Below are 72,089 nucleotides of genomic sequence, written 5' to 3' on the forward strand. Positions count from 1 at the left end.
GCAGACAACTGTTCACACTCACACCAATGGGGGTATGTGGAATCATTAATTAACCGAAACCCACTAACCGCACATCCTTGGACTCTGGGAAGAAGCCGAGTACCTGTAGAGAACCCGTGGAGCATGGGAAGAACGTGCAAATGTCACACAGTAGAAATTTGTATTTGTCTTTATAATTGGTTTTATTCTGATTTCAGTGTTTATTTTTGTGTGTAGTTTTTATGTGCATGATTTTATTCAGATACTTGTATTGCATGTTTTTAGTGTTTTTATATGACAGTGTTTTAATCCACTGTGGACTAGCTGGGCTAATTGGCTAATAGGCTAATAGCAGACACCTGTTAAGGCATGGATGGCACCGAGGTGGCCTATCAGCTAGTGAAAGGACCTGTTTAAAGAAAGCTGGTTGAACACAGAGACAGAGGAGGCTCAGATACGAAGAGGAGGAACGCGTAGAAGCCAGGCGTTGGAAAGATCGTGCTGCCCGATCGTCAGGGACGGACCGATCGGCGTAACTTGGCAACTCAGTTCCGAACAGTGGGAAATAATGCGTTTGATCGACAGCAGGGCAGAGGTTATAAGTACCCCTGTCTCCATTGTTGTTCGCCGGGTGCAGCCGTATTGGGGGAAGGTTGCCGTGGCTGTTAGCCAGGTCAGCTCCCCGAACGATGGTTCTGTCTGCTCACAGGGTGATGCCACGAGGGAAGCAGCTGTGGCGTCGAGCAACAGACTTAAGTGCAGAGTGCGAGCAGAGTGCGTCTTCCTGGGACTAGGCTGCCGTGGTCCCTGCTCCGAAGAGAAATTTCTCTCCTGTGTCCTGTAGGACAATTGCATCGCGGGACTGTGGGAGATTTTACTGCACAAAGAGCACATTGTATTTTACCAGCTTTAGAATGGTGTTTATCGCACAAATTTCCCCGCCGTGGGATCAGTAAAGTCTTATCTAGTCTTGGTGGGACTCTTGACATACTGAGAACATTTTATTGTATACCCCTTTTTTTTTTTTTTTGTTAAGAAGTTTGTTTTTATTCCTGCTGTCCGCCTTGAGGAATAAACTTTTTCTGATTGGCCCTGTAGCGTCTCTGTGCCCTGGGTTTCTGATTCACTTGCTCCCCCCTTTTATTTGAAGAACCCCCTAGTATGACATTCTGGCGCACCACCTTTAGTGTCTACACAAACTCCACACATAAAGGCCCCAGTGTGGTGGATTTTCTTGCTGTGAGACAACAGCGCTAAGCACCATGCCGTTGTGCTGCACTACCACACAAAACCACAATCTGGAAACACTTTCTTGGTGAGTTAATGGGCTTTTTTGCTTATTTTTTGTCAAATCGAATCAAAAGTTAAGTCTACATTAAACATCGTGGTTATACTATATTTCAAAGTACAGGATTAAATCATAAATTGTTATGATTACAACATTGAAAACATGTCAAGGCCTGCCCCAAAAAAGTCCAAGTGACTTATTCAGTCCGAAGACTCAACTTACGTGCGTGAGTGACGAAACGTTTCTCCCACTGAAAATGCAACGTTTAGATGCACCAAATCAACTTTTTGAGGTTTCCTTATCTGGATGATTGAGCATGCATCAAGACACTTATCTCATGGTTTCAAATCAAGACTTCAGAAACCAGGGGGAGATGGCGACATTCATCTTCTATACTGTCTATGCATAAAACATTAAAATCTGGCACAAAAACTGAATGTGTTTTACATTAGGAATTTTTAGACAAACTCAGTTCTTCTAAAATAAGAAACCCATTTAATGATATATGAAACTACAGCACTTCTTTGTGAAGCATTTTGGCTGACAGTGCAGGGATAACATGTTCTGTCATAAGAGACCACAGATTCCTCAGTGTTACATCTAACCTACTGCTCAGCTGGGAAACATAAACAGCTTTAGATATATATTTAGTTTTAGCTGACACAATATCCTTGTGTGTGAGGAAGAGCCACCGTTATAACCAAAGTTCTATATTTTAATGCCACTGCACCACTGTAACAATAATACTTCTATGCCCTAAGTGAACATTTTCATATATTTTAAATAAACCAATAGAAAAGCCACCAAGCCATCACATTAAATCATTTTTCGACAGTTATCTAACTGCTTCTTTTAATAAATCAAAGGGTTTTCCTTGAGCATTCATTTAATATTCTGGTTTCCTGTACACATGAGGCAGTCATCACACTTAAATCCACTGGCTGGGCATATGAAGTAGGCTTTGCAACTGACAGAATCCTCAATAAACTAATGACAGCTACAGGAAAGTCAATGCTAAATTCTGGTCTTCTTCAGTATTTACTGCTTCTTATAAATCCTGGAAGATATAAAGTATGCAGCAAAACTATTGAATTCCTATCATCTGAGCTTGCCTCTGTCTCCAGAAGACATCCAAGCCTCAAATGTACAAATGATCTCCAGTTTTTCTGCTGAAGAAATGTTGAGGAGAGGATTATGCATTCAAGACTTAAGAGATTCTGCTTGGAATGTCAGTGAAACCACAACAATACCTCAGTGTCTCCCTCTCTGTCTTGGGGGAGCTGAGTCGAGCTAATTAGCCATAATATCAGCAAGCAAACTCGCCTCGCTTCGTTGACATACACAACGGCCCCTAATTGACTGCCAGGAGTTTTGAGGCTTTAATACAGCAAAGAAGCAAGCTGTACCTTGGTGATTATGAGGTTTGGGGATATATTGCATTACATACAGCAGATTCTTGCAGAACCAATCCAATGTCATGAAGTTCGAATGCAACACTGCTTGAATAAACAAAGATGTGTTCAAACATTCATAAAAGCCCAAAGGAAAGTGAAAACATTCTCCATAGCAGTTTAAAGCTAAAGACATTTGTATTTTGGCAGATGCTTTGAATCCCAACAACAGAAAACACACGCATAAACCTTCAGCTAACTTGAATGCTCTGTAGTTTGCTCAGCCATTAGACCATGAATCCTTCAATTATCACAGCGGCAGAGTATCAGGTTATATTTATTGTTCTATCTCCTTGTCTTCCAGCTAAGATGGAGTGCTTAGATGATATTATATGGGCAGCCCCAAGACATAGCCCCCCATCGACAATGGGCTCTCTCACTCTCTCTCTCTCTCTCTCCCTCAATAGAGATCGATCATAACTCATTATGCCAACCACATAACAAAACAATTTCAGAATTGAATGTGGCTGGGTTGCAGGATGAGTGGAGTTGGACTGGGGGAGAAAAGCAAGCATATTGAACATAAACATCTATTTTCTAACTGGGGATTTCGGGTGGGGCAGGCAACCGCTTGAGTAATTTAGAGGATTCATCCATTTTTAAAGGGGATTTGATAGAAACCAATCCCCCTTTGTGAATCTTTCAACCATTTCCCCCAGACTCTGGCTATAATGGGGACCTCCCTCACTGTCTCACTGTCAATCAATTTCCGCACACATGGGTCACTTTGAGCCTGCAGGTGCAGCACTTGCATGTACAGTATATCTGCATGAATATTGACCGTTGTATTTGTTAAAGTGCCTGTGCTGTCTTTAGTGGATTAAATCTTTCATTTTCTCAGAAAGCAAGACGGAGAGAGACAGCGAGAAAGAGAGTGGGAGGAATATGATGGGGGGCCTCACCTAACCTCCGGGGAAAGGCCAGTGCATTAGACAGAGAACAGATCAGTTCCAGCTAAGATGAATATGAGCATATAGATTGGTCTACTGTCTGGGGAGACTCAGAAATGCAGTTTTGTGTACGCTGAAGTTCCGAGGCTTGGAGGCAGCCAGTAAGAAGGGCAGGAAAGAAGGCAATCACTGCATAACCAAACAGACCCTGAGTGGAGCACATCAGAGCGAAGGGCCAAGCTGAGACAGATACAGATTGCTTATTGAGCTTTTTTAAGCATGATGGTATTAACAGCATACAGAGGAAGAACTTTTCTTTTTTTCTCTCAGAATAGCTGAGACAATGTGTTATGGCTTTAATAATCTAACACAATGTGTGTGTGTGTGTGTGTGTGTGTGTGTGTGTGTGTGTGTGTGTGTGTGTGTGTGTGTGTTACGGGTGGGGGATTGTATAGTAATTTTTCCACAGTTAATGGCAATGATAATATCACTGCATATTTATTGTTTATGGCATTGATGATCTTTACCACTTCCCTCCTCCATCATCCCTGTTGTCATCATCATTAGTGTAAAGCAAGTATGACATGCGTAAGGTGTTCACTTATCAGTGCCATCAGTTACTTGTTAATTGTCATCATTATCATTTCTATTACACCAACTGCTTTTGTTGTGAAAAATTAGGCTATTTAAAGCCACAAATGAGTAGCAAAGAATGCTAAAAATGTGTTTTGGTTCATTTAAATCTTCTGTGTGATTTTGAAGCAGAGCCACTATAAAAGATTTTGCTCATACCAACAAACGTACAGATAATCATCATCAGACGTTTGTGATGCATTTCAAATAACATGCTTTCTAACTTACATTTGTTGTTTGTTTGTTTTTTGAGAGAATAACTGGATTCACACTATCAAGTAAGGCTACATAAAGCGTTCAGCCCGTACTGATAATGATCAAAACGTGGTGTGCAACAAAGCATACTTATTCTTAACATTTTCTTTATTGGAGAAAGACGAGTTATCATGGCAGGTAGTGATGTGGATACTAACGAGCGAGCTAACTGCAGCAGAGCTTTCTTTTTTTTTTACACGTGTCGTGACATTCTTTGGTATTTGCCAGGTTAAAGTGTCCTCACTATAAGATAAATTTTAAAATAGGAATTAATAACACAACACCTGGTTTTGGACATTATGAAGCACTTAATAGCTGAGAAGAAAAAATGCATTTGTGCTAATTTATTGTTTGTGCATAAGCATCTGCTTGCTGCCACATTCATTACTGCAATGTCCTATGGTTGATGGTTGTTTACAGCTTATTGTGTTGTGTAAAAATGGCCAAAATACAAACCAGTTATTGCTGCTTTAAGACCTTTCAACTTGTTGTACAGTACCATTTGGCATTGTAAAAGGACAAGAATGTAGTCAGTGAGACTGAATACCACATGTAAATGCAAACACTGCTTTTGAGTAGAGCCACTCTAATATTGCCTACCAAGTCCAAAGTGCCACTAGCAAAGCATGCTTTTCATGGTTTGCATCAAAGAGTGCTAGCTGGAGTGCTGTGCAATTGTTGATGTTTCTGTGTGAAGTTACTTGTGAAATACAGAAAGAAAACCTGTTCGCCTACTCTTCTTTTTAATTATGTAAATTTTTCAAAAGATTTGGTAACAAATTTATTTTACTTTGAATTCTGCATTCTACACTTGCTCTGTTTTATGTTTATGTAGTATACAGTTTGTGTTTTTAAACGCTAACAGATGTTTTTATGTTCTCTCTCTCGCTCTCTTTTAATTTTTACATCATGTTGAGAAGCAAGGACTGAAAATTATAACTGGCAGTTACTGATGTATTTACAGAAATGGTGATGGATTCTCCCCATGAAAATAAACCAATTACCTAAAGTAGCATCCTCTTCTGCCTCCTCTTCCATTTCTTATCAGCACTATTCACTGCTGTCATGCCCAGATCCCATATCACCATCTCTCCACCTCTTTTTTTCTTCCTTCACCTCCTCTCATCTCACTTTAACATTTCAACCTCTTGTGGCCTCTGTTCCTCCAACCATTCCTCTGTTCCCTCTCACTATCTTGTTCATTTTGCCCTAATGTGCTGTCCACTGCTTCCTTTGAGTCCTCCTACTTTCCTATTACCCCTCTCTTTTTCTCTCCACCACTTTTTACACCATCCCTCCATCCATCAGACTGAGTAATGGCCATCAGGGCAGGGAGTCACCCTGCAGCTGTCTGGGACAGACACTGATCACACACACAGTCACTCTGGGCTGAGGGCACAGCCATCCATTTTGTACATGGTCTTATCCAGCTTACAACACACTGCAATTTCTAAGCTAAAGCAATTACAGGAGCCCAAATGGTACAAATGGTTTGCACTGATCATACTCATCTAGGGTTAAAGGGTGAATGTAGTGTGGTTTTTAATATGCAACTGTTTGTGGATTTCACATGAAAGCCTTGGGAGACAACTGAACAGAATTTCTTCAGTAAGAGTGGGGTAGTTATTAAGAGTGAATTGTATTTGCTATGTATTGATCAGTTTTCTTCTCAAGCTTGGTTCCTGTGACACTAAGAAGGAACAGCTCTGTTCTACACATTTATTTTGTTTGTTTATTGACCTGTTTTCATTTGTATTACAGTTTCTTCAGCGTTTATGACCCCAGAGCTTCAATAAGCCGATGAGATAACACAGTCAGAAATTAACAAGTTTCTTTTTCTCTATAAACTAACTATCAAGAGTTAGTTTAAACCAAGTCTGAACTAATTTTCTGGCCACGATTGTGCACTTAAATTCAAACACAGGCTTTTGCTGACATATTGAAAGAGACAATATCTCCCATTTAGCAGTTTGTCACTGGGCTACAACTCATCTCTGTTGCAGTCTCTGAAGTGCAGGCTGCAACAGCGGTTAGGTACAGGCCTATCAAAGGGCACTGTAATAAGCTTGAGGTATATCCTTTGGGTGCTAACCCCCTTAATGATATCTTAATTGCCTTTTTGTTCATATTATGAAATTTTAATGGCCTGCTGAGCTTTTACCTAAAGACCAGCCTTAGTCTGTTAGCCTTTCACATCATGGCTAGTTATGATATCATTTGTCAAAAATTATGTCCCATTTGTCATTTCGGAGCCACTAAATTATAAATGCACCGAGAGTGAAAGAGGAATTAATATGGCTGTTGTTCCTGCACGGACACAAGGAGTCAAGTGAGGAATTAAATGGAGCCAAATGAAGTTAACCGAAGTCTTTATATTGTGAATGCATATTTCTTACGCTAACATGCCTTTGTAGCATTGCAGTTATTCCTTTAAAGGAAACTCTTTGAGAAGATCAGTAGGAATATGAATAGTAAGCTATAGACAACACATGATTAGTATGAAGACAGGAAGAAGTGTGGCTTTCTCAAAGATTAAACAGTCCATCGATCAGTCCTTAACCTGTTCATCTTCTTCATCACAGCTGGCTTCTCAAAATAGGGAAAAGTGTAATTGAGAAAGATATATATATATATATATATATATATGTAACAATATAATATTTAGAGTGAGCAAGTTAGGGTCCAATATTTACACATGCTGATATGCTGTCCAGGCTTATTTCAACCTGAATTTATTTATTGATTAGTTTGTTTGTTTATATGTTCAGTCATTTCTTAATTACTAAACTTTTGAATTTTTCATGCTAGCTGTAAATATCTTTAAAAAAATGTGTTTGAAGGAAAAAAAACTAACCATCTAGGACTGCTTTCTGCTATTTTTTTTTTTAAGCTGGGCTAATCAGTTGCTTGCTATGGATTAGTGTTTAACAGGCAAATATGAAGTAATATTGATTCCCCACTCTCATTCTTGGTAAGAAAAGAAATGTTTTTTCACCCATAATGTTATTCTATGAACACTTTTAACAGTGATATTAACTGTTAAACACAACAACTACTGAAGGTCTTTAATTCATGGTGGCCCTATGTTGCTTAGATGTTTTCCCATATTCTGGCTGAACACATGACTTCTTATATTAAGCCTGTGCACAATAAATTCAGTAACAGTGAGTAATTTTCTATTTAAAATGGCTTTTTACTGGTTTTACATGGAACACACTATGAATGCCACATTAGGAAAAAACAAAGGTGAAACGGTAGTGAAGGTAATGGGGTGTAGTTGTGGTGGCTTACCTTGTTTATTGTGCAGGCTGAATGTGTCCTACAGTTCAACCTTTTTTAAAGAGTTACAATTAAATTTTGATTCAGGTTTTACAGGAATGTAGAAATACTTCTAACAAGATTTCTGATCCAGTGGTTGGTTTAAAAAGGTAATGTTCGGCTTATCGAGGGTCTTTTTACTGAGCTCTGGAATTCAAGTATGCTCATTTACTTAAGCAGCGCAATTAAAAACAACCAAGAGGCATTTTACTTAAGTGTTACCTTATTATTATAATTCATACTTCTAATCTGATGCATTTCTAAATAGGTTGCACCTTCTCTCTGGAAGTCATTATTATAAAATAAAGTAAAGTTGTATACAGAACTATTCATGATTCCACACATTCATAACTGCCATAAGTGCCCACTAGCATTCTTTCCACAACTCTGGGGTTGTAGGTGTCTCTGCTGCTACAATTAAAATGAAGTAAGCATAATAATGAATCTATAGTAAATTATGTCCAGTATTGACTTGTTTTATGTCTATATACAGAGGTTTTCCTTGCAATAATACTGCTGTTGTTACTTGAATTAAAAGAAAGAAAGAATATTTACGTCACCGTTGTATCAGTGAAAGCCAGCGAGACTTATTAAACGGACAATAAGATATAACGTTGAAGTGGAATGAGCAACAAAAGAGTAGTGTAGAGTTTAGCAGTGTAATATGTTGCTTTCCTTCCATGGAACTGGGTGAATGTTCTGTTAGTTAGAAAATAGCATTAACGGTTCTGTTGGCTCTTCTTTATCAACAGAATTTTTTAAAAGAAAGTGGGCTAACGCAAGGGGGCGACGTTGGTCTGTAACTCTCTGACAGGGACGGAGAGCGCGACAGAGAGAGAGAGCTGGAGAGAGAGGAGATGCAGAGCGCACCGCTCTGCTATTCGACTCCAGTGTCAGCTCGATTCAGTCACACAGCTCCAGCTCAGACATGGGTAGAAATTCATCTAACGTCTCCTCTTTGTTTCTCCTGACTTGTATGGCGAGATGCAGAATCGCGTATCACTCGCTGTTTAATCCACTGCACAATAGGCACGTCGTTTTGCATTACGGCCGATATTGTTTCGCTCCATCTATTACATTTGGAATTAGAGACTTATGCTAATTAGCCTCAATTACGCTCTTTTTCATCTTTTTGTCATCATCCGCCAAATGATGTGCAAGTAGTTAGACCCCCACTATTCGTATCTCTCTCAAAACTCCACCATTTGCATTTTTAATATGTGCTTTATGAATTAAATTAGCGCATGACGCAAAGTTAAAGTTAAAGCCATCATGTGAGGGGGTTAATGATAAAAATGGGAAGATGGGAGAACTAATAGGCTTCAGGCTATTAGCAACACGGTAGGACTAAAGTACAACGCTTCATTTCTCTGAATTAAAGTAAGTCATGTGTGATCCTGCTCTGATGGAACCGTGTATCATACTGATGCTCGTCAGGAAATTGGATTGGATATATGTATACTTTATTTAAAATGCTTTATTTGTTTCTCCAATATCCTGTTGAGATGTGTGCATTTCAGAGAGCGAGAGAGAGAGAGATGAGAGTGACCACGGCACTTTGGAGTATTGCGTCACTAGCTGTCTTTACTTGCGCAGGCATTTTACATGGTGGTCTTTGGCTGTGAGTATGCTTGGTACAGTCTGACTCATGCTTTGCTATCAGAGCAGCGCTTTAATAGCAAACTGTTGAAATAATTGCGTCAAGGACAGCCACACGAGGGTCATGGCTCGTCATCTAACAAGTTGTGAGATATTTGTCATATTGGAACAAAAAAGGAATCCTCATGATCGTAATAAGAATAAGGTTAAAAAAAAAACTTTTCAAAAAATCCACTATTTCGACGGAAGCTTCAGTTTTATCTACACAGCCCCGCCAACGCCAACTAGCACCCACTATTATTCAACTTTCTTAATTCACTGGATGTGTAAAACATTTAATTTCCATGCTACAATTGAGGCTGGGCCTGGAGGAGAGAGGGGAGGAGAGGAGAGGAGCGCAGCGGCACTTAACTGGTTTTGTTATGAGGGTCCGATGTGTTCTCTGGCTGGCGTTGCGAAGCCCCAATCAGGTGCCATTACACCCGCTGTTTGAGAATATCATTGGCTGGTGGGGAAAGGAGCTGTGCGCAAAACCAACCTCGCTGCTCACACTTGCTTTACAGAAGCCGAGCTGAGAACATCATCCGCTTTGAGCGCTTAGGCGCAGTGATTACATCCTCACAGAGAAAGATAGGGAGAAAGTCGTGTTATTCGCCAGGCTTTCTTTAGAAGTTATATTTGTTGCTGATTTCGGTTGTGCATAAATAGGACTTTTTGCGTTCTTTCTCTGCTGGTGTGGAATTTCCTGTTTTGTTTTGTGACTTTTTTTCTGTGAAGAAGGGGCAGTCTGTTCTGTGCAGAGGCTATGAGTTGGCTATGCGTCCTGGCTCCAGCCTGCAATGTTTGCGCTGACGCCAAAACTCACAGACCGGTGCTGAATTGATTAAAACAGAGAAGCTCGGATCAAATGGCTGTGCTTCTCACAGCTGAAACGACACAATGTTCCACTGACCTGAGGCAGAGGAGAGGAATTTCAAAGTCGTGCAGCATTGTTGCTGTTTATTTCACTGCCCTTTTACGGACAGAGAAAATGGGAAATGCTCGTTTCTTGTGAGAAGAGGGAATAACATTTATTTTTTTCCGTTTTGAAGTGCACTTGGACAGAGGCAGAGGAGATGATTTGGTTAATATTCCTGCTCTCCACTCTGGATGGAGCTGCCTCTCAGCTACGCTACACCGTGCCAGAGGAGCAGGAACCGGGCTCTGTGGTTGGGAATATTGCAGAGGATTTGGGGCTGGACATTACCAAACTTTCCGCTCGCCACTTTCAGACTGTGCCTAGTTCACGGACACCTTATCTGGAGGTGAACTTAGAGAACGGTGCGCTCGTGGTGAAGGAAAAAATTGACCGGGAACAAATTTGTAAGCAGACCACCCAGTGCCTATTGCACCTGGAGGTGTTTCTGGAAAATCCATTGGAGCTCTTTCGCGTGGAGATTGAGGTGATGGATACCAACGACAATCCACCCAGATTTCCTGAAACAGACATTTCTGTGGAAATCTCGGAAAGCGCTATTCCCGGGACCCGTTTCCCGGTGGAGAACGCCTTCGACCCTGACGTTGGCACAAACGCGCTCAGTACATATGCCATAACGAATAACAACTATTTTTACCTAGACGTGCAAACACAGAGCGACGGGAACAAGTTTGCGGAGCTGGTATTGGAGAAACCGCTGGACAGAGAGCAGCAGGCAGTGCACCGCTATGTGCTGACGGCTGTGGATGGGGGCATCCCGCAGCGGACCGGGACGGCTCTCTTGGTCGTTAAAGTTCTGGACTCTAACGACAACGCGCCAACGTTTGACCAGTCCGTGTACACGGTTAATCTGCGGGAAAACTCACCCGTGGGCACTCTCGTGATTCAGCTCAATGCTACTGATGTTGATGAGGGACAAAACGGAGAGATCGTTTATTCTTTCAGCAATCATAACACACCGCGGATAAAGGAATTATTCAACATTGATGCCAGAACGGGTAGGATAGAGGTAGCGGGTGAGGTGGACTATGAAGAGAGCGTCACGCACCAGATCTATGTTCAGGCTAAAGATCTGGGCGCTAATGCGGTCCCCGCGCACTGCAAAGTGCTTGTCAAACTCGTGGACGTGAACGACAACACACCAGAGATCGGTTTCAGCACTGTGACTGAATCTGTGAGCGAGCAGGACGCCCCGGGCACCGTGATCGCACTTTTTAGCGTCTCGGACAGGGATTCTGATGAGAATGGACAAATGAGCTGTGAAATTTTAGGGGATGTTCCTTTTAAGCTGAAATCTTCCTTTAAAAACTATTACACCATTGTGACAGACGGACCGTTGGACAGAGAGAACACAGATTCATATACCATAACCGTGGTGGCAAAAGACAAAGGTCAGCCTTCCCTGGCTACCAGCAAGTCAATTAAAGTGCACGTCTCCGACGAGAATGACAACGCGCCCCGATTTACGCAGGCTGTTTATGATGTATATGTGACTGAGAATAACGTGCCCGGTGCTTTCATCCACGCCGTGAGCGCTTTGGACCCCGATATAGGACAAAATGCTCTTATTACCTACTCCATATTGGAGTGTGACATACAGGGCATGTCCGTGGACACGTATGTGTCAATAAATCAGGACACTGGCTACCTTTACGCACTACGCTCTTTTGATTACGAGCAGCTGAAGGAGTTTAGTTTCATGGTCCAGGCTAAGGACTCAGGTGCTCCCGAGCTCTTCTCTAACGCTACTGTAAATGTGATCATAGTTGACCAAAATGACAACGCTCCTACTGTGATAGCCCCTATCGGCAAAAACGGCACAGCCAAAGAGCACCTGCCACGCTCCGCGGAACCAGGCTATCTAGTGACGCGCATTGTGGCCATGGATGCAGATGATGGAGAGAACGCACGCCTGTCATATAGCATCCTGCGGGGCAACGAGATGGGAATGTTCCGCATGGACTGGAGGACAGGGGAACTAAGAACAGCCCGCAGGATATCTCCCAAACGGGATCCACAGGGCTACTATGACCTGCTGATCGAAGTGAGGGACCACGGGCAGCCACCTCTCTCCTCCTCTGCCAGTGTGAGCGTAATTTTAGTGGACAGCGTGAATGAAGGCCGCAGTGGGGATCGCGGCTCAGCTTCCAAGACAAAGGAGACCTCCCTTGACCTCACCCTAATTCTCATCATTGCCCTGGGCTCTGTTTCTTTTATCTTCCTACTGGCCATGATCGTGCTGGCTGTGCGCTGCCAAAAGGACAAGAAGCTCAACATATACACGTGCCTGCTCGCTGGTGACTGCTGCCTGTGCTGTGGCTCGTGCTGCAGCAGGCAGGCTCGTGGCCGGAAACAGAAAAAGCTAAGTAAATCCGACATCATGTTAGTTCAGAGCACCAATGTAACGTCAGGAGTCGGGCCCGTGGGGCAGGTGCCCGTGGAGGAGTCTGGTGTAGGCGGCGTAGGAGGGGGGTTCGGCTCCCACCATCACCAAAACCAGAATTCCTACTGCTACCAGGTGTGTCTGACACCGGAATCTGCCAAAACGGATCTGATGTTTCTGAAACCATGCAGCCCCTCTCGCAGCACTGACACAGATCACACCAACCCCTGCGGCGCCATAGTCACTGGTTACAGTGACCAACAGCCGGACATCATATCTAATGGCAGTATCCTGTCTAATGAGGTAAGAGAGGCCTGAATCAGCATTAGTAGTCTCTCTGGGCTACATTTTGAGCTGCATCAAAAGAGCACAAAACCCCGATTTCAACAGTTAACCCAGTTTTAGACATGAAAACCTGTTCTAATGTCAAACTCTCTCAAAAGACTTATAAAGGAAAGTTCCATTGGATGTTGTGCTTAGTGGCCTTTAACCGCTGTCATGCTTAATGGTGACTAGACATGTCAATTTTTAAATCTGGTAGTCTTTTTTTTTTTTTTTTTTTTTTTTTGCAACAGATTGCTGTCAGATCACCCTTTATGTCGTGCGAAAAAGTTGAGTGCGCCAGATATTTTTCTTTACTTGCCAATTTCTTTAGACCACCAAGTTGAAAAACGTGTTTTATTTAATATGTTTATTCTTTATTCAGTAAAAACGATTTAATTTGACCCACATATTAACCATTTCCCATTTAAGGGCCTACAGTGTAATTTGTGAATTTTATAAATGTATTTTAATAATTAATGAATTTTAGGCTACACCTTGGAGAGTTGTGGAACTTATCTTGGTCATTCAAACGAATGTATTTTTTTTTAATCACACAGAAGGGAGTATGTAATCAATAAAGCACTATAATGTGCAAAAAAAATCGCCCGGAGAGCGTTTCGTTATGCCTGGTTTAGCAACGCCAGAATCTTTCCCTAACAGCGGATCTTAAAAAAAAAAAAAAATACTGCACATGTCCCCAGGAGGTTATAAAGTTTGCGTGGCAAATATAAGAATCTATAAGAAGGTATGAGACCAGCGGCTTCAATAGACTTGATGTGCTCAGTCTGTGCGTTCTGCCAGCGGAGCTGTGGAGTTGGGGCTTTTTGTTGATTGCGGTTTGGCTGGACTGGAGCCAGACAGCCAGTCACAGCCTTGCCTTTTCTGTGCGTTAAGTATTCCGTGCACGATCCAGCACGGCAGCACGGTGAACAAAGGTTGTTCAGTTTCAGCATCGCGCGGCTCAATCATTTACGCATTCAATCGCCTCCCTAACCTACTCTCCCCTACTCTTGTCTCCTCTCGCCCACTCACTCACCAAGTGGATGCGCGCACCGTCGGTACCCCGCCTCGCATAGCCACAACTTATTCTACACAGTTACACGTTGATAACAAGTGTATCCATACATGTTTTTTTAAATGCTTCTCGTATTTTGAAACATATGTCTCTCTCCTGTGTTTATTGGGCATCACATGTGACCAATGTTGTCTGTGGGTTTTCTAGACAAAACACCAACGAGCAGAACTCAGCTATCTTGTGGACAGACCCAGACGTGTCAACAGGTAGTGAAAAGCACACATTTAGCGACACATGTACAGACACTGAATCATATCGCAGAGCCTGAAGAGCCACACACAATCCACCATCAGAATACCTGAAACATTCAATATGCCTCGTGGAGCCACAACCTATTCATATGTCTATAAAAACGAATATTACAACCATTAGTGTGAATCCCATATATTCTGCATCCTTAATTGTGGCTTTGAGAGGCTACACTGTTCCCAGTGTATCCATAACACTCATCTTCAATTTGGCATCAGTCCCATAACTGACGGAGTAGCGTCTATTAAAGCTCTAATGCTGGATTTCATTACATGCCATGTGTAACATCCAATTTAGACTCTTGACGGCCACCGTGACTATATAAATGTGGTGTTGATTTCTGACTCTCCCTCTCCTTCTCCTTGCCCTTTTAATCCTGGCTTCTCTCTTCGTCTCCTGCTTCCCTGTCTCAACCTCTCTCCTTCTGCCCTATTACTATTTTCATACCTCAAACCTCTGCCCTCCCCACTGCCTCTTTTAGTTCGGCATTTCAAGAAGCAGATATTGTTAGCTCCAAAGACAGCGGTCATGGTGACAGCGAACAGGGTGACAGTGACCACGATGCCACAAACCGGGGTCATTCAGCCGGTGAGTTACCCCACATAATTACACCAACATATTAGCCCTCACACACCCTACCGTGATCTGTTTCAATAGTGTGTGTTTGTTATTGTGAATGGGATAATGCTGAATTGTTGGTGCGGACCGGTGACTTTTAATTTCCTTAATTTGAGAGAGTGCGAAGGCCTAGACTCCGAGGTTGCTTGCTGGCATGAACTGGGCCCCAGAGGTGTTGATTACATTTCACAGCCGGGTGAAAAGGAGGGAAATTTTGGGGGAAATCTCTTCTCTTTCTTCCTTCCTTGCATTCCGACTTCTCTCGTTTTAAGTCTGCTGCTGTTTCAGCATGAAGTGGTGCTGAAAGGACAGCAAATGGCACTAAGGCAGTGTGAGGCCTATAGTGCTTTGGTCACACAAATCAATATGCTCACTGAAGTGAAATGAAAGGCATTAAAGCTAAATTGATATAATGAGAAGCATTTCAATCAGCATTACACTTGGGGTGTTGTACTACCTTTAACGTATAGATTCTGCTTATCAAAAAATATTAGTACCTTTTGCATTTTTTTGTAGCTTTGACAGCTAAAATAAAGGTAAAATATCAGGATTAGGTAACATTTCCCCACCTACACTCACACTTCAGGTCTGTTTACTCACTCATTTTTCTTTTACACTTTACAACAACGCAGATTTCTTTAGACATGTCTTTGGGTCTTATCATAAGGCTAGCCTTGTTCTATCTAAAATTCTATTAGGTTTTTACCTGTTTATTGATCAAAGTGGAGTCAGGCAAAAAGTGGAGCAATACAAAATCTCATTTCATATTGAACTGCCCTTTCCTTCTGAGGGATTGTTCCACACGACGCGTGTAAGACCCCTGTCTAGACGGGAGCCAGCCAAATATCATATCAATGCTGAGAATACAAATAGAAAAGATCAGATAGGTGTTGTAGGATAGTGAATGGTCCCTCATTAGGCTCTCCTGTGTTTGACATTATTAATGAACGAAGCCAAAATAGGGAGCCAGTATGCAGCAGTGGTAGTGTCACTCTCTGCCCTCGCTCATGAAACAGGCTGGGAAGGTCAAACTGTGCGAGACTGAAATGCAGAATTGGAAAAAAATCCAAAACTCCCTTATTTTTTTATCAGAAAAAACCCCTTGTGAAAGGATTAACGGGTTTGCTTAAACATACACCTTTTGTTGGAATGCATGTAGCGTTTGGCTGTTCTTCAAGCATTTCGCCCAATGTTAACCAGCAGATCAGATTTCAAAAACAAGGAACATTGGATGTATAAATATGTGATATATATCTCAAGCTATAGCAGTACTTGAAAGTACTTCAGAAAGGAATAAGTCCTAACATGATCCTGGACAAGTCTGAGACTGTACTTTAACACTTATTTTATGTGGAAAATTGTCTTGAATTCCTTCTTGACGATTTGCTAGCATAGTTACAGACCTACATTTTTGAATCGGTAACATGTTTCTTCAGCTTTATTTGGCTCCTAGAAGCCTCATTTGGCACTGGTCTGGGAGTGTACGCAGTTGGTGCTGTACTCTGTATTTCATACCAGGAAACCAACATTTGGTCCTCATGTTGGATTTAGAAGGGAACAGCTTAACACTCCATGGGAGGTAATATCACACGACTGGTATTTTGGAAAGAGGGACACTTGAGTTTCTCAGACTTCTGTAAACAAAACCAGATGGAGTGTGTGTCTGTGTAGGTGTAAAGGTATACCATTGTCTGATTTAATATGTAGGTGTATACATGATACCTGTATTGAATCTGCTTGTGTGTGTGCTGTGTAGAACACAAGGCTCAGTGATGATGTTTGTATTGAAACGGCTTTCTCCTTTGAGATGGTGCTGTGTGAAGCTTAAATGAGATTCAGTTTAAGAGGAGAGCGGTTGGCACTTTGCCATCTATATATATTTTCTCTATATAGGTGTACATACTGCTCATTTGTGTCTCTGTTTCTCTGTGTTACTTAATAATATACAGGGACAGGAATGCTGTTGGTTGTCTTATGTGGATTGCATGCTTCTGTAAGTTTAGTTGTGTTATTATGTGCTGTTTCCTGTATGAGTTTTGTGTTTAGTGCGAGTAGAAAGCCAGACTGCCAAAGCCTGAGCCATGACTTTGTACTAACCTGATGTATTTTTATGTGTTTCTTGAGAACCTGTGTTCACAACCATATGTTTGGCTGTGAACACGCACACACACACACACACACACACACACACACACACACACACACACACACACACACATATGTATATATATATGTGTGTGTGTTTGACACGAGTATGCCTAGATAACACTTCATATGCTTGCGTTCTGTGTGTGCATGCATTTGCCTGAAACACACATATTCTTTTCTTGGGTTTGTGGCAGGGTCTCATCCTTCATTCTGTCTCCCCCACACGTTGGCTCTCCGCAACACTCGGCTGATCAGTAATTCATTTCTAGATCCTTTGCATAGCAATTATCAAAGGAGGGTTAGAGGCAAGGTTTCCTCATGGGACCGCACAGCACACTCTCCCTTTTTGTGCACCTCAGAATATTTCAAATCAAGGGAAAACCATTTCCAGTTGGCATATCATCAACTACACCTGCCTTAGCTTCCCGCTCGGCCGCTCGGCTGACACTTTAGAAAATAAGTCTCCTGACGTGGTTTTAAATCAAAGGGACACTGCCTGTGAGCCACCAGATACCTTTAAAAAGTGGGCAAATGGCTTTTCTCAAAGCAGCGTGTCTGCAGTGAGGCACTGGTTCATCAACAGCTGAAGCACTATTGACTGACTGCCACACCTTTTATATCCCAAGTCTTCTTTTTCCCAAATTATACACTGCTCTCCCATCATCTAAATTGGAGGTGACAACAGGAGTGAGTGAACGTAACAAAAAAAAGGTGACACTTAAGAGAGGATAAAATATTCATCAGGAAAAAAAAATTGGCTTCACAGAAACATTCGATCAGCTGTGGAAGACTGCGTGACGGGTGGGAGACTGGAAATGATCATTATCATGACGTTTGTTTTGGTGAGAACAACAGCCGTGACAAATGAGACAATTAAATCACTGTGGCAATGGTGTATTAGATGGCTGATTATGAATTAGTGGCGGCCACAGTGTTGCAGTTTCCCATGTCAGTGAGCTGTCAGAGGAATTTAGCACACAGTGTTTTGATACCACCTTCTCTCATTGTCCCAGCCACTAAAGGGCAACTGGCTTGTATAGAAATATAGATTTATGCCAAAAGAATGTCATAAACAAACAAATGCAATCTGTGAGATCATTAAGAGAACATCTCAAGTTTTAGTTTAAAAGCTTGCATAAAAGAAACTCGAAGGAAAAGGAGTTGAGGGGAAGAAAATACACAAATGCATTCAAAAGACATTTCCTTTACTTAGGTGAAAATGACAAACAAAAGGCAAACAGTCATAACCGAAAAGCTTTCACTCATGAAAACCTTTTCAAGTCAGTAGTTAAAATAGTAACACCAGAAAAAGGCTGCAACTAACAATTATTTTGTCATCAGTTGGCTGTGCATCATGTTTTTCATCATTTATTTAGTTTAATTTCTGACAGAAATCATTTCAAAGCTCTAAATGGTTTAATGCCTAAAAACATTGTTACAAAATTGCTTGTTTGTCTTGACCACCAGTCCAAAGGATATTTACTATCATATAAAACAAGCAACAACACTGGAATCAGCAAACGTTTAGCAATTTTGTGCTTAAAATCACTGTTCTTAAGGAACGGCTCTTTTAACAAGAAACAATGACAGCAGAGCACTTTCTTAAATGTGCAACCTCTGAACGATGATGGCATGATGGAAGTTTGCTGAAATTATTGTGTAGATCCACACTTATTGCCTTTGAAGCTGAAGAATTTGAAAAGAGCTCGCTGTAAAATCTTCTGCAGGAAACAGAATAAAAAAAATAAATATTTTCTCATTAAAAAAATTACTTTGCATTCTACCTGAAATAGGCGGACATGGCATCTCTTCTACTAACACGACTCATTTGTTGAATTCAAAAATAGTCAATACAAATCAGAGCAGAGAAAGATAAAAGAGAGTTCTGGCAATCAGTTTGATTAACTTGCTCAGATTCCTGCAAGACGTCTTTCTTATCTCTGAGGAAGCACTTAAACAGTTTCCATTTTGCATGACCTCTTTGTAACATGGTTAAGGTAGATGGAAGAGGATTCTCTGTGTGAAAAAGAATGGAAACCACAATAGGAACATGTCCTGCAGTGATTACTAATACACTCAAACAACTTTAGCACCTTGATGAATACCCTCTTCAGTATAAATAGGCTACGGCTTTTGAATAAACTGAATGTGTTTTTAACCCTGAAGTGATTGAAAAAAAGAGGACACAAGTATGGCTGTACTGCTCGTACATGTGAATATACCTTGAATCTGTTAAAAAACTCAAGATCAAAAAGTGAAAGAGCTGTATTCTTTTTTCCTCACATGGAGGCCTTGAAAAATTCAGCGTAAAAGGTGAGGCCGTAAGACTCTTTGCAAACTCTGGGGGAGTCATAAACATGCTTTGGCCATGAGTAACACACATTTTCTCTCCAGAAAATTAATGTCACTGAACATCTGGTCTAGCTTGCCTGAATAAACCTATTAAAAAAAGAGTAGGATGTCACAATACATAGGTTAGGCAAAATATTAGAAACAATAGTCTCTCAGTGCAATTTTATAATAACTTCTGAAGGCCAGAATTAAGAAAAGAAAAGCTAAGTAGTAATAAATCAGAATTTTGTAGAACGATGCTGTCAGAAGTTCTATTGTCAAAGAATAGTTACAGCTATACACTGTAATTCTTGGCATTCAACAAAGGTCCAAATCATACAAACTGTCCCTTTGCACTTATGATCTAAAGGGTGATATTAATCAAGCAGTGACTGTTACAGGAGGGGCCATCTTGGCTCTCCATCCCAGCCTAGTTGCTGCCTAACAAACATTGAAAATGGTAGCTAGGAACATTCTTTTCTGTCTGTCATTACGTCTAGAATTGTGAGAGCCATCTTGTTCTGTTTTGGCCCTGGGAGGTCTCTGGTTTACTCATCACAGCCTCTCTGGCCAACTCATGTAAGGAAGCTCTGCTACTCCCCTGCCGTACGCTGCTGCTGTCCAAATATTGATGTTTTGTGTCTGTATTCTCTCTGGAGCAGTGGAGGACAAGATGAAAAACAGAGGTATGGATAGAAGACACCCTCCACCTGGGGGATCAGGAGTGCTCTTTTTTTAAGGGTGGAGAAAACAAAATAAGGAGAGAAAAAGCAACAGGCAAGGAGAGGAAAGAAGGAGAATTACATGTGACAGAAAATAATGAGAGACAGAGGACGAAAGGAAACAAACTCATAGGGACTAATAGAGAATGAGAGACTGCAAACCTAAGTGTAAACCCACAAAATGAATTCAAACTAGAGGCTCGTGTTTTCCTGAGAAATTGTTTTCCTTCATTTCCCTGCTCCCTGTTGCTGGATGTATGTCAGACAGCGCAATTAGTCAAATCACACCAACAAGGGATTTCAGAAACATGCAGAGTTGTAATGGGGGAAAAAAGGAAAAGAAAAAAGAACAGAAGTGCTGATTGCTTATTAGCAAGTAGATCACGTTTTTATTGTGTAGCATCGTTTACATTGTCTCCTGCATGCGCATGTGAGAGTGCGTATGTGTGTTCTTCCTGCCTGATGAGGTCACGATGAGAGATAGGGCTGCTGGCAGGGCCTGTCATTGCCAGTCACTGTTTTGGTTGTTGTTTTGCTTCCTGCCTGAGGAGGAAAAGGTGCTTCACAGGGATCAACAGCTACTTGGTGTCATGTATGCATGCCCTGTCTGTTTACTCATGTATATTTACATATCTCTGTATTAATGGAGTATTTCAAGCATGTATGTGTGTTTGCAAACATATGTGTTCACGTTGTCATTTTTCAAGAGTGAGTTGGCAGGCAAAAAATCACTGAGCATTTCGGAAGCTGTGACACGACTTTCAGCCTGATATACGGTAAACAGTGCGGAGCAGACTATATTTTTACATCATCTCCAGAGTACAATGCGAACTGAGAAATGAGAAATACGGAACAAACAGACCTTTTCTCTTAATCCTTCAGTATTAACTTTTTATTGGTATGCAGGTGTGGGTACCATGTGGTTTCTGCTAAATATATGTTTGGTTTATGCACCTGTGCTCCAGTCTTCCTGCTCGTTTCTTTATACGTTTAAGAATGTATGAGTGCATTATGACACCCAATTTCTTTATCCACACAATACTCAGAAATGACAGAAAGTGGCCTGAGGTCAACACCCTTCATGTGTGAGAAGAGACATTTTTGAAAAGTCCATTAAAAGGCTAAAGGGCAAATACAAAAGTGGGAATTAACAGAAATACCATAATTTATATGCACCCAGCCTTTAAAGACACCATAAATATACATTAGTTCTCGGGGTGAATTGGAGGGTAAATTGAAGTAAACGCCACTCAAAAATGGAATCATCATTACAAATATCTCCTGGAGCAGCTTTTCCTGTACTAGTCCTGATGGAATTGAGAGATTTTTCATTTTCTTCTCCATCGGATCGGTTTGTGCTGCCACTGAGCCACATCCCTCCTATGATAAAAAACAAATGCACCCTTTGGCAGCAAAAACCTGTGACTTGTGCTTACTCATGGGGCAATCAAACCAGACAGTGTATACAAACTAAAAACATATCTCATGTCTTTAAATCTTTCTGAGTCAAACAAAATATGTTAGTTAAAATACTAAACAAAGAACTTGTCAGCTCTAACACATATCTATTTTTAAACTATTTAAACTCGGATAAAGCAGCTGCTCCACACAGCCTTGAATAATTAGAATTAGAAAAGTGGCATCTGAATGAATGTTTAAAAAATATTTGTGAAATAGGGTTGAAGCACATAAAAGCTAATGTTTAATTGGACATTTGTAACACTGTTTCTGGTAAATCAAAGCCAGCCTCCAACTCAGCCCACCTCTCTCTAGCCCTTTTCCCATCTCCATCTGTAAGGTTTGGGTCTCCCTTGTCTTTTCTGGCCATTGCTCTTTCCATCTGTGATTGCCCAGGTTTCCCCTCTCGTTCCTTATGGTTCCTGCAGTCTTGCCGTTTCGCCCGCCTGCTGTCTCTGTTTCTGAAATCTGTGACTCCCCCCAGTCTGTTTGGCCCTTGTTGTCTCTAGCTCTCTGGTCACTGCACAGTCTTGTGCCTCTCTCGCTCCCCATGAGGCATGAATTAGCAAGATTAGATTCACACGACACGCACAAATAGAAGGAAATGGGATCTGTTGTAGTGGTAGTTCTGACAATATAAAGACTGATATTGCTGTGTTATTTACACGTGCAGTGGTCAATATTTACTATTAAAATAACTGGCGATGTATAACACAACAGAGTCAAAACTACAATGATGTTTTTGTTGTATGTTTAATAATTTGCATCGAATTAGATTTAATTAATTTTAAGGTTACTTTGAAATACGTAACTGTTTAGTGGCTGTTCTCATCTCATCATTTTTCAGCCTTTTTCCCCGTCTTCAGTATTTTCAAGGATTACCTTAGTTGCAGTTCAATAAATAAATGCATCCATAAACAGTGAAACCAGTTATCCCACTTAACATAAAAATGACAGAAAAAAAAATCCTGCCTAAATCTCAGCTTTATTATTAATGCATTAAGCCTACATAATACTTTCCAGATGATGGATGATACTGTATTCTGTCTTCACAACAAGGGAATCAGCTTTATTGCATTATTTGTGCACTTAAGTTTTAGTCTAGCATTGTTCAGAAGAACATTAACTAGAACTAGAATTAATTTCTTTTAATTTGATAAACATGAGAAGGAGGTACAAGTACTTTTTTGCCTTGACTAACATCTGCAAGTATGCACATAGCCTGCGAGGTTACCAAAATAAGTTCAGAAAGTGTGGGTTGTACCTTTTGTTGCTGATGATTGCTCAGATCATTATATTGAACACATGGAAACAGGGCAACTTTTTTTTGTTTATTTATTTATATTTTTATATTTTAGATATTTTAGATACTGAAATATAACAAACAGCAGAGCAGTTGCAATCTACCAGACAGAACAAACAAAACGTAACTAACAATATGAACCTTATGGATACTTTCTTCTGTACTCAGTTCTTGTCTTTTAGAAAAGAATGTATAGGTTCAAATGATCTGTAATCCATGAAAGGTAGTGGAAATGGCAGAAAAAAACATGCTCTGTGGATAGCAGATAATAGTAACACATTTATTCGTTGACATGACTGTATTGATCACTACTGACTATACAGACTCTCCCACACACCCCTTCCTCTCAAAAAAATTTGAAAAGAGTCTAGCTTCTGTGTTTTCTCTCTAACATTATTTTGTTTGTGTGTGTACATGTGTACTGTTAGTAATGGAGCAATAGAGACACTATCAGTTGAATGGATCAGTAGAATAGATCTGAAACCCACTCAGCCACAGGGAATTATCGCCCACTTTCTTTCCTTTGCTCTTTTTTTCCCTTTCCTTATGAAACAGATCTCTTTCCTCTTCTCACCCGAAACTGATCATCTCCTGCTTTGATCGCACCATTTGAAGGCTTTCCTAAACCATCCAGATTTCACTGGAGAGCCAGGAAAACTACAATCCACTATGCACATGAGCACACACACACTCTGACACAGAGACAGTTTAATTAACACAACTGGTACTTCCTTCATGCTTGGTGTTTATGCGTGAGTGTGTTTGACATTCTATTATATCATTTCAGATGTTGATTTCATTTTTTTATGTGGTCTTTTGTTTTTGTTTTTTGTTTCAATTACACACTTTGTCGGTTGGTATAGGGATGATTGACATTAGAGTGTGGTTATGTAGCCAGTGACTATTTTGTTGGTTTTGTGGCACATTTCTTAAGATAATTATCGTTTTTTGTGTACAGACGATGGAATATAGATTCGCATTTTGTCTCCTGGTGTTTCAAAATCAATTGTGAGACTGAGGATGTTGATGTCGGGGGGTGGGGGGGTTGAAATGTTTTCTCAACACCACATCACTTTGATTGCACATTTCATTCGGAATGAATGGGGTGAGGAAGAAAACAAACAATTCGCTTCATCAATGTTGGCCTTGTCTCTTTGATGAATAGCTTTTGCAGCACTTTTTCTGCTTGCGACATTGGCAAATGATTGCTAACTTGTGTTCTCTCTTCTTCTTTCTCTCATCTCTCCCTCCATCTCCCCGTTCCACTCCAAATATTTGTACTGCTTCTTTTATCATGATCCCATTCCTTTTTTCTTACTTATTGTCCTCCATCAACATTTCTGGCTTTCCATTTGTCCTTTCTTTATTTGCACTTGGCATCCTCTCTCTGAATACTCTCTATAGGCACTGACCTGTTCTCCAACTGTACAGAGGAGTGCAAGGCCCTGGGTCACTCTGACCGCTGCTGGATGCCATCCTTTGTGCCGTCAGATGGGCGTCAGGGGCCGGACTACCGTAGCAATCTGCATGTCCCCGGCATGGATGCCACACTGCCCGACACTGAGGTACCCTCCTCTGTCAACCTCTCCGACCAACTCACCATGACCTCGTCCACTGCCTCGTCCAACGATAGGTCATTCTCCACCTTTGGCAAGGACGGCCAAAGGTCACAGTCACACCACAGCCTTCACCATCATCTCCATCAGCAGCAACAACAGTACAGCTCCAGCACGCTAGAGAGGAAAGAGTATGATAGGGGGACCCTACCATACAAACCCACCTTTCTCTGTGAGTATCAGTATGAAAGGTCCCTGGGACCCTATGACTTTGGTCTGGTCCAGTACAGATACTAAAGGAGGGGACAATGAATCTGCCTCTTGATTCTGATCTGGACTTTTTTAATGATGTTCATCAACTTTTATTTCTTCTTTTATTAAGGAGTTTAAAATTACGGCTTTATCTTTTGTTGTATCGTTCTGTTAAGTTTTTTGATTTTGTTTTTTTTGTAAATTACCATTAATTTTATCAATTGTAAAATGTAAACTATTTCTAACTGTCCTTCTCCAAAAGACACTTAAATTTTTAATCCAACCTCACCCTAACCCTAAATGCTGCTTGTAATTATGTGACTTATTCTAAAATAATAATAAAAAAATGAATTGGACTTGTGTTAATTTGCTGTTGCCCCTTTCTTTTTCCTTTTCTCCAAATTCTCCCCTCCAAATCCTTTTTATCTGATGCTCATATAAGTAAAGGTTGTCAAAACAAGCACACGTCATGTTTCCACATATCTACATTGTGTGATTGGAGCACGCAAAGAGCAAACAAAAGACAGATCATCTCATGATGTAGAGGACATCTTTTTCCATTTGCTCAACATTGGTTTTGCTCGAGCATGATGACTTCCCTACTGAATAGCTCAAAAGGTGAAACACAACCCACGCTGCTGCTTCTTCTTCACAAGGACTGAAGTCCATTTTGTTCTACAAAGGAACTGTTGAGTATCTATACTTGGTTGCTTGTGGATCAATACATGACATAAAGAAGAGTGGGTGAGATGGGCTGTCAACAATGAGGTCAAAATATTTCAGTTGGCAATGTCACATACACAAGTTTTCTGCAAGAAGGCAGGAAACTATTGCAGTATGAAGTAAGTTTAATTTGGCAAAAGAAACATATTGATAATCACTGAATCACTAAAATTGAGACTTCAGTTTCCAGTTTGCATTTCTAAGGAAAGCGAGGGATAAAAAAGGATAGCTGGACACTTCTTAGCGCCTTCAATTGCTTTCCAGGCTCCCACATTACATGAATATTCTATTAGCTCTAAGAGTAGAGAATGGATTCGATATACACATTCAGTAGAGAAGTCATTTCCAGTCAAGTCACCATCATGTTAACCACCACCCTCCATGATACTGCATGCTGACTGTGGGCTGTCTCTCAGGTAAACGATGAGCACCATAACCTGCTTTTTTCTTGTTTGTGACTTAACAGAGGCAAGCAATCTTCTTCTTGCACATCAGGTCTGTGTGAAAAATAATTGGTATTTAGCCTTTAGGTGCTAGAGCTTGTTTTGCTCCAAATATAGCTGCCTGTGCGTCTGCTCATCTCGTCTGCCTTGCAGGGTTAGGATAAATGTGCTCCATATTCGCTCAGTCCAAAACTCACAACTTTATTTTATTTCAATTTACTTTTTTGATGTTACCTCCATTTTTTCTTATCAGTTGAAATAAATGGACCCGCTGTGCCACAGCAAAGGTTTTGCTGTTCATCATTCTGTAAGAAAATAGGCTATCAGAATAGTCCCAGAAGCTGAGACTTTATTAAACAATAGGCAATAAGTTCTACTTTTAAAAATAGCATCTTATGCTGCTAAGGCAATACTCTGATCACCAGGGTTGTCTTGATAAAGGATTTATAAATGTTTAATGATCCATTTATAGATAATTAATGAATCAATTAGTGCTCTGTGTATTTTCTACGCATGCATTATATAGCCACCAAATTTTGGAGCATTTATCTTCACTGATAGACATGTTTTTACCCAATTCCCAAATTAGTTGTACAATTATGCTGTGAGAACCAGCCTCTAGGGTGTATAAATAACTTCACAGAGAGTCCTTTGTGGCACGTATCCTTCAAGAGATGGTATTTCGAGCCGACTGTGTCACTAAAAAGCCTCGAGGGAAAGGGTGTCATTTGTCTTAACGAGTGTGTTCTCTGTCTTTTCAGCCCGCAAAAGGATTTGCTAGCTCATTCCATGTGGATCTGTCGGAGACAGCGTGAATTCCTTTACTAGACCACCAACACTGATGCTAGAGACAGCGAAATAAAACTAAACAAACGGCAACCTGGACAACAGCAACCTTGGTTAAACTTCATTATCTTGGGTGGCGAACTGTAACGAAGCCTTGGCTGTGGCTGCTGAGGGAGGAAAGGAGAAATAAAAACTGAGTAGCTGTAAACCTCTAGATATCAAAGGAGCAATCCAAGGCCTTATTTCTCTCAGCAGGACTGAGACCGGGGCCGAAACTCTTGACCATGTGAAAATTACAATGTCATCAGCAGACAGAGGAAAGGAATTGAAACAAACAGAGGAATACAAATCAAGTGTGATGCTGAGGGAACGGTTAAGTCAAAGAGGTGTTTTTGTTGACTGAAGAGTTAGCCTCTAGAAATTTGTGTGTGCCTGTTTACATAAAGAAAAAAAACAAGAAAAAAAACAAATGTTTCTGTACAAACTTCAACCAACGTCACACGGAACCCTTTAGCTATTTCTATGGTCACCACTAAGCCAGCTGTACAGAGACTGTGTTGCGGGGAGGAGACAAACTGCCAGAGTGAAAGTGAGAGACAGTTAGAGGAGAGAGAGAGAGCAGATGTTGTACAGGTATGAAAAAAAATCATGGTAAAGAGGGGCAGGCAGAGAAAATGTGAAGTATTATAAATTCTGTATCTCTGGTTTTTGACTTGACTGTCTTTATATAACTTCTCTTTTTTGTTTCTGTTGTTCTTTCTGTGTGGTTAAAGTGTGCAAACTCTAAAATATTCCAACTTGCAATTACAGACAGGAACATGTGGTCTAGCGCTGAGTTCAATCATCTTTCCAGATAAGCCACTTCAGGAAGGAGCTCTGAACAAAAGCACTGCGTAGAAAAAGAAGCTCATTAGCCTCATGTTCAGTTTATCTATATAAAAAACACACACACACACACACAAATGAATGTTCTCATTTCTGAAGTAGTAACAGTTCTGATGTTCCTTCCTGAGCTGACTGACTGCAGAGAAAGTGAAATTTCCTTTGATGAGGGTGTGTTTCCCTTGATGCCATTGGCCTATACATAAACAATCAGACACATTCAGTGGTTTTTATCATGTGTGCAAAGTGTTTACTGTGCTATTTTAAAAGCTTATAAATGAATATAAATCTATATATATAACTATATATATATACATACAATATACTTTTTTCTGAAAACTGTGTAACCATTGGTTAGTTTCTACACCTCATATCGTCATTCAATCTAATAATACCAAGTGCTATAAAATCAAGATGATTAAAGTGAAGGGAGAGTGCTTCAGAAAACCCCTTCACATGAACCAAGAATTAAGTTGATCTTATTTGATTGTTACTTTTCACCACTTACAGGTGCTGGGCCTTGCTGTGTGTAGCAAAGAACCAGTTGAGTTGTTTTGGCCTGTTGTGTATTTTTACTAACAGAACATTTGATCATGTACAGGACAGAGGGCTATCACGGCAAGATATTGAAGGTTTTTGCAATCATACAGGGAAGGCATACACAAATACAGTACATATGAACATCAAAGATGGTGAGGCGCAAAGAATTGCACACACATATACATACACAGACCAAGTGGTGATAAATAAACAGTGTCATTGAAGTTATTTAAAGTGTGTTTTGTTGCATTCATAAATCAGTTAATGTTTACCCAGTTTACCATATCAGTTTAGTTATGGGCATGCTAACATTTGCTAATTACCCCCAAAAAGTCTGGCTGAGCTGATGGGAATGCCACAGGTTTTTTACAAGTTGATTTGAAGATGGTGCTGATGAAAAATTACAGAGCTGCCAAATTCATCGTGCATGTTTGCAGCAGATTTTGTGACAATCTACCCAACAGTCAGAGACATTTAAAAGATTACACAGGTGTCATTAGGATTTCTCCTCTGGGGGATAGTATTGTCTGAATCAAATCCAGGCATAATGAAAGTTGGAAGGATTCAAAGGAAGAGTGAATGCCTCTACCAAATCACACAACAGAGTAGTTGTTGAGATATTTCAGCTTATAAAACTGGCAAAGTCACTCTCATACTTAATAAATTGTAGTCTAGTATAACTGATATGGTTAAAACCACATTAGAAACATTAACAGTAGCGCTTTTATATTCTTATGAAGATTTTTTTTTACTTTTTTTGGTGAACCTGTGAACCATTTGTTCCCCTAAGGCAACAAAACAATTTATAACTACAAATCTTCACAGCCCACTTCAACTGCTTTTGCTGTTGTTTTTAGCACATGATTTTTCGTTTTAAAAAATGCATAGCTCTATCCCAAAAGATGTCTTGGATTTTCAAGAAGTAATCACCATGGTTTTGCTCTACTTTCCCCATTCCCTGACCTCAATAGTTTTTCAAGAAAAAAAAAAAATCCCTATCCCACCCTTTCACTCCAGTGTGATCTTCACATGGCCTGGCACAAGTTCACAGACACACGAAGAAAAAGAAGAAGAGAAGAAGAGGAGCACTGGAGTCTGAAATCATGAGGGAAACAGCAGTCCCTCACTTGACGTCCTAAAAACAGAGATGATCTGTTTGTGTCTATCACAAGATAGCCCTCATCAAAGAGCAGGAATACATGTGACCAGTGTATGTGACTAATCTGGTGGTTGCCTTCATGAATGAATTGCCTTTGGGGTTCTGATCTCACCCAGAAACAATCCAGGGTATGTTTATTTATGAGACTGGAAAATTAGAGGAAAAGGAACGAAAAGAAAAGAGGTCACAGCTTGGATTAGTCTTAATATGGTAAAATAGGGTAATACGTTGGTATCAACAAGTTTTGGTTTTTTTTCGTTTTTAATCACGGTTTCTCTCCTGTTAACATTGTCCCCAAAATATTCTCATGAGAAATTTGGGTTAACATTATCCCATTAATTTTGAAAGAACTGAACTGGCAAAACTTAAAATTTGTGAGCATTAAAATCTATTGTTTAATATGGTTACTATTGACATCTTCTGACCTTGAAACAATTTCAAGTACGGCATGAATATTTTTCCCTGTAATTACCTCATTACGAAAATTTGATATGAAAATTATCATCATGCAATCATGCAATTATCATTGCCCCACCATTACCCTGTTGTAACCAAAAAATTAGGGGCATTACCTTTATTAAATATACAACAAACGCCAGGTCAGATAAGACCAAAATCTAAATTTGATAGATATGGATCATATGTAAGAGAACCATTTTTAATGTTACATTCTAAACAGATCTGCGTGTCATTTGAGAATTTGAGGTATCATTTTGAATCACTTAAGAAAGTAATCCAATTTAATTTGTAAATAACCCAAAGGCATGAGTCTTTTGTGTTTCTTGACTAGGTTCAGGTTACTGTTTATAGCTGTTACAAATGGCTCTGTCAAGGACAGAAAGAAGCTGTTTTCACAGCTCTGATGACTTCAGTAATCATTGCATTAAGTGTTATTAGACTGTCTGTTGGTTAATTGTTTAAAAAAAGAAAAAACACTGCTGTTGTATTTTAAAATGAATTTAAATATTTTCTCGTTGCTATTACCAAGTTATTTCTGTGTTGTTACACAAAATTACTACAGTTCTCATCTCATATTTTACCACATTTTGTTACAAAGATTCTGTACCAAAGAAATAAATCCTAACTTGAGGAATACTGAATAAATATTTTGAATCAGTTTAGTTAGATAAAAGGACAGATGAGTAGCTAATAAACTACTTTGCCTATAAACAGTGAGAGCTTTTAAAAATAGAAGTGTTTCCTGATTTATAATGGCTTTAGTTCAGTAAATAAACAACTCTGTCTGCTTAAGTATTACTTATTTAAGTGTTTATTTTAAATGAAAATAAAAATGACAATATAGACAAACATCTGGACTTCACCAAGCAGGCTACATAAGCTGAAGGTGGATACTGACATTCTGTCAGTGGCTGTAAATTGCAGTGATGTGATTCCTCTTCTTCTTGATGGAAAAAAAGAGAGAATACAAGTCATGACAACTGATATGTCTTATCCATTTTGTCTCTCTATAAAAGGTTGAGTGAGGTGACCAAGCTGTCTGTCTTAGCCACACAGCCTATCCCACATATTTCTCCCTTGGCAGACCTACTTCATTATTCTCGCTAAATAGACTTTCAAGAGACCTCATCAGCCATCATTTACACAGCCTGGCCCAACCACCTTTCACCATGGCCATCTCATCAGACATATACACACCCTGCCGTTCACACATGTATGGCACACCCATGCAGACTTCCTCCTTTGCCTTCTTATCCCTGGCTACCTCATCAGTCTACATGAGCCCGCACACACTCTCACAAAAACACTCCCATATCCTTGGGCTCTATTCCCCAGCCACCTCATCAGGCCAGAGCAGACAGCTATTACAGTGTGCGCTTCAATGCCTATTTCTACTCCTATCTCTTTCCTTATCTGTTGGCAGGAGAGGTCTGCAACAACCTACTGACCGGAGACATAGCCTCGCTGCCCTGTTGACCGGAATGCATTTTGTGAACATTTAGCAGAATGCATTCTACCTTTTCACACAACAAACTCCATTCAACAGCTGTTCATTTGATTTCTTTCACCTCATGTCAGGCAGGGTTGGCATTGTGCTTGCCATCTAGGTCAAATATGTGTCTGGATCATACTGAAATGTCAATAAGAGTTCAGCTCACTATAAAGAAATTATTTCATTTCTAATTTGAGCAGAAAAAAACCCATTTAGAATCAAACATTTAACCATCAAACTTAGTGGTTGCATAATAAATCATAATAAATTCAAAGATTAATTTTAATTAAATTACTTATGGAATTTACTGAAAATGTTTTCAAAGTCAGAACAAAGCATTTTTAATTAGATTTCTGATTAGACAAACTATGATTAATTAATCAGTCCGACTCAGCTCATCAGAAAATGAGGAGTGTGAAAAACAGGCATTCTATTTTCAATCATGCTGTTGTTAGTTTTTCTCAGGTTGTATTAGATACGGAGTCGAGACCCTCTTTTACAAGACTGTAGAAAGACTGTGATAGAAATGTAATTATTTGCTTTTTTCATTACTTTACTTTCTCCTAGGTTGCAGTAGGAGTTACATATGGTTTGCCTAAAGCTGCAGTACAGTTACAAGGTATTGCTTTTTGATATGGTCACCATGTCAGATTAGGCACAGATTATGCAGTTGTGAATTTTTTGCTACAGTTGGCAGAGACAAATGACTACATGTTGTATCTCAACCAATCATACCTTCCTGTTTTTCACACCCTACACAATGTATTTGGATAGGAGAAGCCAGGCTCCAAATACAAGAAACAAAGATGAAAACAGACAATAGCATCAGTGATACAAGCACAGACACATGATGGTGGCTGTCGGGGAAAGCACCGAAAGCAAAAAAAAAAAAAGGCAACTCCAGTCCAGATCGTTTGCCAGCTGTCATAAACAATGACATTTTTTTTGGTATTACAAAGGTCTATATCTATTTATTTCTGTGTTCATATATTTGCTTCAAACCTTTTTCGCAAAATTGTTTAAATAATCATTAAGTTTTAGGTTTTAACATTGACTCTGGGTCAACATACTGTATTGAAGTAGGCATTTTTATATGTTTATTTTTAAAGCTACACTGATTAATATTTGTTAGAAGATCGATGAATCAGTATATATACCCAAGAAATCCATTTTATCTTACTTAAAAAAAACAAACACAAGAATTTTAAATGAGACTTGGTTCAGCTTACAATGATCAGTTAGGAGCAAAAGCAACTACTGATTTTTATTCATTTATTTATTTATTTTTTTTGCGATCCCACTTTGTCATCAGGATACATCAATACACAGCTACTGTCTACGGCAACCTATGAATTGTTAATACATGTTTTTGTAATTCTTTCTCAGAATAATAAAAAAAGATAGTTTAATTTTCTTTAATACAAATTTGACTTAGATAATACTTCCTCTGTACCAGAAAGTAAATTGTGTTTTGACTTGAAATCAAATTCCAGTAGACAGTATATTCACAAACTGCATCTAGCACAATCACAATCAGTTCTCTGGGCTTTGTCCTTTCAGGACAGAAAAAAAAGGTAAAACAAACAAAAAGAGTTATGGCCTAGATAACAATTGCTCTGCTTTTCTGTAACACAACAGACACATGGTCACAGGGCCTGGAACGTTTTGCCCTCAGCCACCTTCTCATTCTAAATTCTGGACAGGAAGTAGTGAGTTGGTAACCTGGGGTGACGGAATCAGGCCTCTGACTCACACACCCTGACCTCAAGGGGGGGGAACAACCCAGTGAGGACAGAGCTCAGCCTCCAGTGCTAGGCTAATGCAACGTGCCTGACAGAAACAAACAGGCTAACCACAGAAAAAAAAACCCCAACACATCACAGAGAGCATTTAAAAAGCCAAAAAAATACAAAATGAAAAGAAGGTGGCTTGATGTCATACTGTACATTAGTGGAACAAGAAATGGCATTCATGTAGAAATATAAGGGGAAGTAAAATATATTTAATAGTTGTTGAAATTGAATTTGAAATAAATAGTGTAACTAATGTAAGACATATGAGTAGCAAATGCATCACTGTATAAGAGAAAACTAACAGGAAGTGCATAAGTGCCAAAAATGCTAAGAAAAAAAGGATAATGCCTACCTTGTCCCCAGCTGTCACAAAGCAGCTTAAAACAGTAACAGTAAAAGCAAAACAGAATATGCCTGACCAGCTAGGGAAAAAAGCAAGAAAGAGGTTGGTCTATAGGAAAGAGAAACTTGAACTGCTGACTCAAAGCCTGGCATTCATTTCAAGGAGATGTGTCAAGCGGAGGGAGAGGGTGTTGCTGAGGGCATAGAGGTCTGCTGTAGGGTGGTGTAACAACAAAGCTAGTAACCTCTAGAGACCAACCTTATCTGACGCCTTGTCTCTCCCCCTCCCCACCTCCCAACCCTGCAGTTGCAGGTGCAGATGCCAAGTGAACATGAGGGCAGGCTTTTATTTTTTTTTTCTTTGCAGTCATGCCCCCTTAGAAGAACACCTGGTCCCCACAGAGGAAAGGATGGAATAGGGGGAAGGGTTGATCTAGTGATAACTATCCCCTATGTATGTCTACTTATTTGCCCATTTTTCCCATTTCTTTTCACCTTCCACAAATTCAGGCCCTGTCTCCTATGCCTCTCTCCCTTCTTCTTTCCTCTCCTGTTCTGCTATCTGGCTCTCAGCTGTCAGACTTAGAAATTGCAGGCGAGACAGGGGTCCTCTGCTGTTGGAGACGTGCAAGAAAAGACAGAAATCTTCAGTCGCACAGTCTGAGTTACATTTGACACACATATAAATGTAACATTTAGACCAGTCCTCACTTGTCAACCTGTGCATCTCTTGTTTTGTGTATGATAAAACAATCAAAAGAAAATGGATATAATCACTACTTTTTTAGCCAAAATGACATTTGCTACTTATGAGACTTGCAAGGACTCTTGATTTTGTCTGCACTCTCTCACTGTGGCCCACACTATGTGTATGAGAAAACATTAGAAAAACAAATTTGCTAGAGAGATATTTTATGTTGATTGCAATCAAATTTGAATGAGGTTGAAGCATTATAATTGTGATTCAGTGATGAGCTCATTCTCAGAATAGCTAAAAAATAAATAAATAAAATAATGCCAGTTAAAATATTCAGTAAACACAGTTTACAGCAATTTAATAGTATGGTAAATAAAAATGCATATTTATTAGGTGTCTGAATGTCTTCCTGCCATAGGTTATAACAGGTGTCGGGTGTAACATGTCCCAAAGTAGCATGTTAATATCCTGTCCTGTTCTCCTAGAGTGTCGTCTGTCTCCTAGAACCTCTTCCATGCTCTTCTGACAATGGATCATATTGATGTAGCATCCTGGAGGAGTTGGACTACCTGTGCAACATATGTAGATTCCAGGTATTTTCTCATGCAACTAACAGTGAAACTGGCCTTAGCCAAATGTAAAACTGGTTTCAAACAGCCAGAAAAGAGAAGGGGGTGGGGGGAAATGTCAGTGGCCTCCAACTGCAAAACCATTCCCAGTGGACTAGTTGTTAATTTCATTAACACCACTGAAACTGATTAATAACATTATCTGCTATTTTTGTGTTGATATGCTACTGTAACTGACCACATCAATATCCAAGTGTGTTCATTTATTTACTTATTTTTAGCAGTGTACTCATTTGTAACAAGTTGGTATAAAGGAGGAATTTAGTGAAGGAATCTCAGCATCAACATCTTAAACTGAAATTAATCTCTGCTACACAAACCTAACACGGACCATGAACATCATACCCACTGTGCACCAGTCCAAAATAGAGCTTTACACACAGTATAGCAAACAAATCTGTTTATTTTGCTCTAAAATGCTCACTATTTTCATGCAAACTTGTAATAAGTTAGTATATCTCAGTTTGTTCTCAAGAATGTTTCACAATGTTAAAAAAAACTTCATGTCATATACAGATCCAATAACTGATTTAAAAATACTGACGACTGCCAGTGCTACACCTATGGTATCATTTTTTAAAATCCTATGTTGTCGTTGTTCTCAAGTTCTTCTCAAGTTATCACATTCACAAGATTTTTTTAGAAAACTTCACCTCTGACCACTGAGGTCAAGGTCACCAGGATTCAAACTCATCTTAGATTTTTAGCAGATGCATCTATGGTATCAGTTTCAAACTCTTATATTACCTCTTTCATAAGTTGTCACATTCACAAAATTTTCAGAAAACTTGACCTCCAGCCTTGACCTTGAGGTTGAGCTCAGTAAGATTTTTAGTAGATACAACTATGGTATCAATTTAAAACTCCTACTTTGCCTTGTTCTCAAGTTATAGCATTCACAAACTTAAGTGTCCATGCTGCCCGTCTGTCTAAATGACTCCCAATGGGGTGACAACAATACCCTATTATCCTTTCATGGCTGAGAGGTAAAAACTGAGGACATTGCACATAAGCTTTATAGCTCCAGTTTACAAATGCCACTGAGCAGTTCTTTCCTTTGAATATAACCTCCCTTGTTTCGCTCCTTTTCTGTCTTTTTGACATCTTTCTCTATCTGGGAAATACAGTAGATGTAGCTTTAGGTAGCAGACACAATGTGTGACAAACTGCATTTGTGTAACAAGTTTGTATTTGCTGATATTTGGTGAGCCATTAAAAATGTTGTATTTGAAATTAATTGCCACAACACATTAATCCATTTATGCTCAATCCTCTTCTGTAGTGCTAGCTAGATGCTGAAGTAACATGATGACAACTTGACAACTAGATGTCTGCACCACAAATGCAGTTCTATATTGTTTCAACTGTCATGGTTCCCGGGTCTGAGTTTCAGTGTTACTTCCTCTTTTATTTTGTTAGCCACCTGTCTCATGTGCGTGTCTGTTCAGTTCTGGTTCCCCTGTTTCGTTAGTCAGATTTAGTTCACCTGTGTTCCCTGGTGTTCATCTCTCTGATTATGTCATGTATGTATTTAAGCCCTTAGTTTTCTTAAGTTCCTGTTATGAGCTTCCTCATGTTGTGTGTTCTCCTGTCTATCGATCAACATTAGTTTTGAGTCAGTTTGCTCTAGTTTTACTCTGCTTTATGTTTTATTAAGTCTAACATTTGCCAGCTAATAAAACTGTACTTTTAGTTCAAGTCTGTTGACAGAGATCTGGATTTGGGTCTGCACTCTGCCTGTCATACACAACTGTCAAATGACACCAACCCACTTAACCTCTGATTTTAATGTGATAAATGATGCAGAAATTTTATGGTTTTGCCTCTTTAAGTAAGTAAGTAAGTAAAGTTTATTTGTATAGCGCTTTTCACAGACATATGTCACAAAGTGCTTCACAAGAAAGATAACTCGCTTCCATTAAAAAAACAGTTTTTCAACACATGGTAGATATTTTCAGTGCCTTATATCTAAGAGGCAAACTTGACCCAAACCATGCCAGTAAAATGCCTTCCTCTTCATGCAAGGTTGTATAAACACTATTTTTAAGTCACATATGAACTACTCACTATAGTGCTATTTTTCTGGTAAGTGATAGACTCGGATATATTAGATCAAATGGGAATATCTAACCAGTGAGCTCGCAGCCCATTCAATATCAGCGTGACATGCTGACAAGATCAAAGAAAACCTACACACTGACTGAACTTTGTTCTGCATTTTTTTCAGACAGTGTGTTAGGCAGACTACTTACTTGTTGCTCAATCATCAAAAACAGGACCTGCTCTATTGATGATATGGTTCAGAACTGATGTAACCAAAAGCCCAAAATATATGCCTCAGAGTTGATCAAAGTCTTTTTCTGCACAATACACAATATAGAATATCAGTGAAGCTGCTCCACTGGGGGCATTATGATAAAGGGGAATCTAAGGCTTGGTTATTTTGTTCCATGACCTGTTGACTTTCATGCTGATTTTAAAAGGTTTTAAAAGTCATACTGGAGACAGACTGGCCTACATAAATGCTAAAGCATTACTAAATGGACCTTATCTTTTTTAGCCTGGAAAATATAAAACAAATTGTCATGTAGCTGCTATGCCTTTGCACTTCTTTTAGAAAGAAATTCTAATGGTCTTCTATCTAGGCATTATCTTTGAAGCTGTGAAAAACAGTTATTGCAGAGTAAAGACTGGAAGCAGGGGTTTGATGTTCAGTAGTTTCATTTTAATAAAGAGAGACAGAATCAAAAATTAGAGAAAAAACCCCTCCACATTACATAAAAACTATAAACTGATTTGCATGTCATTGAGTGAAATACATATTTGATCCCTTTCAACCATGGACACAGAGATGACAATTAATCAATCAATAGATGCTTCTGATCGCAACTTGTTGTGTGTATAAAACACACATGTCCACATAATCAATTTCTTCCATTTCAGCCTCTACCACAATGGTCAAGACCAGTGGTCTCCAACCGCCGGGCCACAGACCAGTACCGGTCCGTGAGTCGTTTGGTACCGGGCCGTGAAAGTTGAGGCTCGGGTGTGAAATTTATGGTTTTCAGGGTTTTTATCATCAACTCGGTTTCCCTGGGTCTTTTCCCGTGTTGTAGTTGTGTCTTATTTTGAAAGAAATATTTACGTGTTACTATAGCGACCAGAGAGCATTAAGGGGCAGAGAGGAGGGTGTTACTCTCAATGTTGTTGGCGCATTTCAGGAGGACCCTGCTAATAAAGTTACAGATTACACAGTGAATTCACATTTATTATTATATTTACAAAATACCACAGTTTTTGTGTTGGTTGGATCATTTTATTTTGTTGTATTTATCCGCGACACCTTAAAGGCCGGTCCGTGAAAATATTGTGTGACATTAAACCAGTCTGTGACACACAAAAGGTTGGGGACTGCTGGTCAAGACCAAAGAGCTGTCAAAGAATGGCAAAAAAAGATAATGCTCTTGTAAACCGAAGTCACGACTCACCAGGTGCACCGTGCTTGTGGAGTGTTTTTATTCACAGTGAACAGTTTTTTAGCCAGATAGCTTTGCAGTTGTCTCTCCTCCACTCAGGTCCCTGCGTCACTGTAATAGGGACAGTCGTGATTACTATAGTGACTGCAGATGCCCTGCCAGCCTACCCAGCACTGCCTGCTGCACCACCACTGCCCTGCAGCAAAGCCAAAGACCACACCTCCTCCACACACACCCACCGCCTGACTCAAGCCAGATACCACTGGGTGATCCAGCATCCTTCATGGGCCACTGCAGCGGGGTGTGGTCTGAACAGATGGTGAATGAGTGTCCCAGGAGGTAATAACGAAGAGAGTCAATCGCCCACCAGATCACCAGGCACTCCTTCTCCACAGTGCTATATTTGCTGTTACGCTCTGTTAGTACAAGATTGGGCAGTTGACCCCCATATCTGCTGGGACAAAACAGCCCCCAGTTCTCTGTACAAACATCGCCTTGCACCGCTCCTTCCACTAGATCAGATCTGCAGCACGCTTTCGGGTGAGATCAGTCAAGGGGCTGGTCAGGTCCGTGAAACCAGGCAGTGGTGGCAGCAGTGGTAGTACCCAGCCAGTACCAAGAACCATCTCATCCTGTTCTTGTTCTTGGGACAAAGAACAGAAAGCTCTGGATAGCAGCCATGGCGCCCACTCCGCCTCCGGCCATTGGCACACCTCTACTGTGGCCCAAAACAATTCCAGGAACACCATCATTCGCCACCTTCCGATGCAAGGTCACCAATAATGGAGACCTTGATCATACCTGGAGTAGCCTATTCTGTCTCCAGACCTTTATCCAACAGAAAATATTTGGAGAGACCTAAGACCCCAAGAATCAGCCAAGAAACCAAGATTTAGAAAGCAGAGTCCCTCCTGAGATGTTTGCAATCCTTTTCACTACACTACAAGAAATATCTTGTAGTTATCAACAAGTGACCCGCCATCATAAAATTAGAGATGTTTGATGGTTGTGAGTAAGAGGCCAAACTTACAAATTCCACAGGGGGGCACATAATTATTCTCCCAAATGGACAACAAACTGTTGCTTGCTTGTTTAATTCTGTCATAAAATCCAAAATGTGTCTAGACATAACATCATGTAATCACTATTTAGTGACTAAAAATACAGTATTAATATTTACAGTTACTTTTAGAAGATTCTCCTCAACCGTTCAGTCACTGGATGATTCCTCTTCTTTCCACTGTGATCCACAAACTCACTTTTAATAAGAAGATTGTAATGTAAGATTATTCTAAGTCCTTTTTGTAAAAGCTTACAGCCACAAAATATTTCATTGCTCTATTAGGACACTGTATCTTCCTCAATTTATGTTCCCTTCTTTGAAAAGCATTACCACCATGAAATACTATACTGTACTATTCAGAGACACAGTTGTTTAACAGTAATGCATAATTCCTCTTAGGCTTATATGGCTCAAGGCTCTTTCTTCCCTTCCTGAGGTGTCGTCAGTGGGCCTTTGATGGAAAAACATCGTGTGTTAAGAAAAAAGGGAGCAAATGAGCATTTATGTTTTTATTCCTGCTGAGTATTGTATTGTTAAATGCTAATGGGAGATCAAAGTGGGTCTTTGTTCTGTGAAACATTTGTTGAAGTCTTGTCTACTTACTGTTTATGTTGGAAAGGAAATAAACTTTTCTTTTGACAACAGCTTCTAAAGGAAAAGCAGAAAAATTGTAGATTGAGGCATGTACATCTGCTGAAAATGTATACACCAAAGAAGAGACTGAGACACAAGCAGTGGAGGGAAAAATTGATATCTCATACTGTCAGTCACAATGGGAAACCCCTTGTGTGATACCCCTGTGGCACTTTACTCCCACATTGCCAGTGGAGACAAGAGGAAACAAGCCACATCCGCCCTCAGAGAGAAGAAGCAAGGTTTTTCCTGGCTGGCAAGTTTAAGTAGAATTGTGAATAAAAAATGTCAGGAAGCAAAACTAAATAAAACTACATAAGCATGCTTGTAGAAAACCCAAATAGGGAACCTTTGGATGTCATTACATCATTGTTTGTAATTTGAATTATATCTGCACAGAAAAAACCTTAAATAAAGAAGAATAGAGGTACCCTGCTGCTGGGAGATATGGTGGGCAGGTTCTGGCATATACAGTGATTAAAAAAACTTCCTACTGATACATGCACATGGACACGAGCCAGAACATGTTTTATCAATGAGTTGACATTCACCATGACCTCTATGACAAAAATCTGCACAACACACAAGTTCTTTTCTTTTTCTTGCGCATATGCATATTAAGGAAACACAAACTCGAGTACATGTACAATGAATATATCACACTGAAAAGGTCTCATCTAGTATGAGATTTCAAATAAAATATCTATTTAAGAAGACACTGACTTCATGTATTTGTGTGTGTGTGTGTGTGTGTGTGTGTGTGTGTGTGTGTGTGTGTGTGTGTGTGTGTGTGTGTGTGTGTGTGTGTGTGTGTGTGTGTGTGGCTATTCAGCTGCTTCGTTTACTTCAGAGAGTGAATTGTGCAATATTTCTTTTACAGTACAGGACCAATAATTTCAAACCAAAGGCTAAGGCCATCTATTGCTATACTGTATTCTACGGACCGTCTCTTTCTTCCTCTTTCGCACATGTGCACATGCACACATGCACACACAAAATTACACAAATCACAGGTTTCCTATTCACAGTCATTGTGTATTACTTGCAGCAAGCATTAACAGTGTCAAAAATGACATGACTTTCTCCCATTTATCAACACTGACTAGCATCAGAGGTAATGGAGTGAATGCATGCAGCTTGACTTTAAAGATAATACTTTCAAACGAGACTCCCCAGACCCCAGTCAAATGGAGCTAGTATATCAAAAGACTCCCCATTACAGTAACTATGCATCTCCTGTGGTTTCCTCTCACTGTATTGCCACTTAAAATATGTAGCAACAAGGAATAAGGTGACAAGGCTACCTCTTGGCAGTCTGGGTCTGTCTGAATTTCAAAGAAGCTCTTTGAAAGGAGGCTGTTTTTATTGGAAACATGAGTTGGTGCAAAAATAAGGGCCAAAAAAGAGAAGAATTGATTCTGTTGGTATTGCTGGAAAAGCAAGAGAAAATGGGCTATAGGAGAATTTTTTGTGACTTTGTCTACTTTTGTTGTCTGTGCACCGCATCTGGTTTGTAACAGGTTGAAAATAAATCAACAGCCTTTTCCCTTTTTTCTCTTTGTATTTAATTTCACTCAGCCTTTGTTGTTCTGATGAGTGAATAACCGTGAATAACCAATAGAGAATGAAAAAGCTAGAAACGTCAAATGTCTCCTTACCTGGGGTGGCAGAATTGGAGCTGCATGGTTCAACCTTTTTAAGCATAATCAAGCATTCTAGGTTTTATCGACGAACACAAGACCACAAACAACAAACAACCCTACAGGAGCACTGAGAGCAAAAACGTGTCAGCCAACCAGAAGCGGGTTTCTAAGGTTACATGTTGTATTTAATCCCCTGAACCCCCAGTAGGCCCAATGGAAGAATTTTGTTGATGTCTTGGGCTGTCTACATTGTGTGTGTGTGTGTGTGTGTGTGTGTGTGTGTGTGTGTGTGTGTGTGTGTGTGTGTGTGTGTGTGTGTGTGTGTGTGTGCAGTTTCTTCCCTCGAGCCACAGTTAAACTCCTGTGACATCAGCAGCCATGTCTTATTTCCTTATTACAAAGGTCCCACTGTAACGCAGTGTGTCAGAGCAGGGACTACTTTCTCACAAACACACACATGCTCATTAGCACACATAGTGCATCTCCATCTCACACGTACACATGCACACACACACACACACATGCGCGCACACACACACACACATATATACACACACACACACACACACACACACATATACACACACACACACACACACACAGACACACATACATCAGAAGGAGTAAGCAGGAGAGCAGAAAAAGGCACAGAAACAAATTAAACCAAGCACAAGATAGGCCTTTCATTATAATTACCATATTCAATAAAACACAGATTAGATAAAGGAAGAGAAGCTCTGGGAAGGAGGAAAGGGTTTCTGTCTGGGTGTGTGTGTGTGTGTGTAGGTGTCTAGGTCGGTGTGTGTGTGTGTGTGTGTGTGTGTGTGTGTGTGTGTGTGTGTGTGTGTCTCTCTGTATTTGAGCATATTCCTTCACAGACTTGAAAGATGAGTAGAAGAGTGTGCATAATTTACACTGTACTTTTCAAAGAGGCCAATGTTCCACAGATGGTACAAATTATGGTGGATGTGCTCCTCCACTCAGTTTTACTCAAGCATCTAAAGTCTCTCTAAAGTACCGAACCTGCTGTAATTATAACATCCAATCAATTTTAAAGTAATTTTAGGTTTGGCAGTTAGCTGGGTGTTTTGTAGAGTTATATTTTTTGCAAGTTAGTTAACTTTGCAAGTATAAAGTTATTTACACTCACTTGATAGGCCGCATGAATTTAGCTTTATAATATATCCAAAAAGTAGGAATTCGATTAATCTGTTGTTATCTTTCAATCAATTTTGCTTTTTAAACATTTAAATTTCCTACTACATATTTCTTTGTGTACAATCAAACATAATCACAATGTTGCACCAGAAAAGTGGGACAATATTTTTTGTTTAATGGCAGTTACAATACCTTAAATGTACATGTACTCAGGTGTACAAACATGCATTATTTTAATGATCTTATACAGGATAAGAATTCTTTAGCCGAGTAGTGCTGTCTTGTGCTGGACTGACATTACTATCATGTATCATTTGTCTCATTTAATGATGAAGCTACTGTTAGCTGAAAAAACTGAGTGCATGAAGGTGTGACAGCTCTAGATATATCTCGGAAAAACAAATAATTTGACCTATACACTGTGATAATAGGCTTATAATGACTACTCTTAGTTGCAGCACTTGAAAAGTGAGGATATCTGTTGAAATACTGAATAACCACTTTATGCATAAAATGTCAGAAATAAAGGGAAAAAAATGTCCATCAAAGATTTCAAGAGCCTAAGTTGATGAAATGCAAAGAGCAAATCAATATATTTACATACATGTGAAACTGGAACCACAAAGTTGACATAACCACATAAAATTTGCTTGATAAATAACTTTAATATTTAAATTTAAACATTCACATAAAATATTGTCATAAAGAACACTATATTGTTTCTGGGCTAATTTGGCCTTTGAATTTGAAACATCTCCAAAAGCACCTTTGATATTCTTTTAGTCGTTAGAGATAAACACTAAATGTACTAAATGCATTGCTGTTATTCCTGTCATTTTGGTAATGTTGTGATTTGACAGATGACAAGACATCAGACATGACATGACTGTGACAGAATTGTTAACAAGAACATAAAGAATAGATTATTACAACTTTAAAATTGAAGTAATGTCTTCTTGTTGAAATTGGTTTGTACGTTCATGACAATTTAAATCAAATTAGAAAAATAAATGGTAAAAGCCCTGGTACTGCTATGACAAAATATAATGCATTGGGGGCAATTTGGGGCTTAGGATCTTGCCCAAGGCGATAATTGAAACACCAACCACTGGATTAGTAGACAACACATTCTACCTCCTGAACCACAGCCACTACAAAGCTATGAAACGTAAAAATTGTTTTTATATATACATTTGTTTGTTTGTTTGTTTGTTTTTTAATTTCTTTTGGCTGAGTCAGAGCTGTGCAACAGCATGGCCACTAGCCTATTGAATATAGAATTACCTGCTTTGCATATAATTTAAATATTAGACATATGATTATGCACTGTAATCCCTAACAGTTGTTCTAGCTCATAACTAATAAGCTCATAACACTCAAATGTCGTTTTGTAGTTGAGCAAACTATAAAGTATTGAGCTCTGTTGGCTTTTATGCAACTTTAATTGAATAGGGCTCAATATTTTTTAGCTAATTTGTTTGGAACGCTCAAAAAGTTTAAGAAGCATATATTAGTGACGTTCTGGTGGGTGGAGTCTTATCGCTCCCTCAGGAAAGCTGAGTCAGCCATCTTGGATTTACCTTGGTGCGGGGAAGATTTGGCCAGCCCGTGTGGATTAAGAGTCCCCAACTTCAACCCACCACGACCACCACCTTAATTTTTTTCATCAACTGCCCTAAATTTGGTAAGTCTAACGTGTTTTTGTTTTGTTTAAATTTAATTTCGATAAACAGTCTTTTTATTTTTTACTGGAAATATATTCGTACATTGTGCACAGTGAATGTTTGTTATAAATAAATTCGAATCCAAGTAATTGTAATTTTAGAAGTTTTCGAATGTGACAAATACATAGTGTTATTTCAAATTACAACGGTGTAACGTTTTGGCGGTTTTCCGTGGGGGACAACATTTCCCATAATGCATTGTATTCTTGCCCGGGAAGTTGACGGTGGCAGTTCTAGCTCCATGCGTTTGAACTTTCTACTAAAACTTTCTACTGTCCGTTTCTACCGGTTGTTGTATTCGCCGGTAATGCACGTGCGTATTGTGAGTATACTTATTTCAATAAGTGTCCGCGTTACACAGTCAGTAGTTTACGCTGTAGAGCTATGTGTGTGTGTGTGCTAGCATGAAACGAACAATGCTAAACAAAATGAGTGTGTTATCATGATTAGACACGTTTGTATTTTTTCGTAGTCTCAAATATGTGTTTGTGAGATAATCTCGAAATCCTTTTAACAGTTTAGAGGGGTATTCCACTAAGCGAGCTCTACAAGTCAAGGCTGGGCAGTGGGTCCATGAATAAACTGCCTCACTCCTGCAGGTGTCTTTCCATACTTCCCATCGTTCAAGTGAGGCTATGGACTTGTGTACGTTGTTTGTATCACCTTTACTCTCCATAAAATTAATGTGTTTTTTTTTTTTTTTCCAGGAACCAAAAGATGGCTGCTGCCCAGAAGCATGTGCTGCGTGTGTATGTTGAACGAGACACCGCCCTGAAACTTACTCTACTTGAGCGACCAAAGTCAGTGGAGGAGCTGAAAGAAATAATTCAAGAGAGGTTCAAGCCAAGACTGAATGGGGACTTTAGCCTTCACTCTGTCCTCATGGACACAACCTATGCCCTATGTCGCCAAGAAATTGTTGGAGCTCCACGAGTGAGAGAGACGTCGTGGACAGATGGCCAGCCCTACTTATGGAGTCACAGGTAAAAAATAAAATATAAAATATGTATATGTCTGTCTGTCTGTCTCTTTACTGTTCTCCCAGTTTTTAAAAGTCTAGATTTTCAAACAGTTTACCAAAAAGCAAATGACAGATGTAAAATGACAACACATCACTCTGTGACGTATTTTCTTTCCCCATTCACAGTAAACAAAGTCTCTAGAAGTTTATTTATTTAAATTTCCTTTAGATAACATTACAAAGAATGACGAATAACTTTCTATTTTGGCCTTGGTTCTGACTAGAATTGCTCTGGTTTTGCTAACCTGAGAACTTTTTTAAATACATTCACATTTCTGTTCCTAATTCATCTTTGTTCATTTCTGTGTATTTCTGTTCATGTACAGGTGGTTGCAGAGTTCCACCGAATCAAGAATGTTAACCTGCGCACTCAATTCTACAAGGAGCTGGACAGACACACGTCTAGACTCATCACTTTGTTTCGAGACAAGCCCATCAAGACTGGCAAGATTGCAGAGGAGCTAGCAAAGCTCATGAGAATTTATGACATTCAGGTAAATTTTTCATTTCACATGATTCAGAATTACATTAACAGATGGTTTGTACACAGGTGTAAGAAGCCATAGTGTCTATTGCTTCAACTGTGCCTTGCGATTAAGTGATTATGCCATGGATACAAGGTTGTCATTTTAGGAGAAGGACATCTTGACAAAATGTATCCTTTCAAAAAGTGTTGTGTTAAAAAGATTTATCAGCTTCAATTTAAAGAAGTCCAAACAAGTACTGTTTTTGTAAAAATTGGTTTACATTTGGAAGTTTTTCCTTTGTGAGTTGTTGATGTATTTACAATGGAAACTTATTAATTTAAAATGTGTATTACTAAAAATATGGTTATCCAAAATACTGAATTTACCATCTTTAGCCCGTTACAAAAGTTTGGACACCCCTGATCTATAACAATGACAATCAGAACATGGCTATCCAACACTTTTGTTTTACTCTGCATTTGTGTAAATACTATTCTAATAGATATTGTATGTTCATCTAGGAACAGCGTGATGTAAATACAAGACGGGCCCTCGTCCTTCGTGCACTTCCTGTGTACCTGCGTGAAGATGCCTCCACTTTATTCAGGACTTGTGATGTAAGTGTACTGCCCTCAGCATCAACCCCTTTGCCTAGCTGTTCAGTCGAATATATCACTCAGAACTCAAGGAGAACCAGGGTGTATATCAGGAAGGAGGTTCAAAACTGTCCTCATCTGACTTGTTTTCTCCCATATATCAACTATTGTTGAATAAGATTGCAAGAAGATTGTTACGCATAAACCAGAAAACATGAAAATAGTTGAAAGATTATTAAACAAAAACAAATCCACAGATAAAAACTCTGTCCCTTTTAAAATTCAAGTGTTCTATTTTTGGGAGGTGCCATGTTGTGGTCAGAGAAATGTTTGGTAAATAACAAAAGCAAATATCTTGACATATATTTATTATTGAAAACATTTATTTAAACATATGTTTTGAAACCAAACCCAAATTAAGATTATTGTAATGCATCATGATGTACCAAATTAAATCGTTGACATTATAATCCTAAAAGAAACGTGCGACTTATGAAGATTCACACCTCTAATCAATAGCATGATTTTGTGTCCTTGAGGGGCTGAACTCATTGTTGTATTATTTGTGTTTTGCAGTCAGCAGATGGTCCAGACCTCACTGTCACTCCTGTGGCTCTGCTGAAAGTTGTCATGGATGACACTACTGATTCGGCCCTCTTCAGTCCCAAAAGCATCTGCATTGTCGTTGAGGATGAAATACTTGTGACTGATGCTGAAGAATGATTTGTTCAATGAGTGAATCACTCAGAATGGACTACTTGTTGAGCTGAGTATTGAGGAAGCTTTTTTTTTTTTTTTTTCCTAATCATTTGGCTCTTCTACTTCAAATTTAAAGTGAATGACTGCTCATTTCGTGGACTATTCATGTTTAACGTTTTGTTGCCTAATACCTTAATGCACTGCCTTGATGTTTGTTACCTATGAAGTACAGCAGTGGAAACCAGTACATTTTTTTTTATGTATTTTTAAAATAAGTGAGCTGCAGCTGTCAAGGTACAGTAAGTGCTAAATGCCTCAATGTTCTAATAGCTGCAATTGCTGTTAATACTGAAAATGTTATTTAATTTTAGAATTGAGATGGAGACCCTTGGAGTCTTTTTCTTTTGTTTTATTTATGAAGCACTTTTTTTTTATGAGTGAGCTCCGTTATCTGTGCCTTTTAAAAGCACATTGTGTTTAATAAAAAAGTTGTTAAATTGTTAGTGTTGTTACTTTCATGTTTTCTAACACTTTTAGCTGATTATAATTTACTGGGCAAACAGTTTAGAATTATTAAGTAAATGTATTTCCCACAGTATTTTAAAAATATTTATTAGATTTTAAGTGTTATTTCCCATATTATAAGTTAGAAAATATGAAAAAGTTTGAGTTTATTTCCCACATCGTATGAGTTGGAATATGTAAAATATTTTGAGTGTATTTTCCACCTTAATTAAGTTAAAAAATATTAAACATTTTGAGTTTATTGCTCCCTAATTATAAGTTGAGGAATATCAACATTTATAAGTTAACATTGAGGTGATTTAAGGCAACTGCAACTGTAATTTTTATTTTAGTTAAACTTAAAACTTTTAAAAACATCACTAAAAAATTGTTGTGTAATCTGTTACACAACAATTTTTGAGTTCTGTGAACTTATTAGGTTTTACAGTGTGCCTTAGGCCTTTGTGACAGTAATTTTCACAAAGGCCTAAAAATGTGTGGTTCCTATATGCGTGAAAAAAGAAAACATTGTCAGTGAATATCACAGCTAAACAGAGCTAACAGTCCCATTCTGACAGACAGCTAGCTAACACCAGAGTTGCTGAATGGCAGTGTATTTCATTGAGTGGTTACAGATTCATGCTGCACACTAAGGCTACGTTCACACTGCAGGTCTTAATGCTCAATTCCGATTTTTTTATCAAATCCGATTTTTTTGTCTGCTTGTTCACACTACAAATAAAATGTGACAGCAAACGCGCTCTAGTGTGAACGCTCAAAGCGGCCCGCATGCGCAAAAGAAGACGTCACACACAACGCGCTCTGTTTAGACCCAGAGCAAACAATATTGTTTGACTGATGGCCCTTAATATAAAGACTTCGGACTTTACGTTTCCCAATTTTTGCTTTAAATTATTCTGTTATTTACATAATAATGTAAATAACCTAATAATTATCCTTATTGCTGTTTTAGAGAGGAGCGGTGCTTCAAAGGATAGTTGCAGATTTCTGTCAGAATCTGCAGATTATACAGTACAAATAAAATGTTCACGTTGTCTTCCCAACAGTTTCACTGTCATCTACACTGGATGGCCAGGAAGCGTTCGCGATGTCTTCTCCGGCGCTGATAATTGGCGTCTGTCTTGTGTCAGTGACGTAAAAGACGGATTTAATGCGACATGACCGTTCACACAGCAGTCGCTTTCTAAAACATTGGATATGTATCGGATTCAGTACCACATACGAAAGTGACCCAGATCGGATTTGAAAAAATCGGATTTGATGCGCTTTCGCCTGCAGTGTGAACGTAGCCTAAGTGTATTTAAAATGCTTCAATTAAAACAATTTAGTGTTATCCATTCCAGCTAAATCAGTCCTGATCACTTTTCAAAGACTAAAAAACATGCTAATTTCCAATACAACTATTAAACGGTGCCATTCAAATAATTTAAAATTATACACAATGTTAATAGTCTATACTCACAGTAAACCTACAGAAAGTAAAGTCATTTTTTGAGTCAGTGTTATAAGCAATAGTGACATTTATTGAATCATAGGAATCAAAACTATTTGACATAATAATCAAAATTGAAAGCAAAACTAATAATTAAAAAAAGCTATAAACTAACTGAAAGGCTCTTTTTACTATTTAAAGTCAGCATGATATAAAATTCCCCTTGCAGGCAGTCAATTCTTCAAGCTTGGGTCCTCTACTAGAAGCCTGGGAGCTTGAGGGCCCTGCGAAGTATCTTAGCTGTTCCTAGGACTGCACTCTTCTGGACACAGATCTCTGATGTTGTTCCTGGGATCTGTTGGAGCCACTCACCTAGCTTTGGAGTCACCTGCTCCGATTAAAGCTGGGACCACTGTTACCTTCACCCTCCACATCTTCTCGAGCTCTTCTCTGAGCCCTTGGTACTTCTAAAGCTTCTCGTGTTCCTTCTTCCTGATGTTGCTGTCATTCGGTATCGCTACATCGATCACTACGGCCGTCTTCCTCCACTTGTCCACCACTACTATGTTTCGTTGGTTAGCTATCACCAATTGGTCTGTCTGTATCTGGAAGTCCCACAGAATATTGGCTCAGTCATTCTTCCACTTTGACCTCGGAACTTCCAGGCCATATTCGCCACAGATGTTTCTGTATTCTATGCCGGCCACTTGGTTATGGCGTTCCGTGTATGCTCTGCCTGCTAGCATCTTGCACCCTGCTGTTATGTGCTGGATTGTCTCAGGGGCATCTTTACACAGCCTGCACCTGGGGTCTTGCCTGGTGTGGTAGACCCCTGACTCTATTGATTTTGTGCTCAGAGCTTGTTTCTGTCCTGCCATGGCCAGTACCGCTGTGCTGTCTTTCAGTCCAGCTTTGTCCAGCCACTAGTAGGATTTCTGAATGTCAGTCACTTCCTCTATAAGCTGATGGTACATAATGTGCAGGGGCTTGTCCTTCCATGATGATTCCTTCTCTTGCTCCTCTGCTTTCTTGGGTTTCTGCTGCCTGAGGTATTCACTAAGCACACAGTCAGTTGTGTACGCATGTTTGTTGTCTCATCCTGGACAGTGGTTCTGACACTCACCAGTCCTCGGCATTCCTTCGCTTAGCGTACAGTCTCAGGGTGTTGGATTTGGGGTTAAACCCTCCCTCCATGCATGGTCAGGAGCTTCCTTGTATTGATGTCAGTGGCTTCTGTTTCCTGCTTTGGACATCTTATTATCGTAGTGGGGTAGCTGATCACTGGCAGGGTGTAAGTGTTGATTTCCCAGATCTTGTTCTTTCTATTTAGCTGACTCCTCAGGACTTGCCTTACCCTCTGCAGGTATTTACCAGTCTCAGTTGAGGGTATACCCAATCTGGTACTAGGGTAATGATTATGTTAATTCTTAAGTGTATTCCTTAGAATCCGAATCAGAATACTTTATTAATCCCAGAGGAAATTATGGGGTCACAGTTGCTCCAAGACAGTAAGAACATTAACCTACTACAGTTAATTTAAAAATATAATACATTACAAAGTTACCAAAATATAACAAAATAGTCCAATAAATACAAATACCTCTAATTATAAATATCCCAGTATATTACACAAAATTGAATATATATAGTTGACAATGAGACACCCTTCTTATCATATTGACTTTGTAATTTTCTCTCTAGAGGATGTGAAATTAAGTCATTTTTCTTGTAAATACAATGACTGTGTGTAGAGCTTAGCACTATCAAATGACCTATGCACAGCACAGTGCCTGAACACATCCTGTGTAGAGAGAGGACTGAAGCTGCTTCTGCTGATCTGCAGATCCTTCAGTGTTCCACCTTCTGTTGTATTATTTTAGGGTCTTTACCTTATAACATAAAGTGCCTTGGGCCAACTGCTGTTGTGATTTGGTGCAAGAAAAATCTAATTGAAAAAAAATAACATGGTCTTAGTTGAGTGGCATGTCAAATCCAGGCATTTTATCAACCTAGTAACTCAAAATAAACTAGAAACTACATCCTAAAATTTTAGACCCCCACATTTTGCATTAATCTGTTTATTTGTGTGTGTCTGTGTGTCGGTATGTATTTATGTATTACCACCCTGCGGTGATGCATTTCAAGCTGATTTATTTATTTGCTCCTTAATTTGTCAAACAAGGTCAAGCGCCCTAGTGACATTTTATCAAGACTTCTTTAGCCATTGTTTACACCCTAGCCAGACATGCACACAGATAGACACACAGGCCCACAGTCACACAGCCTTTTTATCTCCCAAACATTTACAAAGCTGTCGGTGCCCCCCTGCCAGCCAAAACTCAGCATGTCCTCCTTATAAAGTCAATGAATTTCATGCAACAGCCGTTGTGACATCTGACTATCAGTTAGAAGGGCTGTACAGTCCCATACTAATAAACCATAATCATCTCCCTGAAAAACACTCACAGCGAGACACTGAAATCCCTGCGTATGTATGCCAAACCATTTCCACATTCCAATTTCAGAAATACTCTTGTCTCTGCATTTCAAACACCTCCCAAGAATACACCTGCACAGATGCACACAGATATTGACAATACTATGAAAGCAAGTACACGCTCAAAACGCACATATATAGACAGAGGCCCCTTCGAGTGCACACAAATTTTGTTCAGAAGTAAACACTGTTGATCAGTTGCATTCTCCTGGGTGGCTCATTGCAGCTAAGTCTCTTCCTCCGTGGGGTCTCCAACTGTGACTGAAGCAGAACTAATGCAGTTAGCCACGGAAGTCTGGCAGACGAAGTCATGAACATTGTGCTGTACCTGTGTGTGCCCACCCCACACACATACTTGCACATCCCATCATTTTCCCTGGCACTAATGGATAAGCATGCCTGGAAATGGCAACAGGACGCTACATTGAAAAGGACATGAGATTTTTTTTTTTCCTGTGATATGTGTGGGCAATTTTGACTGCGTGAGTCCAGCTGGAATATTTTCTCTGATTTCAAGCTTGTATGGAAATGTATGTATGCTGCTCATTGGTGTGGGCAGTGATAAAAACAGCTACACTAATGGGGTAAAAGTAAAAATAATAAAATGGAGTGTGCAGCATTTGGGAAAAGGTTATGTTTTGCCCTAAGGTCAGAAGGATGACAGTTGAACTAATTAGAAGGGCACTTGGGTCAAAAGCAAAAGTACTTTCAGGCTACTTAACCTGACCACACCAGGTGCCCCCTTTGTCACCAGCTATTATATTAAGGCAAAAATGGAGGGCAAAAATATTACATCAGTGTACACACATACCTGATAAATGAATGTTTAAGAAAACAATTTGGCAAAATGGTGGCAATCATCCATCCCCCGTGCACACCACTGCTGGAAGCACAGTCACAGTTAAAACAATCACCAGAATCCTCTTGAAAGGGTACTTCAGTAATTTAGTGTTGAAAATTTACAAAGATTTTAAACCTGTTCGGTTGAACAGGTTTAAAATCAATGGTAAAGTCAATCAGTTAATGATTTTCTGCCTTTTTGTCTCTCAAACGGGTCAAAGATTAAAAGGCATTAGATCATACATGTCCAATAAATACAAATTATGCTATATAATAATTCTTTATAACTACAAATATGTTAAAAAATACAAGCAATACGATGCAGGTGTCCCTGGTCAAATTGACTTTAGATGCTCATATGTATATTTTGCAACTATTTTCACAGGAGTAGATCACAAGGGGAGTAAGTTGACCTTTGTATCTAAAATAAACATAAATAAAAGCAGAAAGACAAAGAAAAAACAAATAATTTTCAAAACCCCATGTTTTGGTCTACAGAGAGCTGCATGAAAACAAAACCACAAGAGGAGACAGTTTCCACAAATATTACAGTGGTCAAGAGACAATAAAACCAATAACAGGACTGGGAAATGGGGGGTTGGAGCGTGCCAGAGCAACCCAAGAGCAAACCTAGATAATAAAGGAGCAGTTTACCAGGAAGAGTTTTATGTTTTTGCTCTATTTAATTAGAGGTTTTCATACTCGGTAGCATATTTTAAGCAAAAAATGTTTCTGTCCTTAACATGAACTCCACTTAATTTAGGAACACTTGTGATTTAAGATCTGTCTAAAAATTCAGAAATACAACTCTTTGTCTAATAGTTTGTGAAATTAGTGAAAAAAATATTAATATTAAATATTAAAAATATTGTCCCATATTATATCCTCCATTTTTACCTTAGGAACTAGTAACAAACACCCGAATATTTCATCCCAGACTACATTGAGAACATTGTCAGGTCTGAACAGAAAACTTTATGTATCTCAGCCTGTGATGGATTTCCGGAAAGGTACTTGAGTTTAAAAATGGAATGAAAAACCCAAGTCTCTGAAATGGAGTCATTGTTTTGTAGTACCTGTGAGAGGCACAGAACTCAGTGCAAAAGTGACTCTGAAACATGGTTAGTTTGAAGGGTTGATATTGATGATGGTGGTGGTGGGAAAAGAGGAGGGGAAGGGCAGGGTGTCAGTGAACTAGCTCCAAATAAATGGATTTCAAGCATAAAAACACATTTCTTTTTTAACAAGCTTTTTAGCTGTGGTTAAATACAATCATTTAAAAATGCTAGTGAGCCTGTGAGGCTTTGATGTGGAGACTGACTGATGTTTCTGTGTACTGGACACCATCTTAGTTTAACCTAAGATTTGCTAATCATCACTAAACTTAAACTACTGGTTATACTAAAGGGAATACCAGTAGTTTTTCAAGTCATAAACTGCAGTATTTAAAAATATGTTTAAAAAAATGATTAAAGGCCTACATGATAACTTTCTAATTATGAATTATGAAATTCGTTAGAATTTTAAATTTGTGGACGTTGAACATCATTTCATATTAAAGCAGACATTTGTGACAGACTGGAGTATATAATAAAGTGTGTCACTTCAATGTGATTCTATACGCACTGCATATATCTATATATATATCTATATATATATATATAGATATATATATGTATGTATGTACAATTCCCCTCTTGCCCCTGCGGGCGGTCTATCCTTCGAGCTTGGGTCCTCTAACAGAGGCCTGGGAGTTTGAGGGCCCTGCGTAGTATCTTAGCTGGACTGCACTCTTCTGCAGTCTTCTAGGACTGCACTCTTCTGGACACAGATCTCTGATGTTGTTCCTGTGAGCTGTTGGAGCCACTCGCTTACTGGGACCACTGTTACCTTCACCCTCCACATCTTCTCGAGCTCTTCTCTGAGCCCTTGGTACTTCTCCAACTTCACGTGTTAATTCTTCCCAGTGTTGCTGTCATTTGGTATCGCTACATCTATCACTACGGCTTGTCTACCACCACTATGTCCGGTTATTTACCACCATTTTGGCCATATGTATCTGAAAGTCCAACAGGATCTTAGCTCGGCCAATCTCCACCACTCTAGGGGGCGTCTCCCAATACATATTCTTTATTTATTTATTTTTGCAATGTGTGGAAACTCAACAAGAATATCCATATGCCTGTCTGATGTGACAACAGGTACCTCACTTTATATGCCTTGAATACAATTTTTTATTTGCAGTTTGACTTTGTGCTTGGGACACAAGTATATATCACTGTTGTGCTTATAGAGCATGCTGAAAAATCACTTGAGAAGAGAATTTAATTAATGACTTGTGCTACTTGAGACCAAATGAGTGTTTCCCTAATCTATTAGCGTGCATGATAAATATACCTGTCTGAGTACTGCTGAAGACATGTCATATTAAATATCATTTAATGGTGTTTCTGCTTTCAAAAAAGCAGGCTCTGATGACAGCAAAAGAAACATAGTGGTGTGCTCGCTGTTTTGTTTTTTCATGCTCACTAATCTGATACACTACGACTGTTGTCTGTGATACCTTTGAGTCACTCGGTCAGTAGCTGGTAGGCAGGTCTGGTAATGCACAGACATAAAAATCTACACGTCTTCATCAGATGTGCTTTATTATTGCACTAGGCTCTTGTTTCAACGCCAATCACTGCAAAAGCAAACCAAGAACCTGGCAAAATAACTATATATTTTCTAGGCTTGGGTTTCAAAGAATCAATATGTGAATTCAAAATGCGCTTTTTGCAAGAGTTTGCTTCATCATAAAGAAAACAATGTGCCAATAACAATATCTGCCTACTGTTGTTTGCGATCGCTTGTCTCTTCGAACAAAGAAGCTTTTGGCCAAATGCAGAGAACAAAGACACGCAAATTATAGTACATCAATGTGCTGCCTGGAGGGATCCATAACAGAAGAGCAATACAGAGAAAACCAATAGCCTGATTTTGAAAAGCTAGATTGCCTCTATCCAGATAGATTATGGTGCTAACAATCTAAGAATAGAGCATTTCACTCAAGTGTCTATCATTAGGTTGGCACACAGAAGAATGGTCATCATAAGCTACGCTCACAGGAATCTGCCATTACTGCCATTACCAAGATGGATCAATGTCATTGTCCTTTAATGGACAGGTGACCCATGTCACATTTGTGCGAATGTGTGTTTTTCTGTAGTTCCAAAGAATGTGAAATTTATCAACACTCATTCTGACCCCATGATTATCAGAAGTTTCATAGCAATTCACAAAACTCCATATAACACAAGCATTCTTTCTCTTAAATTAATTAGCTTAAATTAGATGTCAAAATGGTTAATTATTATGATGAATGCTTTATTGCAATAATAGTGAGAGGAATTAGAACAATGTTAAATCGGGGTGCACACACTCAATGCTGAGTTGTCAGAGAGAGTAATGGGTATAATTCATTTAATGGGAACAAAAATACCCACAGATTTTAATAGCAAGGACAGAGTACGTGTGTGTGAGAGAGAGAGAGAGAGGAGGAAGAGAGACAGAGGAGAAATAATGAATGCATCCGAAAATGCAACTCATCTCCCTTTGTCGTATAGAGCTAAATGAGCAGAGGCTGAAGAGAGAGTCTCTCAGCTCAGCTGTATTTGCCTTGCTTAACACAGAAGCACACTTTGAATAGAAATGAAGATAAAGCCCTCTCATAGCAGTGCTATAAATTGATAATAAATTATGTGAATGCTTTGACAACAATCACAATATTAAGAGGTAGTAATGACTGAGCTTTTCTTACATCAAGCACAGCTTGAGTTTCATATTTGTTATAGCCACTTCAAAGTCTCAGATGTTTCTGCAACTTAGTTCCAGACCTCTTTTTATGGATCCAGTTTTATCTCAGGGAAAAGATCTAATTAGGGTAAGTAAAAAGATTTCCAAATAGACAACGGGATATTTCAGCTGTCACTCTCTATTCTTAACTTGCTACTAATACATATGAAAGGGCTTATTAAAATGATCCTCATCTACAAACTACAAATTATCTATCTTAAAAAATGCATCTTAAACTGTTGTATGTTGATATGAGGCAATAAGACATAGCCTCTTTAAATATGTATCAAATGTGTCTTAATTCAATTTATCTGTATTCAGTTCAGTTCAAGTTAGTACACCCCATCAATCCGTTTATCCATCCATCCAAATTTTTAACCAGTTCAATTCAGTTATATTTCCTGTTAGGCAAATGCATGCAACAGCTCTCTACACTAATCAACACGTACTATGTATAGTACACAAAAGGAAAAATACTGTTAATCAAACATTTTAAACAACAGAAGACTTTAAGCTCAAACAATATGTGTTAAATCTGTAAAATTATATTAACACCAGGTTGTACCCTGCTTAATGTATACTTTTTAATCCCGTAAGAAATTGCTTAGTTCTCTGCATTTAACCCATTCACTCAGAGAAGCAGTGGGCAGCTACCAATCCAGCGCCTGGGGAGCAGTGTGTAGAGACCTTGCTCAAGGGTACCTCAGGGTAGTCGTTCAGTGGATTTGAACCCCCGAACACCCTACCTACTGAGCTATCCCTGCCCCTGTTTTTTTTCCCACTATCGTTGTACCCCATATACCACACCAAACCATCACTTTTGTTGTTCCAACAGTCTTGGAGGGATCCATCCAATGTGGGTTAGTGTCAGACCAATAGCGGTGGTTTTGTTTGTTAACTTCACCATTCACATAAAAGTTTGCCTCATCACTGAACAAAATCTTCTGCGTGAACTAAGGGTCCTGTTCCAATTTTTGTTTTGCCCATTCTGCAAATTCTGTGCACCGATCTGGGTCATCCTCGTTGAGATCCTGCAGTAGCTGGAGTTTGTAAGGCTGCCATTTGTGAGTAGCTAATATCCGCCGAAGGGATGTTCGACTAATGCCACTCTCCAGTGACATGCGGCGAGTGCTACGCTGTGGGCTCTTGCTGAATGAAGCTAGGACAGCCACTGACGTTTCTTCATTAGTGACAGTTTTCTTGCGTCCACATTTTGGCAAATCCAACACTGAACCAGTTTCACGAAACTTAGCAAGCAGTTTGCTAACTGTAGCATGGGAGATGGGTGGTCTCGTAGGGTGTCTTGCATTGAAATCTGCTGCAATGACCCGGTTACTGCGTTCACCAGATATCAACACAATTTCGATCCGCTCCTCACGTGTTAACCTCTTCGACATGTCAATGGCTGTGAACAAAGAGAAACTTGTAAATAACTCATGAAAGAATAAAGTTACGTTGAAACCAAGCACACCATTGTTTTTCTTGTGACATTACCAATAAGTTTGATGTGTCACATGGCCTCTTCCTATTGAAAAACAAAAGCTGTATCCAAGATGGCCGACTTCTAAATGGCCACCATGGTCACCACCCATCTTGAGGAGTTTGCCCCCTCACATATACTAATGTGCCACAAACAGGACTTTAATATCACCAGCCATTCCCATTTTATAACAGTGTATCCATATAAATGGCCCACCCTGTACAAACAGCATTCTCACATACGTGTCTCTCTTCTCCAGGTGTGACAGGGCAGTATGTAGTGTCAGGGCTATGGCATCATCAGTGGACCTGTTGTGGCGGTATGCGAACTGTAGGGGGTCCAGTGAGTCGGGTAGTGAAGAGCAAACGAAGTCCCTGACCAGCTTCTCGAAGCATTTGCTCACGATGGGGGTCAGGGCTACAGGTCGCCAGTGGTTCAATGAGGAGATGGTGGAGGATTTGGGTACAGGGACGATGGTGGCCATTTTGAAGCAGGCTGGGACTACAGACAGAGAGAGGGAAAGGTTGAAGATGTGTGTAAGAATTCCAGCCAGCTGAGCCGCGCATGACGAGAGGACGCGGCCGGGAATCCCGTCCGGACCAGTAGCTTTGCGTGCATTCACCTTCCTGAAGCACTTCCGCACATCCTCCTCAGACACAGTGTGCGCACTGTCTGGTCTCCTGGTGTTCGCTGTGTCGAATCTAGCGTAGAATACGTTTAGATCCTCACACAGAGAGGCCGTGGTCTGCGGTGTGCTGGTTTTCCCTCTAAAGTCTGCGATTGTGTTTAGTCCCTGCCACATACATTCCTCTACTAACATGTATTGTTATATCATATAAAACACATAACACATGACAATTTTGTGTGTGATGTTTCATAAAACATTTTTTTTCACATTCCCTTACATAGATCTCTTAGGTTTAAGCTTTTGTGCTGTTTCATGAAACAGCATGAGAATTTGTACTGTTCTTAGTAGATTTTACTAGTCACTGCTAGTAGTGTTTTTGGGGGTTTGGGGGGTAACACTTATTTCTTCTGCTTTGTAAATCTGATATAAACCTGATATAAACTTACAAAACAAAGCAAAATAATTTTGTTCACTTATTTAGTCTGGACAGTGTGGTGAGAATTACATCTGGGCATCTTCCAGAACTGTTCTTCCATAGAAGACTGTTAATCTCAGATGCCTTTAAATTATACGGCAGCTGGGAATTCTCTGGACAATTACCTACTCTTACACAAGGAAGATGTCAGGGCAAACTTTTCACCCCAAACTGATCCAGATGCAACTGATGTAACTTGTGGTAATTCTGGCAAAATCTAATTTCCTCCTGTTCCCTCTGGAGCTTCAAAAATGCTTTCTATAGCTATTCTCACACATGCACTAGTATGCAGACCTGAGAAGAATGCTCCCAAATGTGATAGTAACTATTACCATAGTAATATTAATTGTAACTATAGTTACTTTATAGTCTCTTTTACTATCACTGTCAACAAGATAATGAAATCATCTCTTAGTTTGATCACTACCATCATTTAATAGATATTTTATTAGCTTGTTTGACTGTGTTGTTGTTTAACATTACCTTTAGAATTTTAACCACTGAATCACCTAATGTCTTATCATTTAATCTGCCACTGCACTTTCATCATCTTCATGTTGAAACACTCCTTAAAGTCTTAGCCTTGAGATGACTGACAACCCCATGAAGTAGTTTGGTTTGATTGTAGCATACATTGTATGTATTAACTACATTAACTGTGTTAGGGATCATCTATGCTTATTCTAATTCATTTATTAGCAAGCAGAGAATATTTAGTGTCAATGAGCTCCTGTGATCAAAAGTGTTTTGAGGATTCTCTGTACTGAAGAACAATATTCTGAATGTGTATATGTATAGTATATGTAACCCACATTAATTGTGGTTGTTCTGTGGTATGATACATGATGAATTTCCTTTAATCAAAATATACATGTAATTGTACACTGATCCTCAGGTTGCATTTTAGTCTATCCCATCTATTAAACAGAAAGCAGATTAAAAGTTTAATTAACTAAACTGCAATCAATTCATTAGCTACATTTAGAATAGACTGCAATTAACTGATCCAGTTACTTTATACAATTAACTCTTTAAAACCCACCCAATTACAGACATGCATTCTTATCAACAGTATGTTATCTTAAGAGCCACATTAACACAACATTAAACTAAAATGCTCGATTCATCCGATTTGTCTAATCCAAGTTATTTGAGGATACAAAAGTTTGTCAGGCATTAAAATCTTTTGCAAGACAAAGTACCCAGCACAAGGTGTTGAGTACAAATGCATGTTATGCAGTGTTTGTGTGCATGTCTGTGTTGTGTTCTTTGTATTGTGAGACGTGCACTGAGGTGTAAGGGGTGTGATGAACTTAGGATCATCTCTTTCTCAGGTCATCTCAGCACAATCTTTGTGCTTGGACTTCCTGACCTGACTTGTCCTCCTTTATTAGTCCAAATAGGGTTTAAGCTGTCTGGACTCACCATATGTTGGCTAACAACATTCCTGCTATGAATGACCCATTCACCCCTGCCTCAAAATCCTCATACATTTAACATTGGATTGCAGTACATGATGTGTGTCTGTGTGATTTCTACAATGTAGACTTCAGTCACTGAACTGCAAACGTAATTAAAAATTATAATGTCTAGATGACAACGTGCACAGCAATTTGAAACAGATTTAACTGATGTCAAAAGCTCACATCTTCCTGTGAATCTATAGAAAAAAGTTTTAAGATTTCTAACACCAGACAAATAACGGAAACCTCTCACCAAGTGGCCAGGGTGCTGGTGAACAAAGAGTCCTCTGCTTAAAATAAAAAAGAGAAACAGGCAATGGTAGACAAACTCAAATCTAGCAGCAATTTAAGAACAGAACAGAGCTATTTAGTGATAATATAGTAAGTTAGTTGATGATATCAAGATTACAGTGCATTTCACTTGTTGTCAAGGTGTGTCAAGATATAGCACTAACAAAGCCTTGGTAAGATATTTTTGTCAAATTTTTAGAAAGATCTGCAAAAAATTCTGGAAAATATACTGGCAGTGCCCTCACTTCATTACCACACCAGAGGAGAGGGCATTCAACATTTCTCATCTAACTGCTTCATAAAAAATCAGTCAGGACTTTTTACTGAAAGTATAACTGACTGAAAATGATAATTGTCATAGTTCCCATATGTTTAATAATATAACTTATAATAGTATAAGCTTTGATAAAACTCAGATGACGACCTTTGAATTATTGTTGAATTATATTTAGTTGTAAATGCAATACACAAATTGTTCCAGTAACCTTAAACTCAACAGGAGGGATGAATATCATTCTTGTTGTTACAAAGTCCTATTACAGTGGAACCCCGACTTACGAGTACCCCGTTTCACGAAAAATTCAAGTTACAAAGGCACTGAAAGGCAATATTTTTGCCCGTGTTACGGCAAAATGCCCGAGTAACGAAATCCGCTGGCTCTGATTGGCTGAGCCTACAATGCCCACAATGCCTTCCGAATCATGTGACAACCCCTTGGCTTCCGTACTTGCGCTTCGCTGTTCCACTTGAACGACGTATTGTTGTTCTAGTTAGCCTTTAGCCTATCGTTTGCCTCAGTCAAAACGTGCGATGGGTGCTTCGACTTACGAAAATTTTCGACTTATGAAAGACCCTCGGGAACGAATTAATTTCATAAGTCGGGGTTCCACTGTATTTTAACATATTGGATTAATGATGAAAAAAAATAATATTTTATTTTTGCCCTTGAAGAGATTTTAAAAGTCATCCTAAAAATTAAAAATTCCTCCAAAATTACAATACCTAAAAGGAAAAATATTCATTTTCCATATTCATTTTTAAGTTGAATTTGAGGTAAAAACAGAAATGAAGCACAAAACAGAAAATGGTTTTAGCTCCTTTTTTGTCCTTCTTTCTTTTTTCAGTGCAAATAGTGTAGAAATACAACATGTTGCACAGAATATAATTATAAGTGGAAATAAATTAAAATGTAAAACAATTTCCTACACTGAAAAAATGGGAATTGGCAGGCTTTTGAATTTGCACAAATGAATTTAGTTAATGCTACACAAGCCTTTCATGTTTCTCTTATTTACATGATTGAATAAAGTACCATTTACTTGATTATAAACAATACTGAGACTACTCATTTTTCTTGCATTGATTTAAAGTGACTAAATTAGAATACTAAAACCATTGTAATCATGTTTGACCACAACCGGAAATGATGCAATATATTCAAAGACAACAACTAAATATGATTGGATAATAAGACCTAGAGTCTTATCCAATAAGACAACAACATAATTTAAGGAGAGCGCAATTGACCGCCAGATTCTGGAAGACTGTTTAGCCACATGCAACCTTTGGCACTGAGTCAGGCATACTGAGAAGGTAAGTAATTTAAATACATTTGTTTTAGTTGGGTACGTTTTCACAGAATTGTTGTAGTTCATGCTATATGAAAAGTAATCTGTAATGCATCTACATGTTGTTTTTACAGTGCTAGCTAAAGTTGGTATTAGCTTTGTGGCTAAAGCTGAAAAATAGTAACAAATTGCACATAGTCGGGAGAAAGCAGCTGTTGTCGGTCAGATATGGAATTTATGTATGTGACACAGAGCACTGGCGTTTTTGATGGCTTAGCAAGTTAAAACGTCACTGAGAGAGCGCAATAGTGTTTGTGTTACTTGTGCTAGTTATGGCTACGGTGGCTAATTAGTCTGGCTGTAACCGTCAGAGTTTAAGAAGCTGGGAGCGCCACAGTGCCATACCTTAATTCTTGCTGCTGACATGCACTCGAGTTATAATAAGGATCCTGCCACCTTAGACGTGGGTTTAAGAACCTGTGCCCATAAATGCCAAATCATTTTTCCATTTAGTCATTGTTTTAGGTGAAGTGTCACTTATTGACTATTCTATTGGTCAAGCCCAAATAATACAGCAGATATCTACAAGGAGATAAGTTCGTTCAACAGAGTATGTCTTATTAAGTGATGTATTGTGAATTTTCCAACATTGTCCTAACAAAAATTAGGACCCTTTTTTCCCCCTTTTTTTCTACTTTGTGTAGAACATATGCCAGCTGCTTCTCAAAACATTATGTATAAATGAGAGAAAGATCGGTACTTTAAAGAAACCATTAATGCTCTTCTGGACTGGAATACCTTTTTTCAATTAAAATTAATGTTTTTTGTGATGGTGGAATTTTTACCTTTATGATTACAGAAGTCAAAACATCAGATGATGATAGTTTACCATTTAAACTCCCCATCTATTGGCAAGTCTGAATTAGAGGTCTCAGCTGTATCGGCCTTTCTAGTGGATTTGCTTAAAGAGGAGATAACTTAAGTCATTAGGTACATATTCCCTGACATTCTAGAGGTCAACCTTGCACAGTGTGTGACATTAAAGGGCATAACTTATAGAAAGGGAATGGTACTGGCCCAAAGGGCAGCAGGTGGATTGCCAGAATATTGAAAAACCATATCTGCCTTGTACCACAGCATATTCTACATTGTCAGAGAGCTTGGTGGCTGGTACAAAGAGCACGACAGAGCTTTTGAGCTCAGCCCAGTATCCACAAGAATATTCACTCTCGTTTCAATCTGTTAACTCCTTGATACTTATCCATTGGTTGACTATAAGATTGGATCAGTCCACATTGTGACTTTAAAAAGGCATATAGAAATAAAAGGTGTTCAGATAAGTGTAATAGGTTCAGTCGCATGTATTTCATTAGATAAATTCTTTTTTTTTAATGTCTGATCTTTATAACTTTGACTATTGGGTATGGATAGCTGTATGAAAACTAAACTGAAATGATTCTTTCTGAATGTCTGATATGTAATTCTTTTTTGCCTTCAGAGTCCTATGGTCCTAAAGACTGTCTAATGGAGCGCCTGAATCAACTGAGGATCTCATTGTTGAAGTCAAGAGACAGTGTGGTCTTCAGGGCAGTTTCAGACTTCAGTTTATGGATTCCTGGTTTGGGAATGAGTTTCTTAACCTTACCTCAGTTTCAGAAGTAGCAGACGAAGGGACTCTTAAAGCTATTGACATGTCAAAGCCCACCACATGGACATAAAAAGAGTAACAGAGTTGGTGAAACTCAAGATGGAAAAGACTTTTTCATACAGAAGACATGAAGTTGTTCGTGATGCACCAATGGTGGAGGCTTTCATGGCAAGATGGCCTGCTCTATTTGACTTCCATGAGGTAAGGTTTGCCTCATACACGGTGTTCTTGTGGTATTAGCCTAAAATGGTTAAGGCACAGTTGTTATTTGACAGCCCATTTCTTCAGCATGAGTGATTGCAGCCTTCTTCCAGGTATTAAACCTTTGAAGCTCATTCCTCTGTGCTCATGTTTTCAGATCAATGCTGAGTTTAAGAGAATTGCCACCATCCCCCCTCCAGCAAAGTTCCTGGCTGAGCTGGATCTCCACTTGGGCAACCTGGTGAAGTTGGTCAACAGAAGAGGAGAGCTTGGACTAATACTGAAAAGAATTGTGGCACAAATGGATAATGTAAGTGATAAAGCCTCAACACTCACTTAATATGATCCTCTTTGGATGAAACTTTATAATTGTGGAAGATTTCAGATGTTTTCCCATGATAAATTCTCTCATTTTGTATTTTTACATCTGCTTGTTTTGTTTTTTTTTAACCTTCACTTTGTCAACTTATTATTAATTGCCAGTAAACCTATTATTAATTTGTGTGCCTTTACTTTAAAAACATTCATGTAAAGTACACTATTAAAATTTAAATGAAGGACGAGGGCTGAATGAAGATGCTAATTACATACATGTCATTTCAGTGTGAAAATATTGATGCTGGACGTGAGTGTGTATCTACATGGGTGAAGACCCTGGCATGCTTATCCGGGAGTATGTGGTATGTACTTGTCTTTTCTTTTCTTTTCTTTTTTTCGGACTTTCCACAGTGTGTCATATTACTTACTTGGCATGAAATGACTAACATGGCTTCTCTTTACAGGGCATGGAAGAATGTGCCATCAATGAGACTGTTGAAGACACCACTGTTCGAATTTATCTTCTTAAAGAGCAAGCTTCAGCAGATGAACAAGAGTTGTCCTTGCAGGCATCAGGGTGGCAAAGAATTTGGATAATGTAGCATTTGCTGTGATAATGCTATTTGGACTCATGTATGCATTAAACCTTGCCTACCCTGCTGACCTCCGGTACAACTTTGACATTTTCCAGAAGGTTTTCATGGAACTGGATGGAGCTAAACTCTCTAAAGTTCTTGCTTTCAAAAACCATCTGTTTCATTGAGAAGTCAAAGACTGCACTTCTGCAATTCTTTGCAGTTTTTCATTTTGTGTTCAGTAACGTTATACTGCTTATCTTTTTATTGCTTTCCCCTCATGTGACTGCAATGCAGGAAGATTTTTCCTTTTGGTATCATGTTGTAAGAAATTTTTACTGACAATTTTTAGCAATATGATCTGAGTCAACCTTAATGTCCTGCTTATATGTTTAAAAGGAAGATAAAAATTCATGTAGGTGTTTGGTATTAGTTATGTAACAATGTCATTTAAGGCTCAACTTAGTTGAAATCTTGTACAGGTAAATACTTGTACAGAAGCTGAAATTGTTGTCAAATAATACACAAGTTATGTGTGTAAACCTGTTTATTCATAAAAGCGTGTTGCTTTTTTCAGGTAGTCTTAATTTAGTTTAAATTTTCAATTGTGTAATTAATACAAATGTTATATGTAAGAGATGACAGGATCATCTATAAGCACTTTCTTTTATTTGCTGCTAAGTTCAGTTTTTGTGAAATATTTGCAAATGTTTTAAATTTTCTTTTAGTTATTTCTGCAGGCTATCTTTAAAAATGTGTTAACAAGTTTATATGGATGTGATTTTGGGGTTGTTCATGGCAGCTTGCTGCTTTCACTGCTGTTACACTTTAATAAAGGTGAATTGTTCAGCAGCACTCAGTCTTTGCCTTTTTTGTCAATAATGATCAGTTAATATTTCAATTGAAAAAAATAAGTAGGATTTAAAGCCATAATTTGTGTTGCAGGAACATAATTGCAATGTGTTTACATTACACAATATCATTGCGTACCACTGGCAATCAAAAATAAGTTGGTGTTAAACATTAAAATATATTGACATTATGCAATACATTGATGTTATGGTAACAGATTAATATTAGTACATCAAACATGATTTTTTAAAGTAATCTGATGTAAATAAAATACTTTGATTTGACAAGCATTAATTACTTGAGGGAAAGTGGAAAATTAAGTCAGTCATACTTATTCATATTATGTGGGACCGATGTACACAATAAAATCAAGTAAATTGAAAGAACTTTTTTTTTCAGTGTAGATGGAAGATGGAAAAATATCAGTGTCACTTCTTTGTTTAGATATTTTAGGAGGGTACTATATTTTTGATGCAAACCCTAGTTTGGGAAACAAAGTCCTTACAGTATGAAATACTTTAATGTTTAATATTGTTTTCACTTAACAGTGCTTACTTGTGATAATTCATTCTTACTGAATGTGTTTTCAATAATTTTATGACATTTTTAAATACTCCTTAACCTGAAAAACACATTTTGGTGTTACCCTGCTAACAATTGTCATGATGGCCTCTTTGTACACTCACAGTTTGTAGTGAACTGGTAATGGTTATGTAGTGGGCTGATAACATCAAAACGAGCTGCACCCAAATGCAGTGCAGGGTTTTGGTGTAACTAATAAGTTTGCACCAAATGGATTCAACATGAATGTCGCAATAAACCTGCAACTTGGAGGTGTATTCTGGGTGAACTATCATTGACATTGAAATAAAACAATAAAAATATAAGAGAACTGAAGATGCTAAAATAAAGTTCTTGACACAGTGACAGCGAACTAGTCGTTTAACACTTTAGCCCTTTATTCCAGATATGTAGGAACAGATGATGTATACTACCATTCAAAGAAAAAAAAAATGTGTTATACCTTCTCATACAGCTGTACTGTAAATGACAATGTATAATCCTCTAAGTGGGATGAACAGACGGTTCTGTTTATGTTCCAACAATAGCATACCTCAGCGTATCTGAGGCTCCTGCGAAAGAACATCTCTCAAAGTAATCTTTTGAAGTTGTGATCAAGATGCAAGATTGCATGTCTGCGTGTCTGTCTATGAGTGTGTCTGATTTGGGTTACGTCTTCTCATCTGGTCTTGGCATTATGGAGTCAAGCTTGTTTTCTTTTTTCTCCTCCTTTGCCTCGCAAGTTGCTCCCACCATCTGGCACCAGGCTTTGAAAACCAGGCCAAGTCTCTCCCACCAGAATGGCATGAAAATATACCCACATATACCCAGCCATCCTGTCATTCTCTCTCAAGTCAACCACAGACCATGAGCAAAGATAACATGTTTTGTGGGCTAAATGGAATACAAAGGAATTTGGTTTGGTTAGGGGAGAAGAAAGTGTACTTTCTGAGATTGTAAGTATACTTGAAAATGGATTACGGTAAATTGTTCTGTGGTAGCTTTCAATCCAGAACCAAGAGTGCCATTCAAAGACTGCTTGAAGTCTATTTTTGTTTTTTGTTTTTTTAAAAATCAAGGTCAGAGCTTTACAATCAGCTGATAGATGCAGTAATTTGAACTAGGCAGACTGCAAAAAGAGACAGAGGGACTGAAGGAGAGAACTGGTCCAAAAACCCAGTGACTTGTTTGTGTAGTTAACTTTCTGCTCCCGTCAGCGTGGAGGAACTCCATTGACTCCCTTCTGTCGGAGGCCAGGATCATTTGCATAACCTATTCCCCTCCCTCACTGCCAGTTGCCTTAGCCTTTCCCTCAGTCTCTGTTTACTCTGTGCGACCGAGGCCATGTTGGATCACTCCACTGCTGTGCTGTGTCGATTCCCTGGTCCGTGGCTGGGCTTTAATTGCCTTGGTTTTATGCTGGGTCAGGCTGTCTGTGATACACACTCTTTAGCAGGCCTCATTGTGACAATGACCTTTAAATTACTCCCTCTCTCTCTCTCTCTCTCTCTCCCACACACACACACACACACACGCGCACATGCACGCGCACACACACATGCTGTGCTTGCATTCTTGAGTTTCTTTGGCTTTTTTCATCTCTATTTACTGTGAACTTGCATCTTTATTTTTAAGAGTGACTCATAAGTAGGAGCTTCATGCAGCACTGGTGGACTATAGGAGGATGACGAAGATTAAGACTACGTTGCAGTTCATAACATTCCATGAATTTTGTGTGTGATGTTACAGAGCACACTAACAATCTGGTGATATCACTCTGTGGCAAAGCCTGGCTGACTGGAAAGTTTCGGCCCATAGCAAGAAGCAAGGTGTAATTTTCCCACTATTGATGATCCATTGTGGATTTGTCCCTTAAAAGTTGATATACTACCCTCAACATTCGAGCATAGAGGTTGCACATAATCATTTTCTTCATTCCACCTGCATGTATTCTCTTTTACCATTCAGTTTATCTGGAAATATTAAAACATATCGGGGGAGGAAGTTGGTCAGTGACATGGAAACCCTGCCACTCATCATGGCAATGCAATCATGGCTACTTAGCTTTTAGAAATGAAAAACCTGCAATTGCTTAGTCATAAAAAAATCTATGCTATAGACATCAAAACCACCTTCTGTACAAGATTGGCTCTAATGGTACTTCAACAAACACAGAAATATGCCATCAAATAATGTGCGGTTATTTGATGTGGCGATAAGCAATGAACAAGCATGTCTTATGCTGCATGTATACTCCCAGTAATGTGTGCATCTCTCGGTGTGAAACAAGTTGGTAATGAGGTCTGGGAAAACATGAATAACTTTTGGTAAAGTCTGAATTGTGTGAACCGACATCTTCTGACAATTATGTAGTACTGGCACAGGTAGAAGCTTGACTGAATGCCACCCAGTTTAGTGGAGCAGCCAGCATCAAAGATCAAAGAGACAGACATCAAAAAAACTGGAAGACTCAAGGATGGCGTGTTTCTGAAGTACCACCGCGTTCCTTTTCATTGTCTTCAATGCATCACCGTGCCCACTTATGTACTTTTATCACTCTTGACTAACTCCACAGAAGAGGTAAAATGAGGATGCCAGAACTACTTTCTGCATGAACTCTAAAAAGAGAAGAAAAAAATGAATAATACAATAAGGATAAGAAATAGGCAAGATGTGAGCTGAGTGGTTGGAATGGTCTAAGAAGTTCTTGTTGGCTTTTGTAAATCATTACTCTGTGGAGAAAAAAATGTAATGACCTCTTGTGAATGTTAGATGACAAGTTTGACACTGCACCTATGTCTGTGTATTAATGATGTGCAGTTAGCTGAGTTAAAGATTTGTAGAGGAGGAGGTGAGACCCTTGCTGAACTGCTATGACCTTATGGGTTACATGGCCATGGGGTTAGTTAAGCATATGAATTAATCTGCTGGCTACCCCATTTTGGCTCTGTGAGCTATTACAGCATTTTTTTTTCTTCTAATATAACATGACTACGTTGGTAGCAAGCTATGTGATCTTCTTGTTCCTTCCTGTGTTTACGACGCTATGAAACAAACGAGTCAAAGATGAGCAGGGTTAGCATAAAAGTAAAAATATATATTTTGTGGAGTTTAACGTGAAATATGGTCTAGTTTGCAATATATATATATATTTTTTCTTTCTTTCTACAAGCTGACAAGACAGCAAGTTTAACAAAACCAGCATTGCCAGATGGAGTAGATTGCAGCCAGATTGCAGTAACTTTGCTCCAGGGTAATCTCCCTCAGCTGAGTGACGAGAGATGGGAGAACTCTAGTGATCATCATAATCTAAACAAGCATGATTGGCTGTGAGACATAATTTTTGAAAGGATGCATATTTATATATTTTTTATGATTGAATGGGATAGCAAAACTGCCCTCCAATATTGTACAATGTCATATTTTTGGCATTGGTCATAATTCAGAATACAAATTCTTGACTAAAAACTAACAATATACTGTATGTGATTATGTTAATCAGATATATGTCGTGTGACCATTATGTCCATCAAAAGTCTATTGCAGTGGTTCCCAAACTTTTTTTGCCAGGCCCCCCTTTTTTACAAGAAAAATGTTCGCGCCCGACACAGGGAAACTAATTTTGCAGGGGAGACCTACCTTGGCACTTGTGCAGGTGAAGCCAAATGGAAGATATGCTTCACCATATTTTCTAGTCTTTGGCTTGGAAGGAAGTTGGTTTGGAAACATATTTGGCGATGCTTCATCTGTTTGTGTGGGAGCCCGGTCAAAAACCTGTCCATTATGCTACCAGTGTCCAAGCTTCTTTTTTTTTTTCTTTTTTTTCTTTTCATACCGTGCCCCCCCCTGCAATGGCTCTGCGCCCCCCCTAGGGGGCGGGCCCCACACTTTGGGAACCTCTGGTCTAATGTAAAATAGCAAACCAAACTTTTTTCAAAGCTAGCTACTGTAACTGATTACGTTTGCTGGCCTCAGATTTAGCACACAGTAAATGATTAGGTTAATGTTGTTAATATCTAACTAAAAATAAACAAACAATCCAAACAAAATCACACAAATGCTGCCCAGCTGCTAGCAAATAAGTCAAACTTGTTCCTAAAGGATGCTGAACTCCGCCGAAGCGGTTCTTTTGTTACTGATTCTTGTTCATCATTTTTATTAAATTTTTATGAATTTTTAAAAATTTCTAGGCTAGAGGCAAAAGTCAGTGCTTTGGTGGCCCTTCTTTGTTTTTAGCAGATGATGTAGTTCTGTCAGTGTCTTGAGGGGATGACCTCACATTCAAGTGGTAGGAACAGAACAGAATATACTTTTATGTCCCCAACAGAGTATATTCAAAGTATGGATAAAACTTGTTCTGGCCTCCAAGTCCAAGTTACCAACAATATAACCATATTGAAGCCGCCACATACTGTACATACAAAGCAAAACAAATCTAAATTTGTGAGTAACATTTACATCAAAATCAAACATCATAAAAGAACAGTACACAACTTAACACAGAATACCTCTGCCTTGTTATAACACACAGTGTTTGTAAGGTGATTAAGGACTATGATGAACTTTCTGACCTATGATATTCATGGCTGTCTGCACCACTTCTAGCAACCTTAACAATCTTAAAACACAGTTTTTTGAGCTGATGACTTACCACAAGTGTTTTTGATTGTCTGGAGATGAATGTTTCTATGGCTATTCGAGGTGATGCCACAAGCTACTGCAGCTCTTGTTCAGAGGGGTGTACTACAAAACATGACTTGTTGATCTGTTGTTCTTAAACTTAATGTCACAAAGGCAGCTCTCTTTCAACCTATATCATCATGGCAACTAATGGTAACTAATGGTAACACATTAAATAAACAGCAGGGTTAGAGTGTAGAGTTCTGGTCACATTTCTCTCATTTTTGTTTTTTTCTTGCTAAAAGTGTGGACTAGATTACATTTATTGCCAAAATATTCAGCTGATTAATTAATTTGACTTTGATCTGGCATCAGACTAAAATAACTTCAATGTCTCCCTCAGATTATGAATGAGAATGAAATATACCAAGTAAGCTTTAATGTTTAAATACACCAAGTTTAAAGTTTCAAAGCTCAAATGTTTAACTGTCACATTAGAAAACAACAGTAGCTACAAGCTACAAAATATATTAATTTATGAATTTACAAAATTAATTATTTTCTTCCAGCTTTGCTGTCTTGTCTTATTTGCAACAACAGTGTTCCATTGTGTTGTTGTATTTTTATGTTCACATTTTGCCCATTTTATGCTGTAGGTGAGAGAGAGGCCCTTTATGTGCGTGCACACAGAGCCTGAAGCAGAAAGACTGGCTTAACAGAGAAAGGTGATAACCACCATTGTGATTCTTGTTATCGCTGACTGCGTTTTTAGATTTTGTCGAGCCAGCTTACACCAAGAATGGTTGGTTTCACAGGACACACTTCTGATGAAAATCTAGTTGAAATTGGCTACTTGAAAGTAGTGCAGAAACAATACCCAGTTATTCACGTTAATCTACAGACTTGACAATTTTTAAATCACAGCTTCAATAACTACATTAAGTTTATAATATGCCTTATGAAGTGAAATTAATTGGTCAAATGTCATAATGACATTTTAGGTGTGTTGATGTGTTGATAATGTTAACTTATGTTCCCAATAACATCA

The 72,089-nt window shown here is 39.0% G+C and overlaps 1 protein-coding gene and 1 long non-coding RNA gene across 3 annotated transcripts; both read left to right on the forward strand.

Annotated features, from left to right (window-relative positions):
* Positions 1-9,986: 9,986 nt before the first annotated feature.
* Positions 9,987-28,413, forward strand: pcdh10a (protocadherin 10a). 2 transcript variants are annotated; one of them, XM_031748748.2, is made up of 5 exons: positions 9,987-13,075; positions 14,319-14,377; positions 14,902-15,008; positions 24,405-24,788; positions 26,736-28,413. In XM_031748748.2, exons 1-5 carry the CDS (start codon positions 10,529-10,531, stop codon positions 26,753-26,755), a joined length of 3,117 nt encoding a protein of 1,038 aa, XP_031604608.1. In that variant the 5' UTR covers positions 9,987-10,528; the 3' UTR covers positions 26,756-28,413. The 2 variants fall into 2 exon arrangements, with proteins under 2 accessions (XP_031604608.1, XP_039468899.1); XM_039612965.1 differs by lacking the exon at positions 26,736-28,413 and having other exon boundaries at positions 24,405-25,437.
* Positions 28,414-44,057: 15,644 nt separating this feature from the next.
* LOC120440513 lies at positions 44,058-45,385 on the forward strand. Its single transcript, XR_005613302.1, has 3 exons — positions 44,058-44,410; positions 44,968-45,077; positions 45,158-45,385. It is a non-coding gene; the product is annotated as an uncharacterized LOC120440513 (long non-coding RNA).
* The last annotated feature ends 26,704 nt before the right edge of the window (positions 45,386-72,089 follow it).

The sequence above is a fragment of the Oreochromis aureus genome, linkage group 6 (assembly GCF_013358895.1).
Source record: "Oreochromis aureus strain Israel breed Guangdong linkage group 6, ZZ_aureus, whole genome shotgun sequence".
NCBI classification, from domain to species: Eukaryota; Metazoa; Chordata; class Actinopteri; order Cichliformes; family Cichlidae; genus Oreochromis; species Oreochromis aureus.

Bases quoted from the DNA above. Each gene is read 5' to 3' on its own strand.
- pcdh10a (XM_039612965.1), top strand. From the start codon at position 10,529: ATGATTTGGTTAATATTCCTGCTCTCCACTCTGGATGGAGCTGCCTCT. The intron at 13,076-14,318 runs GTAAGAGAGGCC...TGGGTTTTCTAG, and splicing joins GCAGTATCCTGTCTAATGAG to ACAAAACACCAACGAGCAGA. The intron at 14,378-14,901 runs GTAGTGAAAAGC...TGCCTCTTTTAG, and splicing joins AGACCCAGACGTGTCAACAG to TTCGGCATTTCAAGAAGCAG.